The sequence below is a fragment of the Urtica dioica genome, chromosome 2 (genome assembly GCF_054948205.1).
Source record: "Urtica dioica subsp. dioica isolate 48M chromosome 2, U.dioica_male_clone48M_v1_H2, whole genome shotgun sequence".
Lineage (NCBI taxonomy): Eukaryota > Viridiplantae > Streptophyta > Magnoliopsida > Rosales > Urticaceae > Urtica > Urtica dioica.
In genome coordinates this window covers 22,712,556-22,784,644 of record NC_142757.1, presented here as the reverse complement: position 1 = coordinate 22,784,644, position 72,089 = coordinate 22,712,556, and the positions used below count along the sequence as shown (strand labels likewise).

Genomic DNA, 72,089 nt, shown 5'->3' with positions numbered 1-72,089 from the left:
ACGAATGCTCGTTTCCTTGAGGAGGACTTTATGAAGGATGCGAAACCTAGAAGCAAAATTGTGCTTGAAGAAAAGTTGGATGAGGAAGCTTCTACCTCATCTGTAAGAACTGTTCTTACCCCAACTGAAACACAACCTAACTCATCAGAATCTCGTCAAGTAGTACTTCGACGTAGTGGGAGGGCAGTTCAACAGCCTGACAGGTACATGTCTTATGAAGACTCTCTTGTAGCCGTCTCCGACATGGATGACCCTGTTTCCTATAGCCAAGCGATGGCTTGTTCTGAATCAAACCTTTGGCTTGACGCCATGAAAGTTGAAATGCACTCGATGTATGTCAACAAAGTCTGGAAACTTGTAGACCTTCCTGAAGGGATTAAACCCGTAGGGTGTAAGTGGATATACAAGAAGAAAAAGGGTCCTGATGGGAACGTCGAGACGTTCAAAGCACGACTTGTGGCGAAGGGTTATACCCAACAAGAAGGGATTGACTATGAAGAAACCTTCTCGCCAGTCGCGATGCTTAAATCCATCCGCATACTCCTAACCATAGCTGCAGCTCTCGACTATGAGATCTGGCAAATGGATGTCAAGACAGCCTTTCTGAATGGCAATCTTGACGAGCGCATTTACATGGCTCAACCAGACGGTTTCGTGGATAAAGGTCAAGAGACCAAGGTTTGTGAGTTGCTTAAGTCCATTTATGGATTAAAGCAAGCATCTAGGTCATGGAATATTAGATTCGATGAAACTGTAAAGGGCTTTGGCTTTGAACAGTCAATAGATGAGCCTTGTGTTTACAAGTTAATACACGAAGGCAAAGTTGTGTTTCTGGTACTATATGTCGATGATATACTACTCATTGGTAATGACGTGGGTAAGTTATCTGAGGTTAAGGTTTGGCTGGCAAAGCAATTCGATATGAAGGATCTAGGAGAAGCCGCATATATTCTGGGAATCCAAATCTTTTGAGATAGGAAAAACCGGACCATGTCGCTCTCTCAAGCATCTTATATTGATAAGGTGATGGATCGCTTCTCGATGCAAGACTGCAAGAGGGGTCAAACACCCTTTAGGCATGGAGTTTCACTCTCTAAGGACCAGTCTCCCAAGACTGCACAAGAGATTGAAGACATGAGGAAGATTCCTTACGCCTCTGCCGTAGGAAGCCTCATGTATGCTATGCTTTTCACTAGACCTGACATCTGTTTTGCCGTTGGCGTAGTTAGTCGTTTCCAATCCAACCCTGGACCCGAGCACTGGATTGCTGTTAAGCATGTTCTTAAGTATCTTCGAAGAACTAGGAACTTGATGCTTGCATACTCAGGTACTGACCTGACTATGACGGGATATACCGACTCCGATTTTCAAACGGATAAGGATTCCAGGAAATCCACTTTGGGATCTGTGTTCATCCTTAATGGTGGAGCTGTTGTGTGGAGAAGTATTAAGCAATCTTGCATTGCTGACTCCACAATGGAAGCAGAATATGTGGCTGCTTGTGAAGCATCCAAAGAGGCTGTATGGCTTAAAAAGTTCCTTAAGTATTTGGAAGTTGTTCCAAACGTCGACGAGCCCATGACCCTTTATTGTGATAATAGTGGGGCTGTCGCTAACTCAAAGGAACCTAGAAGCCATAAGCGCTCTAAGCATATTGAGAGGAAATACCATTTGATTCGAGAGATCGTGCAGCGCGGAGACGTGGAAGTGAAGAAGATCTCAACGGTGGACAACCTCGCAGATCCATTCACCAAGGCCCTAGCGAACAAGGTCTTCGACCAACATCGTGAGGGATTAGGCATGAAGGACTACACACACCTTCTTTGAGTCAAGTGGGAGTTTGTTGTCAATGGTGCCCACAAGAAGAGTTGTAGTCTTTATTTTGTACATTTGATGTAATAAAGTCTCATGAAGACTCTTGCTTGTAATTGCCTATTCATTCATTAATAAAGTTGAAACGTTCATTCATTCTTTCTTTGTTTGAAGCTTAATGATAAAACCTTAGTCTTTTAGTCCATAAACAAACTTAACAACTTACGAAGAGACAAATGTAGATTTGCATGAACAAACTCTTCGTAGTTTGCTTAAAACGATATATTCGCAATCTTAGGGTCAAAGGACTATTGTCCTCAGTATGATTGTTAGAAGAATCTATGATGTCTGGTTATGAGGCATTGAGAGTTTGGGACTCTATAGTTCTTCTAGGTATCTTCCGAAGGTACTGAATTGACCAGTGCACTTCTAGAGACAATATAAGAACAAACCATTTAACCTCTTGTGTCTCGAAGTCACTATGTATGAATTGCATCATGCTTACCTTAATCCTGAAATGAGACATGCCATTTCACACCTTAGTATTCTCATTTCAGAAAGTCAAAGTTCGGACTCACTATGTGATTCCGAACAAGGCCTATTGGTGAAGTACTAAGTTGTGAGTATGTCATGAGTAACTTTGTGAAGTTCTCATAGATATGGAATTCATTTACAAGATTGCTGAAATGCAATGTATGTCACCTCATGCTTTGTTCCTTGGAGTGTGAATAAATGAACTGGCCAGTGTCCAAATTGAGTCCTGACTCTTTTGGATGAAACAATGTGACTTGTTAGCTCCTCGTCAATACATTGTTTCTAACTTATTCACAAGCGACAAAGGAGTTGAGGAAATAACAGCTAGAAGGGTAAAATGGTAATTTAGTAAATCCCGACTAGCTGATGACATTCATGAAGGGTAAACATAGATAATATTCAGTGGAATCGCTCATCATAATTAGGTCGAATTCTTGAGTAGAAAACAAATTCATTTGAACCGAGAGATTTTCAGTGTCAGCTCTTTAGTGGAGTCAGTTGGCATTAAGCAAAACTTGGAAAAGGTTTGTGAACTTTTGAGTCCAAGTGTTTAGCTCAAGCTTTGTTCATTTGGGTCCATGAGGTCACTGTCACGTATCACATCGATAGGAATAGTTAAACTGGAAGCTAAGTCAAAACAAGAACGAAAATAGTCAAAAGGGTATTTTTGTCTTTTGAGACATATGATAAAATGAATGTCAATAAATTTTTTGACAAGTTCATTTGATGACTTAATGTCACTCGGCCATAACTTGATTATTGGGCCTTGTGAATTAATTTCATTTCATAAGAATTTTATTGAAAATTCTTAATGGGCTTTTCTCATGTTGTCATGAACAAATGAAGAAGCTTCTAGAAGCTCCTTCTAGATGAGAATAGGTGCCCATAATACCCAAGGAAAGAGAGTTTATTTTGTGCATAAATGTATCAAGATACTTGCCAAAAGAAAAAGAGGAAACAAATTTCCTCTAGAAGGAAAGCATAACTTCGGCCAAGAGAGAGACAAAGCAAGGCTTGGAACAAAATAGGAAACAAATCCAAGGCTTATTGAAGCCTATGTTGGCCGAGCATCTCAAGTGGGAAAAGAGGTAATTGGCTCATGAATATGTGATATTCTATAGAAGAGGAAACTACCTTATAGAAGGTGAGACCTCTCCTATAAATAGGAGCTTCAGTTCCTCACATTTTATTCATCCAAGTTTAAGAGATTTGAGAGACTCTCTCTCTAGAACTTGTGGCCGAAAATCCTCTCTCTCTCTCTCTAGTTTATTTTCGATTTTTTCTTGTCTTGGCACCTAGGTCCTCATTCGACCTAGTGTTTAGCTCTGCGACTTCGAGACTCGTTCTTAAGTCGTAGTGTTTAAAAGTGCCCACTCACTGATTCCTTCTTTTCGAGTGATTTAGTGATATAAACTTTCGTGGTTGCTCGAGGTGCCGAGGAGAGAAAGAGAGACGTGCTGCGAGGGGAGACGAGCGTTGCAAACTTTCCAAAAGCTTCTTCAAAGTTCAAGCTTCAAGAAAGGTTAGTAAACTTCTAGCTCATATTAGTTTTTAATTACATGTACTTGCTCTTTGTCTAGGTTATTAAAAACTGTTTTTACTTGTAAAGAAATTTTTTAAAATTCCGCCGCTTCCCGAAGCGTTTAATCTTTTTCTTAAACCCTAGATCAATTCCAACAGACAGTAGCTAACAGATCCAGAAAGATAAAGAAGTTTAAACCATTCATGTAGCATAGAAAAAGATTATTCAATAACATGAACATATACAGTTTTAGAACTCAGTTCTAACAACCGACTTCCTAGGAACTCATCCATCTCACCATCCCGACGCCTTACATCAGTGGGCTCGCCAATCAACACTTCCGTCCGCAACCGTTCATGAGAGACGAGTTAACCATTCTGAGAACTCGAGCCTAGTCCTCGAAGGCCAAAGTTTTTACGTCTGGGATCCACTAGCATATGTAGAAGGGCCTTAATGCGCGTTTGGTAGAGGAGATCAAACCCTCACCAATCCCTGGTTGATTCAGGGTTCATATTCCCCTCAGGACATGTAAGCCACCTGTCGACTTACTTGAAGCCACCCATCGACTTCCCATTAAAGGGCCTTTGGGGATGCCACCCACTACATTGCCGACAATGGTTCATTATGTTATACAAAAACTACAGCCTATCTGCCTATCCTATTACAGGAGGAGATTTTATCGGGTAAATCCCGTCATTAACATTATTAGTTTCACTGTATGGCTCTTTATGTATTTTAGAAGGAGTTGTCGACAGCTGTGAGGCTAGACCTTCTCCTAGAACAGTTCCTCTCGATATTGAATCCGGAGGACACCGTCTTTTCTCCTCCTGTTGTCCTCTCATTATGACAAAGGGATAAAACCTATTATAGAAGCTTAACATAGTTTTAAAGTCTTCAAGGTTCTTAACTCGGTAATCGTTTAACCCTATCATTTATTATATTATTAGTTAGTGGCCAAAGCCTTATTCGGTCGTCTTGTCTAACTGAGGGTTTCTTTTGGTTTTATGATTAAACGAACAAACATAAACAATTATTCTACTAGGCACCATTCCCCTTTAGTGCCTCCATCTTAAATCCCACTTTCTCGGAATAGGTCATCGGAGAACTCGATGAATTCTGGAGTCTCTTTGCTTTACATGCTTCTAGAGACCTTAGCACGTCCTGAAGCGTCGAGAGAACTAGATTCCAAAGTTGGAACTTCGTTAGTTACGGGATTTGGAAATGTCGAAGAGAATAAGGTTCGTTATTGAGATTTCTTGCGAGTTGGTTGGGGGTTCGAGAACTTAATTTCTTATTTCCCCGTTATTCGAAAATTAAACTTATTTAAGACCCGTACGTGTTTTGTAACGAATTAATAGTACGAAATAAAATCTAATAATTATTTTTAACGAGTCTCAAATAAATAATAATACCAAAATCATTCAAACCGAGAATTCTAAAATAATAAACTAAAATTAAATTCCCGAACACCTTTTAATTAAATAATTCACAATTAGTTAACATGATATTCAAATTATGAGATCTTCGATCTAACTCAAAGTCTAACGCTACACAGCGATTAACACGACTTACAAGTGAGATCGAGATCCACTCTTTCTTGAATTCTTTAACCTCCGGCTTCGACGCATACGGTAACTATCTCTTGCTCGTTTTGATTCGATCTGTCAATAAGCTGTGAAATTCAAAATGAGCATCGAGTCAATTTCAAAATCCAAATTCAGACTCGAATCCCAACATTCCAGTTTTCGTTCTCACTCTGAGAGATTCCCGACCCAAACGATGAACCAAACTTAATAACCAATGATTGCAAATCAAACCAAAACGAAAGCAACACAAAATATAACGATCCCAAATCCAATCTCAGCCAAACAAACAATTAACCAGCCCTGGCTGAACACACAAAATGGAACGCTCGGACAAACACAAACAAGTCAAAATAATTTCCCGACAGCCTGATCCACTAACACTTAAGCCATCATAACTCGAGCTACAAAACTTGACATCAATTGATTCTAGTGGCAAATGAAACTACACTCACGTAACTTTCTAGCGAGATATTATAAGCATATATATGACAACAATAGCTATCTAAAAAATAGCCCGTAATTCACTGTTACTGTTCTGAAATTCCCGTTTTACTGCTCTGAAACACAATTTTTGAAAATTCATAACTCATTTAATACTCAATACATTCGTATGTTCATGGTCATTTTAGAAAGCTCATATACTCTACTAATCATGAAAAAATACTAACAAAAATTATCTCAGAAATACTAACAAAAAGCTCATGTCCGTTTACAGAGCCTGGTCAAACAGTTTATCAAATCAAAACGAAATTTCGAGAAATCATCACAACTTATCATTAATCCAAGCTACAACAACAAACAATACGAGTTCAATCACATAGAAACAAATCAACACAGCTCGGAGGAAAAAAGCCCCAATTCAAAAATAGGAACCCTAATTTTTTTTTTTTCATATCAAATTCGAAGAGAAATTGAAGGAATTATGTCCAACTCTTACCTTCAATAGCTTCACCGAGGTCCACTCCTTCTTTTCCGGTGACGTTCCTTTGTCCGACGTCTCCGTCTAGCTCGCGGAAATTTTCTTCCTCTCGCCCGCGGGGTGTGTCACGGCTCAGAAGGTGAGCAAGGAAGAAGAAGATGAATGATTGTGGTGGTTGCTTTGTTGTTGTTTGTTCTTGTTAGATTTTTTTTTCTTTTTTTTTTTGCGGGTAGGCTGCCACGACCCGCGAGCTTTAGCTCGCACGCGAGCCGCGACGTACTCACATCTCTTACCTCCAGAATACTTAACGAAACCTAGCATTTGTTGGAATTGATCTAGGGTTAAGAAAAAGTTTAATGCTTCGAGCAAGCGGCGGAATTTAAAAATTTTCTTTAAAAAAGTAAAACGATTTTACTGACCTAGACAAAGAGCAAGTACATATAAATTAAAACTATAAACGAGCATTATATGTTTACTAACCTTTGAGAAGCTTTGACGTTGAGAAGCCTTCCGAAGGTTGAAACGTTCGTCTCCCCTTGCAGCACGTCTCTCTTCTTTCCTCGGGAACTCGAGCAACCACGAAAGTTTCTATCACTAAAATCACTCGAGAAAGAAAGGAATTAGTGTGTGGGCACTTTTAAACACGACAACTCAAGAACAAGTCTTAAAGTCGAAAAGCTAAAACACTAGGTCAAATGTGGACCTAGGTGCCAAAACAAAAACGAAAAGAAAACTAGAGAGAGAGATGGAGGGGGATCGGCCAATAGGTTCTAGAGAGAGAAGCTCTCAATCTCAAAAACATTGGAATGAATAAACAATGAGAATGAAGTCTCTATTTATAGGGGAGGGATTACCTTCAACAAAGTAGTTTCCTCTTCTATAGAATATCACATATTCATGAGAAAATATTGGCTTCCCTTTCTTTATCTTGGACGTGCAAGCTATAGGAGCAAGTCCTTGGATTTGTTTACTCTTTTATCTTGCTTCTCCCTTGACCCATTTGGCCGAATTCCCTTATGCATCTAGATGCAAATTTGATTCATCTTTTTCTTTTAGCAAGTATCTTCATACAGTAATGCACAAAAAAATCTCTCTTTTCTTTCTTTGGGTTGGGCGACAAGACTCCTAGAAGGAGCTTCTTCATTTGTTCATGACAACATAAGAAACGCCCATTAAGAATTTTCAAGTAAAATTCTAAGAAATGAAATTAATCCATAAGGCCCAATGAACTCATCATGGCCGAGTGATTTAAGTCATCATATAACCATGTCAAAAAATTTACTAAAATTCATTTCATCCTATGTCCAAAAAGACAAAAATACCCTTTTGACAATTTTCGTAAAACTTGTCTCGTTCTTGTTTTGACTTAGCTTCTAGTTTAACTAATCCTACTCGATATGACTTGTGACAGTGACCTCACGGATCCAAATGAACAAATCCTGAGCTAAGATACTTGGACTCAAAAGTTCACAAACATTTTCCAAGTTTAGCTTAATGTCAACTGACTCCACTAAAGAGTTGACACTAAGAATCTCTCGGTTCAAATGAATTTATATTATACTCAAGAATTCTATCTGTGTTTACCCTTCATGAATATCATCAACTAGATGAGATTTACAAAATTACCATTTTACCCTTCTAGCGGTTATTTCCTCAACTCCTTTGTCGCTTGTGAATAAGTTAGAAACAATGTATTGACAAGGAGCTAATAAGTCATATTGATTCATCCAAAAGAGTCATGACTCAATTTGGACACTGGCCAGTTCATTTATTCACATTCCAAGGAACAAAGCCTGAGGTGATATACATTGCATTTCAACAATCTTGTACATGAATTCCATATCTATGAGAACTTCACAAAGTTACTCATGACATCTTCACAACTTAGTACTTCACCAATAGATCCTGTTCATAATCAAATAGTGAGTCCGAACTCTGACTATCTCAAATGAGAATACGTAAGCTGTGAAATGGCATGTTGTTGTCCATGGTGCCCACAAGAAGAGTTGTAATCTTTATATTGTACATTTGATATAATAAAGTCTCATGAAGACTCTTTCTTGTAATTTCTTATTCATTAATAAAAAGTTGAAACGTTCATTCATTCTTCCGTGTCTGTTTGAAGCTTTATGATACAACATTAGTCTTTAGTCCATAAACAAACTAAACAACTTACGAAGAGACAAATGTAGATTTGCATGAACAAACTCTTCGTAGTTTGCTTAAAACGATACATTCGCAATCTAAGGGTCAAAGGACTATTAACCTCAGTATGATTGTTAGAAGAATCTATGATGTCTGGTTATGAGGCATTGAGAGTTGGAGACTCTATAGTTCTTCTAGGTATCTTCCGAAGGTACTGAATTGTCCAGCGCACTTCTAGAGACAAGATAAGAACAAACCATTTAACCTCTTATGTCTCGAAATCACTACGTATGAATTGCATCGTGCTTACCTTAATCCTGAAATGAGACATGTCATTTCACACCTTAGTATTCTCATTTGAGAAAGTCAGAGTTCGGAGTCACTCTGTGATTTCGAAAAAGGCCTATTGGTGAAGTACTAAGTTGTGAGAATGTCATGAGTAACTTTGTGAAGTTCTCATAGATATGGAATTCATGTACAAGATTGCTGAAATGCAATATATATCACCTCATGCTTTGTTTCTTGGAGTGTGAATAAATGAACTGGCCAGTGTCCAAATTGAGTCTTGACTCTTTTGGATGAAACAATGTGACTTGTTAGCTCCTCGTCTATACATTGTTTCTAACTTATTTACAAGCGACAAAGGAGTTGAGGAATTAACAGCTAGAAGGGTAAAATTGTAATTTTGTAAATCCCGACTAGCTGATGATATTCATGAAGGGTAAACACTGATAATATTCTTTGGATCCACTCATTACAATTAGGTTGAATTCTTGAGTAAAAAAAAATTCATTTGAACCGTGAGATTTTCAGTGTCAACTCTTTAGTGGAGTCACTTGACATTAAGCTAAACTTGGAAAAGGTTTGTGAACTTTTGAGTCCAAGTATTTTAGCTCAAGCTTTGTTCATTTGGATCCATGAGGTCACTGTCACGAATCACATCAATTAGGAATAGTTAAACTGGAAGCTAAGTCAAAACAAGAACGAAAATTGTCAAAAGGGTATTTTTGTCTTTTGAGACATAGGATGAAATGAATGTCAATAAATTTTTTGACAAGTTCATTTGATGACTTAATTTCACTCGGCCAATATTAGTCTTATTGGGCCTTGTGGATTAATTTCATTTCATACGAATTTTATTGAAAATTCTTAATGGGCCTTTCTCATGTTGTCATGAACAAATGAAGAAGCTTCTAGAAGCTCCTTCTAGAATGAGTTTGGGCGCCCAACATACCCATAGGTAGAGAGAATATTTTGTGCATAAATGTATCAAGATACTAGCCAAAAGAAAAAGAGGAAACAAGGAGAATCGGCCAAGGGAACCAAGAAGGGAACCAAAAGAGGAAACTAATTACTTGGGGATTAGCATGAGGTGGGCGCATATTTGGATGGGAATGGGTAATAAAAGATTGCTCATAAAGGCTTGGAAAATAAGAGGAAACTACTTCTTTCCAAGGCCAACCCCTCTCCTATAAATAGGACCCTCATTCCCCTCATTCTATTATTCCACATAAGTCAGAGATTGAGAGCCTCTCCCTCTAGAACTTGTGGTTGCCGCCCCTTCCTCTCTCTCTCTAGTTTATTTTCGATTTTTTGTTTTGGAACCTAGGTCCTCATTTGACCTAGTGTTTAGCTCTGCGACTTCAAGACTCGTTCTTAATTCGTAGTGTTTAAAAGTGCCCACTCACTAATTCCTTTATTTCAAGTGATTTAGTGATAGAAACTTTCGTGGTTGCTCGAGGTGCCGAGGAAAGAAAGAGAGACATGCTGTGAGGGAAGACGAGCGTTGCAAACTTTCCAAAAGCTTCTCAAAGTTCAAGCTTCAAGAAAGGTGTGAAATGATAATACGTAAGGTGTGAAATGGCATGTCTCATTTCAGGATTAAGGTAAGCACGATGCAATTCATACGTAGTGACTTCGAGACATAAGAGGTTAAATGGTTTGTTCTTATCTTGTCTCTAGAAGTGCACTGGTCAATTCAGTACCTTTGAAAGATACCTAGAAGAACTATAGAGTCTCCAACTCTCAATGTCCCATAACCAGACATCATAGACTCTCCTAACAATCGTGCTGAGATCAATAGTCCTTTTATCCTTAGATTGCGAATATATTGTTTTAAGCAAACCAAGAAGAGTTTGTTCATGCAAATCTACATTTGTCTCTTCATGTGTTGTTATGTTTGTTTATGGAATAAAGACTAAGGTTTTATCATAAAGCTTCACACAAGGAATAATGAATGAACGTTTCAACTTTTTATTAATGAATAAGCAATTACAAGCAAGAGTCTTCGTGAGACTTTATTACATCAAATGTACAAAAGTAAAGACTACAACTCTTCTTGTGGGCACCATTGAAAACAAACTCCCACTTTACTAAAAGAAGATGTGTGTAGTCCTTCATGCCTAATCCCTCTCGATGTTGGTCGAAGACCTTGTTCGCTAGGGCCTTGGTGAATGGATCTGCCCGGTTGTCCACCGTTGAGATCTTTTTCACTTCCACGTCTCCGCGCTGCACGATCTCTCGAATTAAATGGTATTTCCTCTCAATATGTTTAGACCGCTTATGGCTTTGAGGTTCGTTTGAGTTATCGACAGCCCCACTATTATCACAATAAAGGGTCATGGGCTCGTCGACGTTTGGAACAACTTCCAAATACTTATGGAATTTTCTAAGCCATACAGCCTCTTTGGATGCTTCACAAGCAGCCACATATTTTGCTTCCATTGTGGAGTCAATAATGCAAGATTGCTTAATACTCATCCACATAACAGCTCCACCATTAAGGATGAACACAGATCCCGAAGTGGATTTCCTGGAATCCTTATCCGCTTGAAAATCGGAGTCGGTATATCCTGTCATAGTCAGGTAAGTACCTGAGTATGTAAGCATCAAGTTCCTAGTTCTTTGAAAATACTTAATAACATGTTTAACAACAATCTAGTGCTCGGGTCCAGGGTGTTGGAATTGATCTAGGGTTTAATAAAAAGTTTAACGCTTCGTTAAGCGGCGGAATTTTAAAAATTTTCTTTTTCAAGTAAAACAGTTTTTACTAACCTAGACAAAGAGCAAGCACATGTAAATAAAAACTAATACGAGGATAGAAGTTTACTAAGCTTTTTAGACGCTTGAACGTTGAGAAGCTTTTGGAAAAAGGTTGCAATGTTCGTCTCCCCTCGCAGCACGTCTCTCTTCCGTCCTCGGCAACTCGAGCAACCACGAAAGTTTCTATCAATAAATCACTCGAGATAAAAGGAATTAGTGTGTGGGCACTTTTAAACACTACGACTTAAGAACAAGTCTCAAAGTCGAAGAGCTAAAACGCTAGGTCGAATGAGGACCTAGGTGCCAAAACAAAAACGAAAAGAACTTAGAGAGAGAGAGGAGATGGGCGGCCACAAGGTCTAGAGAGAGAAGCTCTCAAACTCTAACTTATGTGGGATTAGAAAACAATGAGAATGAGGGCCCTATTTATAGGAGAAGGGTTAACCTTAGAAATGGGAGTTTCCTCTTTTTTCCAAGCATTCATGAGCAATCTCTTATTTCCCATTTTCTCCATATGCGCCCAACATGTCTATTCCCTTAAGGGATTTGTTTACTAATTTGTTTCCTCTTCTTTGCTTGTCTTGGCCGCCCAAAAAGTTTCCCTCCTTGGGAAATTTGTTTCCTCTATTTCTTTTGGCAAGTATCTACATACACTAATGCACAAAATATTCTCTCTTTCCCTTGGGTATTTGGGAGCCTAAACCATCTAGAAAAGGCTTCTAGAAGCTTTTCCATTTGTTCATGACAACATGAAAAAGGCCCATTTAGAATTTTCAATAAAATTCTTATGAAATGAAATTAATCCACAAGGCCCAATAAATCTAATTATGGCCGAGCGATGCATGTCATCAAATGACCATGTCAAAAAATTTATTGACATTCATTTCATCCTATGTCTCAAAAGACAAAAATACCCTTTTGACAATTTTCGTTCTTGTTTTGACTTAGCTTCCAGTTTAACTATTCCAACTCGATGTGATTCGTGACAGCGACCTCATGGATCCAAATGAACAAAGCTTGAGCTAAACACTTGGACTCAAAAGTTCACAAACCTTTTCCAAGTTTAGCTTAATGTCAACTGACTCCACTAAAGAGTTGACACTGAAAATCTCTCGGTTCAAATGAATTTATTTTCTACTCAAGAAGTCAACCTAATTGTAATGAGTGGATCCATAGAATATTATCAGTGTTTACCCTTCATGAATATCATCAGTTAGTCGGGATTTACAAATTACCATTTTACCCTTCTAGTTGTTATTTCCTCAACTCCTTTGTCGCTTGTGAATAAGTTAGAAACAATGTATTGACGAGGAGCTAACAAGTCACATTGTTTCATCCAAAAGAGTCAGGACTCAATTTGGACACTGGCCAGTTCATTTATTCACACTCCAAGGAACAAAGCATGAGGTGATATACATTGCATTTCAGCAATCTTGTACATGAATTCCATATCTATGAGAACTTCACAAAGTTACTCATGACATTCTCACAACTTAGTACTTCACCAATAGACCTTGTTCGGAATCACATAGTGAGTCCAAACTCTGACTTTCTCAAATGAGAATACGTAAGGTGTGAAATGGCATGTCTCATTTCATGATTAAGGTAAGCACGATGCAATTCATACGTACTGACTTCGAGACATAAGAGGTTATATGGTTTGTTCTTATCTTGTCTCTAGAAGTGCACTGGTCAATTCAGTACCTTCGTAAGATATCTAGAAGAACTATACAGTCTCCAACTCTCAATGCCTCATAACCAGACATCATAGATTCTTCTAACAATCATACTGAGGTCAATAGTCCTTTGACCCTTAGATTGCGAATGTATCGTTTCAACTTTTTATTAATGAATAAGCAATTACAAGCAAGAGTCTTCATGAGACTTTATTACATCAAATGTACAATATAAAGATTACAACTCTTCTTGTGGGCACCATTGACAACAAACTCCCACTTGACTCAAAGAAGATGTGTGTAGTCCTTCATGCCTAATCCCTCTCGATGTTGGTCGAAGACCTTGTTCGCTAGGGCCTTTGTGATTGGATCTGCTAGGTTGTCCACCGTTGAGATCTTCTTCACTTCCACGTCTCCGCGCTGCACGATCTCTCGAATCAAATGGTATTTCCTCTCAATATGCTTTGAGCGCTTATGGCTTCGAGGTTCCTTTGAGTTAGCGACAGCCCCACTATTATCACAATAAAGGGTCATGGGCTCGTCGACGTTTGGAACAACTTCCAAATACTTAAGGAATTTTCTAAGCCAGACTGCCTCTTTGGATGCTTCACAAGCAGCCACATATTTTACTTCCATTGTGGAGTCAGCAATGCAAGATTGCTTAATACTCCTCCACACAACAGCTCCACCATTAAGGATGAACACAGATCCCGAAGTAGATTTCCTGGAATCCTTATCCGCTTGAAAATCGGAGTCGGTATATCCCGCATAGTCAGGTCAGTACCTGAGTATGCAAGCATCAAGTTCGTAGTTCATCGAAGATACTTAAGAACATGCTTAACAGTAATCTAGTGCTCGGGTCCAGGGTTGGATTGGAAACGCTAAGTACGCCAACGGCGAAACAAATGCCAGGTCTAGTGCAAAGCATAGCATACATAGGTTCCTACGGCAGAGGCGTAAGGAATTTTCCTCATGTCTTCAATCTCTTGTGCATTCTTGGGAGACTGGTCCTTAGAGAGTGAGACTCCATGCCTAAAGGGTGTTTGGCCCTTCTTGGACTCTTGCATCGAGAAGCGATCCATCACCTTGTCAATATAAGATGCTTGAGAGAGCGACAGGGTCCGGTTTTTCCTATCTTGAAAAATTTGGATCCCCAGAATGTACGCGGCTTCTCCTAGATCGTTCATGTCGAATTGCTTTGCTAGCCAGACCTTAACTTCAGATAACTTGCCCACGTCATTACCAATGAGTAGTATATCATCGACATATAGTACCAGAAACACAACTTTGCCTTCGTGTATTAACTTGTAAACACAAGGCTCATCTATTGACTGTTCAAAGCCGAAGCTTTTCACAGTTTCATCGAATCTAATATTCCATGACCTAGATGCTTGCTTTAGTCCATAAATGGACTTAAGGGACTCACAAACCTTGGTCTCTTGACCTTTTTCCACGAAACCGTCTGGTTGAGCCATGTAAATGCGCTCGTCAAGATTGCCATTCAGGAAGGCCGTCATGACATCCATTTGCCAGATCTCATAGTCGAGAGCTGCAGCTATTGTTGTTGGCCCGTCTAGGGCCAACGGGAACAAGGTCATCTCTTCGACCCACATGGCTGGTACGAGATCTTGGGCGGCGAAACCCCGACTCAACCAGGAGCCGGCCCAAACCAATGGCCAAGTCAAAACCCAGCCACGGGCCGAGTCAATGGCTCACCCGGCCATTGGCTGGGTCAAATGGCTCACTCGGCCATTGGACAGTTCACTCGGCCAATGGCCGAGTGAACCCCTCAGCCACCAAGGCAGTTCACTCGGCCATTGGCCGAGTGAACCTTCCAGCAGTTCACTCGGCCAATGGCCGAGTGAACCCCTCAGCCACCAAGGCAGTTCACTCGGCCATTGGCCGAGTGAACCTTCCAGCAGTTCACTCGGCCAATGGCCGAGTGAAACCTTCAGCCGCCAAGACAGTTCACTCGGCCATTGGCCGAGTGAACCTTCCAACAGTTCACTCGGCCAATGGCCGAGTGAACCTCCCTGCTGCCTCAGCAGCTCACTCGGCCATTGGCCGAGTGAACCTTCCAGCAGTTCACTCGGCCAATGGCCGAGTGAACCCCTCAGCCACCAAGGCAGTTCACTCGGCCATTGGCCGAGTGAACCTTCCAGCAGTTCACTCGGCCAATGGCCGAGTGAACCCTTCAGCCGCCAAGACAGTTCACTCGGCCATTGGCCGAGTGAACCTTCCAACAGTTCACTCGGCCAATGGCCGAGTGAACCTCCCTGCTGCCTCAGCAGTTCACTCGGCCATTGGCCGAGTGAACCTTCCAGCAGTTCACTCGGCCAATGGCCGAGTGAACCTCAGCCGGCCCAAGACCTTCACTCGGCCAATGGCCGAGTGAACCTCACCACCATGTTCACTCGGCCATTGGCCGACCCAACCTCCTCCAATGCCGACCCAAGCATTCTCACTCGGCCAAGGGGTCTTCAAACCACCCCTTGGCTGCCTATAAATACCAAGGCACCCCCCTTGGTCCAGGTAATCCATTCTTGAGTACGGAAACGCTGCCGAACTCGTACCTCGCTCGTTTCTCTCAAGCTTTGGCCTCTAAACACCCCTAAAACCTCTATACTCCACCTCAATCACACTAATGTTGAGCGTCGGAGAGGTAAACAGGGGCACCCCCCCTGTTTCCCCTTTGTAGTTTACGTGTTCTCTACTCCTTTTCAGGTACTCTGACGAACTCAAGGGACATTCACAGCTAAGGGACGACTCGGGATACTGGGTCCGACACGCTCGAGTCAAGACGAGACCACTTGGTCCGGCCTTGGGTCTAACCGTCTTTGGCTCCTAAATAGTTGTCCGAAAAACAGCGACAACATTTTGGCGCTAGAAGGAGGGGATCTCTCGACCTTGACGACGCATTCCCTCTACCAGTTTTCTCCCTTCGTTCTCACGACTCTCGAGAGATGAGTCATCTACCCACTACCTCCGCGGGTACCCGAGCGACGAGCTCGAGGTACGGTCTCCGACTCCTCGCGCACCGTCTTGAAGGGCAACCTCGCGATAGCGAGAGCCAGCCCCAAGACCCGGTGAACGACCCCGAGGCCGAGCTCCGAGAGGACACGGCCCGGCGGCTCGCGGAGCTCCTTGACCGTCCCGGCGTTGACAGCTCCCTCATCGCCGGTCTCCTTGGCTACGACGTCGAGGATCGATCTGCTCAAGATTACTCCGACCCCGAATACGTGGAGGAGTCGAGGACCGACGAGGCCACCCCTAGCCTCACTCAAGCGCGACCCGAGAGGGCCAACGGTGCGTTGGCCGATCCTCTGTACCCGGCGCGACAACAGGCACGGTCACAGTCCCGGGGACTCGCCCCTTCGGTTTCAAGAGGTGGCCGGACACGGCCCCTCGCCGAGGAGAGAGCGACCCTGGTCGACGACGGAGCCGATAGCCGAAGCGCTCGCCGGACGACCCGACCAAGGGCGACCTCGCCTCGTCGTGCGCCAAGCGTGGACCTTAGAGAGCGCTTGACGGCGCAGAGAAACTCCCGAGGGGAGGATCTCCGCCAAACGCTAAATTCTCGAAGGGACGCGCTCCCCGCCGCAACTCTTGGCCGACCTCAGGCCAATGTCATGGACCAAGCATCCAACGAGCGCCAACCGGTGACTCCCGTGGCCCCGACGGTCGGCCCTGCTAACGGGCTTGACGTGGTCACGATGATTCAGAGCCTCCAGAATCAAATCATCGAGATGAGGGAGTCAGGGAGGCAAAGGCCGTACGGAGGGATCGAGGAATCATACTCTCCCTTCGCCGCACAAGTCCTCGCGCAGCCATGCGTGGGGAACTTCAAGTTACCGTCCATTCCCCCCTATGATGGACGTACGGACCCCCACTTCCACGTCCAACACTATGAGACGTGGATGACGATGCAAGGGCAGACAGACGCCACCCTCTGCCAAGCCTTCAGCCTGACCCTCACAGGGTCGGGCTTTGAGTGGTTCCAAAGTTTGAGGCCTGGAAGCATCCCGTCCTTCAGGGCCTTGCGAGAGGCTTTCCTCGCTCGCTTTGCCACGCTTGTGGCTCAAAAGAAATCGAAGACCCACCTCCTCTCCATTCGACAAGGGAGAGATGAGACATTGAGACAATACCTCGCTCGCTTCACCGAGGAGTCTCACAAAGTCGAGGGCTTCGACGACAAGGACGCCATCACGGCGATCACCGAGGGAGTTCGCACGGGCGACTTCCTCAAGTCCATTGTCGGGCAAGTCCCGCGAGACATGGCGGAGCTGATGACGAGAGCCCGCACACATATGGGAATCGAGGACTATCTCGATGGCCGCGATGGCCGAAAGCCAGGAGGACAAGGTAGTCGCCACCGCGAAGAACGGGACGAAGATCGCCCCGACCCTCAAAGCAAGAAGAGCAAGGGAGGCCGGGCCCCTAATGGTCGCCCCCTCTCCGGTCCAAGATCGTCGCACGTTGATAGCTTCCGAGCGTCATCAACATACACCCCTCTGAACACTCCGCAAGAGCGGATCCTAGCTCTGCACCGCGACGAGCTAGGAAGTCCGGCTCCTCTAGCAAAGGATCCCGCGAAGAGGGATCGGAACAAGTTCTGTGAGTACCACCAGGATCACGGGCATCTGACGTCCGAGTGCTATCATCTTAGGCGTCAGATCGAGGCCCTGATTCAAGTCGGGAAATTAAAAGAGTATGTCCTGAGAACGGTCGGGGCGGCCACGGTGCACGAAGGCCGTCCACGGCGGGGAAGGAAGGGTCCGGCGACGGTGACTGTCATGAACCAGGCAGCGATTGAAGAACCGGAGAGCTCACAGCTGCATGTCGTGGGCTAAACCCGTCCCCTTTTCTCATTATGTCATTTTATTTTAAGACAATCTCGAATTTCAATAAGGCCAATGGCCCAAGGATGTAATTTTTGACTATTTGTGCATGATGATTGCATCACATTTCACCTCGAAGTCTTTATCTTGCTGCATTAAAATTTCTAGTCTCCCCTACGAGTACACGACAAACTCGGGGGGCTAATGGGAAACAATGCTCAACGAAGAACAATGCTCGACGAAACTAGAGTTCGCTCGCTCAACAAAAAAAAAAACAAACAAACAAAGACGTGCAAATCGATTATGCCTTCGTTGGCAAGTCGAGAAAAGTAAGACGCGCATGACACAAAAAAGACGTGCAAATCGATTATACCTTCGTTGGCAAATCGAGAAAAGTAAGACGCGCACTACACAAAAAAGACGTGCAAATCGATTATGCCTTCGTTGGCAGGTCGAGAACATAAGACGCGCACCATACGACAAAGACGTGCAAATCGATTATGCCTTCGTTGGCAGGTCGAGAACATAAGACGCGCACCATACGACAAAGACGTGCAAATCGATTATGCCTTCGTTGGCAGGTCGAGAACATAAGACGCGCACCACACGACAAAGACGTGCAAATCGATTGTGCCTTCGCTGGCAAGTCGAGAAAAGTAAGACGCGCACAAAACAAACAAAGACGTGCAAATCGATTATGCCTTCGTTGGCAAGTCGAGAAAAGTAAGACGCGCATGACACAAAAAAGACGTGCAAATCGATTATACCTTCGTTGGCAAATCGAGAAAAGTAAGACGCGCACTACACAAAAAAGACGTGCAAATCGATTATGCCTTCGTTGGCAGGTCGAGAACATAAGACGCGCACCATACGACAAAGACGTGCAAATCGATTGTGCCTTCGCTGGCAAGTCGAGAAAAGTAAGACGCGCACAAAACAAACAAAGACGTGCAAATCGATTATGCCTTCGTTGGCAAGTCGAGAAAAGTAAGACGCGCACAAAACAAAAAAGACGTGCTAATCGATTATGCCTTCGTTGGCAAGTCGAGAAAAGTAAGACGCGCACTACACAAAAAAGACGTGCAAATCGATTATGCCTTCGTTGGCGAGTCGAGAAAAGTAAGACGCGCACCACACAAAGAAGACGCGCAAATCGATTATGCCCTCATTGGCAAGTCGAGAAAACAAGACGCGCACAACACAATAAAGCCGTGCTAACCGATCACGCCCTCATTGGTAGATCGAGAAAATGAGCCACGCACGATCAACCCGAAACAAAAAGTCATCCCTCGCGACGCACAAAGGCCGTCCCTCGCGACGCGCGAAGGCCATTCCTCATGGCACGGACCCGAGAGCGTTCATCCCGCATCCGTATAAAGGCGTAGATTTTGAGTTTCCACTCGATCTACGCTCGACCGGAAACTCGGGGGGCTAATGTTGTTGGCCCGTCTAGGGCCAACGGGAACAAGGTCATCTCTTCGACCCACATGGCTGGTACGAGATCTTGGGCGGCGAAACCCCGACTCAACCAGGAGCCGGCCCAAACCAATGGCCAAGTCAAAACCCAGCCACGGGCCGAGTCAATGGCTCACCCGGCCATTGGCTGGGTCAAATGGCTCACTCGGCCATTGGACAGTTCACTCGGCCAATGGCCGAGTGAACCCCTCAGCCACCAAGGCAGTTCACTCGGCCATTGGCCGAGTGAACCTTCCAGCAGTTCACTCGGCCAATGGCCGAGTGAACCCTTCAGCCGCCAAGACAGTTCACTCGGCCATTGGCCGAGTGAACCTTCCAACAGTTCACTCGGCCAATGGCCGAGTGAACCTCCCTGCTGCCTCAGCAGTTCACTCGGCCATTGGCCGAGTGAACCTTCCAGCAGTTCACTCGGCCAATGGCCGAGTGAACCTCAGCCGGCCCAAGACCTTCACTCGGCCAATGGCCGAGTGAACCTCACCACCATGTTCACTCGGCCATTGGCCGACCCAACCTCCTCCAATGCCGACCCAAGCATTCTCACTCGGCCAAGGGGTCTTCAAACCACCCCTTGGCTGCCTATAAATACCAAGGCACCCCCCTTGGTCCAGGTAATCCATTCTTGAGTACGGAAACGCTGCCGAACTCGTACCTCGCTCGTTTCTCTCAAGCTTTGGCCTCTAAACACCCCTAAAACCTCTATACTCCACCTCAATCACACTAATGTTGAGCGTCGGAGAGGTAAACAGGGGCACCCCCCCTGTTTCCCCTTTGTAGTTTACGTGTTCTCTACTCCTTTTCAGGTACTCTGACGAACTCAAGGGACATTCACAGCTAAGGGACGACTCGGGATACCGGGTCCGACACGCTCGAGTCAAGACGAGACCACTTGGTCCGGCCTTGGGTCTAACCGTCTTTGGCTCCTAAATAGTTGTCCGAAAAACAGCGACAACAGCTATGGATAGGAGTATGCGGATGGATTTAAGCATCGTTACTGGCGAGAAGGTTTCTTCATTGTCAATCCCTTCTTGTTGGGTATAACTCTTCGCCAAAAGTCGTTCTTTGAACGTCTCGACGTTCCCGTCAGGACCCTTTTTCTTCTTGTATATCCACTTACACCCTACGGGTTTAATCCCTTCAGGAAGGTCTACAAGTTTCCAGACTTTGTTGACATACATCGATTGCATTTCAACTTTCATGGCGTCAAGCCAAAGGTTTGATTCAGAACAAGCCATCGCTTGGCTATGGGAAACAGGATCATCCATGTCAGAGACGGCTACGAGAGAGTCTCCATAGGACATGTACCTGTCAGGCTTTTGAGTAGCCCTCCCACTACGTCGAAGTACTACTTGACGAGATTTTGATGAGTTAGGTTGTATTTCAGTTGGGGTAAGAGCAGTTCTTACAGATGAGGTAGAAGCTTCCTCACCCAACTTTTCTTCAAGCACAATTTTGCTTCTAGGTTTTGCATCCTTCATAAAGTCCTCCTCAAGGAAACGAGCGTTCGTGCTAACGAAAGTCGTATTGTCCTCGGGACTATAGAATGTGAAACATTTTGTTTCCTTCGGATATCCAACGAACAGACACAATTCTAACTTACTAGCCAACTTGCTAGTCTTTTGCCTCAGCACGTGTGCAGGGCAACCCCAAATTTTGATGCGGCCAAGATTTACTTTACGGCCAGTCCATCGTTCATAAGGAGTACCAGGAACCGTTTTGGACGGAACTTGGTTCAGAATGTAAGCGGCTGTTTCGAGGGCATATCCCCAAAAGGAAAGAGGGAGTGATGAGTAACTCATCATTGATCTAACCATCTCCATAAGAGTTCGATTTCTTCTCTCTGACACTCCGTTTTGTTGGGGTGTTCCAGGTGCGGTAAGCTGAGAAACGATACCTTCTTCTTCAAGAAAGTCATCGAACTCTCCAGACATATATTCACGACCTCGATCAGATCGAAGGGTTTTGATTACTTTTCCAGTTTGCTTTTCCACTAAAGCCCTAAAGACCTTAAATACGTTAAAGGTCTCGGATTTGTGTATGAGCGAATAGACAAAACCATATCGCGAGTAATCATCGATGAAGGTAACGAAGTATTCGTATCCTCCACGTGCCTGGTGACTGAGCGGACCACATACATCAGAATGAACTAGTTCCAGCAGCTCAGTGGCTCTTCGATCCTTATCGGAGAAAGGTCGCTTAGTCATTTTTCCTTCTATGCAAGATTCACAAGTAGGTAGTGAACCTATTGCAGAGGCTTGGAGTGGACCGTCCCTCACAGGTCTCTTAATCCTGTCAAGACTGATATGACCAAGTCTTAAGTGACAGAGATATGTTGGTTTTATTAGATCGGAGGATTCAGATAGTTTGATCCTCTTTGGCTCCCTAACTAGATCGTTATCTATTTCGGTGTCTAAAAGAGAAGGTTGAGGGGTATAGATGTAGAAAAGAGTATTCTTCATACATGCATCAGTAACAAAAGCATTATCAGGAAACAAAATACGAATTCCATTCTTAAAGAACTTTAAACAATAATCTTGCTCAAGAAGACGAGCAACAGATATTAAGTTCTTCCCAAAGGTAGGAACAAAATAACATTATTCAAGTTTAAATTGCGGTTTTCAAAAGACAGCGTCACGGATCCCACAGCCTTCGTGAACACCAGGCTCCCATCACCCCATTTGAAACAGAACTCGCCTTCCTCTAAGCCTTTGGGTTTCTTGAAACCAGTCAAGGAACAACAAATATGGTTAGTAGCAGCGGAGTCAAGAATCCACGTTGATACATTATCAGCTACTAAGCATGCTTCGGTAACTAATACAATATTATGTTCCTTTGCTTTGAGATAGGCACGTCAGTTCTTTTTATCGGCCTTGTGAGGTCTCCTCTCAGTTCCAGAGGCGTAGGCTTTTTGCTCAGTAGCATGTGCCTCTCCTTGATTCCTCTTTCTCTTAGTGAGACCTACAGCAGTGTGAAGTTCCTTCATGAGCTTGGTAACAGTGTACTCTAGGTTGTTTATGGAGTAGTTCATCTTGGAGGTATCAAGAGATGCGGGGAGAGTTTCTAAGATCATATCTATGACATTCTTCCCATCAATCTCAAATCCTAGGATTTCCATTCTATTCAGAAAACTAATGATCAGTATCATAAAGTCTCCAACATGAGTCCTAGCCTTCATATGACAGTTCATAAACTGTCGGACTGCTTGTTGCCTGGCTTGACACCTTTGCCCTCCAAACATCTCATGGAGATTGTTGAGCATGTCGGCGGCAGTCTCGATGTCACGATGTTGTTATTGCAACACATTGTTCATTGATGCTAAGATGTAGCATCTCGCAATCTCATCGGATCGAAGGCAGGCCGCTAAGGCGTCTTTGCCCTCCTTGTAAGGTCCCTTCTTAGTTCTAGAGGCGGAGGCTTTGTGCTCAGTAGCATGTGCCTCTCCTTGATTCCTCTTTCTCTTAGTGAGACCTACAGCAGTGTGAAGTTCCTCCATAAGCTTGGTAACAGTGTACTCTAGCTTGTTAATGGAGTAGTTCATCTTGGAGGTATCAAGAGATGCGGGAAGAGTTTCTAAGATCGTATCTATGACATTCTTCCCATCAATCTCAGATCCTAGGATTTCCATTTTACTCAGATGACTAATGATCAATATCATAAAGTCTCCAACAGGAGTCCTAGCCTTCATGCGACAGTTCATAAACTGTCGGACTGCTTGTTGCCTTATTTGCGCCTTTGCCCTCCAAACATCTTAAGGAGATTGTAGAGCATGTCAGCGGCAGTCTCGATGTCACGATGTTGCTATTTCAGCATATTGTTCATAGATGCCAAGATATAGCACCTCACAATCTCATCGGATCGAAGCCTGGCCGCTAAGGCGTCATTGTCCTCTTGAGTTGAATCATTATTCGTCAGAGGAGGACACGGGGTGGTGAGTACCCATTTGTGCTTGTTAAAGGTAGGTATTATGTCGAGGTTATGTTTCGAATCTACGTAGTTTTCGTTTTCGAGTTTGTTCTAGGAAAGGATGAAAGAGAGAGAGTTGGGAGACATATTGCCTATAAAAGTTGAAACAAGTTTATGATTAGTCTTTTGGTTTAGGATTTAAGTTTGTTTAAGACTTTATAAAATCCAAAGGTGTTATAAACCAAACGATAATTTACTCCCTCAAGAGAAGGCCGCAAAAAATCTCCATTTATAAGTAAATGACACATCATTAATGCTTAGCCAAGATGTCAATACACCATTTTTGACTAGCCACCTTGTAAATTGGTTTGATCACTCACATCCTTTCACAGGGCCTCGAGGGAGGATTACTAGGGATTGAGTCTAAGTGTGTAACCAACCACTTAGTCCAAAAGATCAACTTTGAAAAACTATCCCCCAAGGGGAGGCCTTGTCATCATCGTCTCACTCTCGGACGTAGCTCATTGAGCAATGATCGAAGCAAAAACGCCTTGGAGTATTCCCATTTAAGAGAGGGTCGCAAGAGCGGCTCTTAGTCCCATGTTAATTGCTTCTTTCATTAGTGTTGGGGATCATGGGTTACAAACAACAAATATAACCCTCCCACTTAGTTTTTGGAGTTGGTTCATCGACTCTTATAAGTTCGGAAACGGTTTTCCTAGTTATAGAGCGATAGAGCGGACAACTAGAAGTGAATCCTAGATCTTCATGTTCAGAGCAGTGTTAGTGCATAAAGGCACAAGGGACATACTCGGATCTTTTCCTATTTTCTATTTCAGGAAAGTGCATGAGGGAAGTGTGAACTTCAACTCACTCGAACACTTGAAAGTTTGAGATTACACATCCTTTTATTTTTCGGCTTGTCTACAAAGAGACCTCCCACTCAAAATTTCAAGAGCATATATATTTTAAACATATGTGATATAGATATAGTTTTGAAATTTTTTTGAAAACTTATTTGATTTGGATGACAAAATATTTTCAAGTTTGAAAGTGAAAACGGTTTTTTAAAATTCAAACTAGTTTTGTAAAAAAAAAAAATTCAATTAAATATTCAAAACATTTTAATCTTTCACATCATGTTTATAATCTTATGAAAAACATTTTTTCTCAAGAAAACTTTCTCATTAGAGTTCTATAACTCATGGTAGTGGGGCTGAAAATCCGGAATTCTAAAAAACTGGACTTTCGGAACAGCCGCGCACCTCGGAGTAAAATCGCCATAACTGGCGGCTCCAATGTTCTTTTGACCCAAAACTGGTGGCATTGGAAAGAGGACATACAGACCTTTAATTTGATTTAAGAATAATTAAATTTCGATTTCTGAGAAGAGAGTTATGCCACTTTTACTGCGGGTTTTACTCCAGCTCAAAGAAAAAGAAATAATTAAAGTTCGGCCTTTTTAGGTGCGAAAAAGAAACTAGTGTAACGGAATGTTTTAGGAGGTTGTTAAAGCTTTTATTTGTGTTTTATTAGCAAGGTAATAACATGATATAAAAGAAATAACAACATGCATAAAACGATTCAAGTAAATAAAAGAAACTAGTACGACAAGAAAACTAGTCACAAAATTTACTCGAAATTTCTCAAACCTTTAAAACACGTTTTTCAATATAAAAAATTAAAAACTTTTAGAACTGATTCTAATGTGTTTTAATAACATCCCAAACTCATAGAAAATCAACATGATTTTTAATTTAAAGGCAAGAGCAATAAATTAAAAAAAAAAATCTAAGAAAACAATTCTAACTTGTCACAAAATTAGTAAACTTTCGAAAACGATTTTCAAGCTCATAATTTTAAATACATGTACATGCATATCTTTGACCATAGCTCTGATACCATTTGTTGGAATTGATCTAGGATTTAAAAAAAAGTTTAACGCTTCGTTAAGAGGCAGAATTTTAAAAATTTTCTTTTTCAAGTAAAACAGTTTTTACTAACCTAGACAAAGAGCAAGCACATGTAAATAAAAACTAATATGAGCATAGAAGTTTACTAACCTTTTTAGACGCTTGAACGTTGAGAAGCTTTTAGAAAAAGGTTGCAACGTTCGTCTCCTCTCTCAGCACGTCTCTCTTCCTTCCTCGGCAACTTGAGCAACCACGAAAGTTTCTATCACTAAATCACTCGAGAGAAAATGAATTAGTGTGTGGGCACTTTTAAACACTATGAGTTAAGAACAAGTCTCAAAGTCGAAGAGCTAAAACGCCAGGTCGAATGAGGACCTAGGTGCCAAAACAAAAACGAAAAGAACTTAGAGAGAGAGAGAGAGAGGAGATGGGCGGCCACAAGGTCTAGAGAGAGAAGCTCTCAATCTCTAACTTATGTGGGATTAGAAAACAATGAGAATGAGGGCCCTATTTATAGGAGAAGGGTTAGCCTTAGAAATGGGAGTTTCCTCTTTTTTCCAAGCATTCATGAGCAATCTCTTATTGCCCATTTTCTCCATATGCGCCCAACATGTCTATTCCCTTAATGGATCTGTTTACTAATTTGTTTCCTCTTCTTTGCTTGTCTTGGCCGCCCAAAAAGTTTCCCTCCTTGGGAAATTTGTTTCCTCTTTTTCTTTTGGCAAGTATCTACATACACTAATGCACAAAATATTCTATCTTTCCCTTGGGTATTTGGGCGCCTAAATCATCTAGAAAAGGCTTCTAGAAGCTTTTCCATTTGTTCATGACAACATGAAAAATGCCCATTAAGAATTTTCATTAAAATTCTTATGAAATGAAATTAATCCACAAGGCCCAATAAATCTAATTTTGGCCTAGTGATGCATGTCATCAAATGACCATGTCAAAAAATTTATTGACATTCATTTCATCCTATGTCTCAAAAGACAAAAATACCCTTTTGACAATTTTCGTTCTTGTTTTGACTTAGCTTCCAGTTTAACTATTCCAACTCGATGTGATTCGTGACAGTGACCTCATGGATCCAAATGAACAAAGCTTGAGCTAAACACTTGGACTCAAAAGTTCACAAACCTTTTTCAAGTTTAGCTTAATGTCAACTGACTCCACTAAAGAGTTGACACTGAAAATCTCTCGGTTCAAATGAATCTATTTTCTATTCAAGAATTCAACCTAATTGTAATGAGTGGATCCACAGAATATTATCAGTGTTTACCCTTCATGAATATCATCAGTTAGTCGGGATTTACAAAACTACCATTTTACCCTTCTAGCTGTTATTTCCTCAACTCCTTTGTCGCTTGTGAATGAGTTAGAAACAATGTATTGACGAGGAGCTAACAGGTTACATTGTTTCATCCAAAACAGTCAGGACTCAATTTGGGCACTGGCCAGTTCATTTATTCACACTCCAAGGAACAAAGCATGAGATGATATACATTGCATTTCCGCAATCTTGTACATGAATTCCATATCGATGAGAACTTCGCAAAGTTACTCGTGACATTCTCACAACTTAGTACTTCACCAATAGGCCTTGTTCGGAATCACATAGTGAGTCCGAACTCTAACTTTCTCAAATGAGAATACGTAAGGTGTGAAATGGCATGTCCCATTTCAGGATTAAGGTAAGCACGATGCAATTCATACGTAATGACTTCGAGACGTAAGAGGTTAAATGGTTTGTTCATATCTTGTCTCTAGAAGTGCACTGGTCAATTCAGTACGTTCGGAAGATACCTAGAAGAACTATAGAGTCTCCAACTCTCAATGCCTCATAACCGGACATCATAGATTCTTCTAACAATCATACTGAGGTCAATAGTCCTTTGACCCTTAGATTGCGAATATATCGTTTTAAGCAAACTACGAAGAGTTTGTTCATGCAAATCTACATTTGTCTCTTCGTAAGTTGTTTAGTTTGTTTATGGACTAAAGACTAATGTTTTATCATAAAGCTTCAAACAAACACGGAAGAATGAATGAACGTTTCAACTTTTTATTAATGAATAAGCAATTACAAGCAAGAGTTTTCATGAGACTTTATCACATCAAATGTACAATATAAAGATTACAACTCTTCTTGTGGGCACCATTGACAACACATGGTGGGATTGAAAATGGCTAACTACGCCAACGGCGAAACAGATGTCAGGTCTAGTGCAAAGCATAGCATACATGAGACTTCCTACGGCTGAGGCGTAAGAAATTTTTCTCATGTCCTCAATCTCTTGTGCAGTCTTTGTTGGAATTGATCTGGGGTTTAAGAAAAAGATTAAACGCTTCGGGAAGCGGCGGAATTTTAAAAAATTTCTTTTCAAGTAAAAACAGTTTTTACTAACCTAGACAAAGAGCAAGTACATGTAATTAAAAACTAATATGATCTAGAAGTTTACTAACCTTTCTTGAAGCTTGAACTTTGAAGAAGCTTTTTGGAAAGTTTGCAACGCTCGTCTCCTCGCAGCACGTCTCTCTTTCTTTCCTCGGCACCTCGAGCAACCACGATAGTTTCTATCACTAAATCACTCGAAATAAAAGGAATCAGTGAGTGGGCACTTTTAAACACTACGACTTAAGAACAAGTCTTGAAGTCGCAGAGCTAAACACTAGGTCGAGTGAGGACCTAGGTGCCAAAACAAGAATAATCGAAAATGAACTAGAGAGAGAGAGAGAGGAGTTTCGGCCACCACAAGGTCTAGAGAGAGAGAGAGAGGAGTTTCGGCCACCACAAGGTCTAGAGAGAGAAGCTCTCAATCTCTAACTTATGTGGAATGAGAAAAATGAGAAGAATGAGGCTCCTATTTATAGGAGAGGTCTTACATTCAATAAGGTAGTTTCCTCTTCTATAGAATATCACATATTCATGAGCCAATTTCCCTTTTTCCTTCATGAGGTGCACGGCCAAGACATATCAAGTAAGTCCTTGGATTTGTTTCCTCTTTTGTTTGCTTCTCCCTTGACCATATTTGGGCGCCCACCTTGTGCATCCATATGCAAATTTGTTTCCTCTTTTTCTTTTGGCAAGTATCTTGATACATTTATGCACAAAATATTCTCTCTTCCTATGGGTATGTTGGGCGCCCAACATGTCTCTAGAAGGAGCTTCTAGAAGCTTCTTCATTTATTCATGAGAACATGAAAAAAGGCCCATTAAGAATTTTCAATAAAATTCTAATGAAATGAAATTAATTCACAAGGCCCAATGATCAAGTCATGGCCGAGTGACATTAAGTCATCAAATGAACTTGTCAAAAAATTTATTGACATTCATTTCATCCTTTGTCTCAAAAGACAAAAATACCCTTTTGACTATTTCCGTTCTTGTTTTGACTTAGCTTCCAGTTTAACTATTCCTATCGATGTGATTCGTGACAGTGACCTCATGGATCCAAATGAACAAACCTTGAGCTAAACACTTGGACTCAAAAGTTCACAAACCTTTTCCAAGTTTAGCTTAATGCCAACTGACTCCACTAAAGAGTTGACACTGAAAATCTCTCGGTTCAAATGAATTTGTTTTCTACTCAAGAATTCGACCTAATTATAATGAGCGGATCCACTGAATATTATCTATGTTTACCCTTCATGAATGCCATCAGCTAGTCGGGATTTACTAAATTACCATTTTACCCTTCTAGCTGTTATTTCCTCAACTCCTTTGTCGCTTGTGAATAAGTTAGAAACAATGTATTGAAGAGGAGCTAACAAGTCACATTGTTTCATCCAAAAGAGTCAGGACTCAATTTGGACACTGGCCAGTTCATTTATTCACACTCCAAGGAACAAAGCATGAGGTGACATACATTGCATTTCAGCAATCTTGTACATGAATTCCATATCTATGAGAACTTCACAAAGTTACTCATGACATTCTCACAACTTAGTATTTCACCAATAGGCCCTGTTCGGAATCACATAGTGAGTCCGAACTCTGACTTTCTCATATGAGAATACTAAGCTGTGAAATGGCATGTCTCATTTCAGGATTAAGGTAAGCATGATGCAATTCATACGTAGTGACTTCGAGACATAAGAGGTTAAATGGTTTGTTCTTATCTTGTCTCTAGAAGTGCACTGGTCAATTCAGTACCTTCGGAAGATACCTAGAAGAACTATAGAGTCTCCAACTCTCAATGCCTCATAACCAGACATCATAGATTCTTCTAACAATCATACTGAGGTCAATAGTCCTTTAACCCTTAGATTGCGAATATATCGTTTTAAGCAAACTACGAAGAGTTTGTTCATGCAAATCTACATTTGTCTCTTCGTAAGTTGTTAAGTTTGTTTATGGACTAAAAGACTAAGGTTTTATCATAAAGCTTCAAACAAAGAAAGAATGAATGAACGTTTCAACTTTATTAATGAATAAGCAATTACAAGCAAGAGTCTTCGTAAGACTATATGACATCAAATGTACATAAATACACACTACAACTCTTCTTGTGGGCACCATTGACAACAGGCTTGGGAGACTAGTCCTTAGAGAGTGAGACTCCATGCCTAAAGGGTATTTGGCCCTTCTTGGTGTCTTGCATCGAGAAGCGATCCATCACCTTATCAATATAAGATGCTTGAGAGAGCGACAGAGTCCGGTTCTTCCTATCTCGAAAGATTTGGATCCCCAGAATGTACGCGGCTTCTCCTAGATCCTTCATATCGAATTGCTTTGCCAGCCAGACCTTAACCTCAGATAACTTACCCACATCATTAACTATGAGTAATATATCATCGACATATAGTACCAGAAACACAACTTTACATTCGTGCATTAACTTGTAAACACACTGCTCATCTATTGACTACTCAAAGCCGAAGCTCTTTACAGTTTCATCGAATCTAATATTCCATGACCTAGATGCTTGCTTTAATCCATAAATGGACTTAAGCAACTCACAAACCTTGGTCTCTTGACCTTCTTCCACAAAACCGTCTGGTTGAGCCATATAAATGCGCTCGTCAAGATTGCCATTCAGGAAGGCCGTCTTGACATCCATTTGCCAGATATCATAATCGAGAGCTACAGCTATGGATAGAAGTATGCAGATGGATTTAAGCATCGCGATTGGGGAGAAGGTTTCTTCATAGTCAATCCCTTCTTGTTGGGTATAACCCTTAGCCACAAGTCGTGCTTTGAAGTTTTTGGGGAAATTTTTTTGTTTTTCTTTCACACACAAGTCTTATAGTGACTATATACAGAAAAAAACACACTCGTTTGTTTCTAACATATCTTACATATAACGTATATACAAACACAGACACAAAACGAGTAACTAGAATACAAGTTTACTAGTTACATAACAAAACACCATTTTTCTCCGTTTAAAACGAAAACTCTCATTGCCACATGTCGAGCGACGCATGCCTGGACTAGATCTCCTCCTTCTACCCGAGTAAAGCCTGTCATTTGCCTACATTACCAAGGGTCATAAACTATGAGTCGAAAGACTCAGCAAGTGGGAGTCTATCTAGTAATAAAAGCGACTAGATGACATGTGACGGGTACATAACACATAAAATATGCATGAAAGTCATATGATTTCTGTCATATGACATGCAAGTGTGTGCACACTTACTACATGTGAACTTGTCATTCTGATCTTCAGGTCATCCAACCACTCACTGCAACAACCTTCAGAATGACAAGTAGCTAGCCCTCAGACCCGAGCAATTTAATCATGAGGGTGACTCCAAGTTTTAAACTTCATCTAGGATCCTCTAATGGTACCATCTCCAATCATAGGGGTGCTCAGGAGCTCCCTGAAAGCTCAGACGTGCCCGGCACGCCGGCTAGTTACCAATTACAACATTATGCCCCTCAGGTTTCTCTGACAAAAACACAAGTCTTCAGACTTGCTGGTACCACCGACATCTGTTCTTTTTAAATGTTTGGTACCCAATGGAATCAGAGTACAACCCTAAACTACAACGGGAAGAGCATCGTTTCGAGTAGAACTCGATTAAATATTATTTAATACGCTCGTCATAGTATTTTAAAAGAGAAATCAAGGTGTGACCCTTGCAATCCCTAGAACAGATATCTCAGCTGGAATCTGAGAAACATTTGTCCCTGCTTTTCTCGTAAACTCGTCTATCGGGTGAATCTAAAATTAGTAAGTCAAGGAAAAATTAACTAATCAAATAAGAAACGGCTTGGGTTGTAAGCTGGTTATGCTTGAACTTAACGATACAAACCCGAAGCTACATTTTCAATAATAGTAGCCGAAACCTTAATCTTGATTAGTTTGTCAAATTCATGGGCTTTCAACTACTCTTGATTACCAACACAGTAAAATGCACATAAACATGTGATTCCCTTGGTAAGTAGTTGACTTAATTCCCACTTACTTGGACTCCTGATTCACTAGCTTCTTCCCTATCTAACTCCTAATCGTTACGGCAGTAGCCGAAGATATCTGAGGAATAAAATGGAGCGTTGAACACAATTAGTTCTGCACTCGCAGAAATACTAATCTACTAATTCTCATCACAGAGAAACTGAACAAGGCGCACGGAACTCATATCCATCACACGCAAAACATACGTTCTAACTTAAGATAATCAGAGAAAACAAGAACACGATTTCCACATGAAATAGTGATCAAGAGAGAGAACAAGTCCAACAAGTAGCGACTAAACATGAAACTCGAGATTAGGTATGCTAAGTAAGCATTTACTAACCCAAAACCCTTTAGCCGAGCCCAAATTCTAGAACCGAAGCTCAACGTTAAGAACCCCAGAGGGAGAAAAACTTGTTTCTTTCCACTACGATCCACAAGAACCAGGATCACTACTCTTAGACCTGTAAAAAAGTCTTACCTCTAAGATTGTAGAAATTAGAATAACCCGTCGATTAGACTATAAGTGTAGTTAGTAAAGTAACCCGTTTAAGAACTATAGATATAGATTTTGAAAATAATACTAATCTTAATTAAGGAAGTACATTATAATAAGTAAAATAAAATAATTAAAATACGTAGTTTAAATAATAATTAAGAAATAATAATAATTAGTAAGGTTATACAAACCTTTATTTTAAAATCACTTCCTTAATTATTTTTCAAAACTTATTACTTCTAAGAAGATACATAAAATATGGTTTAGCTTAATTATAAGCTGTAACAAAAAGAATTTAAGCTTGATCATAAGCGTATAGGTTATAAAATTATTTTTGAAAAGCATTACGATATGGAAACGTTTCGGATTCAATCACACACGTTCAGTACTCGTAACTCAGAGAAACCGACACTCTCGGTTTGTCTCGAACCCATGAACCAAAGCTCACCGAAGCACTCGATTTGAATCCCGAAACAACTCACTAACTCACGTGATTGTGCCATAACCTTACGTAAGTATTTTACAAATAATATTGCACATATAGTTAGGATTTTAAAAGTGAAATGATTTAGTTAACAATTAGAGTCGGGAGTCGGTGCATTTTCGACTCATCTCAGAACTCAATGCAAACGGAAACTGAAACCCAAAGGACTTTGGTTGCTGCTCAAACGCATCGCCACTGATGCAGAATCGAAAGGATGCCGAGTCGCTGTCGTCGCTACGTAACTCACTCTGCCTCGACACGCCGAGGTTTTGCAGCCCGTGTCCGCACCACTGCTACGCGTTATCGCAGCGTCAAGACATCTTGCCGAACTGTTGAATTATCGTTGGAACTGAACAACCCCTCTTTGCCTCGTTGCTGAACCCGAACAGCCCTAGCTGCTCGCCCGCGACTCCCCGGAACAGTCCTCGCTGCATCCTCGTACCTGCGGTACGAGCTCGGAGAGACACGCAGCACCAACAAGAGAGCACGGTTAGATTAAAAATTGAACCGAAAATACCCAAGTTTCTTGATTCGATATCAATTCCCGAAAAAGGAATTCGAAAATCGAGCACTACCCGATCCTAACCCGTCCCACACTCAGCAACAACAACAAACAACAACCAGAGAAAAGTTCAAAACAAATAAATTTTCTAAAAAAAAATCCTACGTTATTCAGATCTTAATGAGTCTACGACTCTTCTAAAAACACCATAAATTCAAATCTGATCCTACGCATATCAGTACCACACCACAAACAGAACAAAAATCCATTCAACCCACTTCAAAACCGAGCACATCTCCACAATTCCAATCAAGACCAAATTCGTCCATAATTCCAATCAAGCATGTAATTATCCAATTAATCACTTAAAATCAGAGTCCAAAACATCAATTAATTTATTCAAGCATCACAACATGAAAACCCCCAATTGTTCCTTCCAAATTTTCGGCAAAAATATTCATAAAAATATGAAAACCCTAACTCAAATCATTTTAGATCAATAACAAGCACAAACCGAGCCCAAACACAAGCAAACCATGAATCAATCAAAGAAAATCAAAACCCCTAATTGGAAAACCTAGAAATCGGACTAGAAGCAAAGAAAAACGATTTGGATTTCCTATCTTGATGTATAAGACGAACCCACAGACTCTCGGCTTCTCCTACTCCACGAAATCACGCTCAACCTTGTGGAGAGAACAAAGTTGGAGCCAAACGACTTTCAGACGTGATTGAAGAAAATGAACGAAGAAAAAGAAAAAGAAACGGAGATGAAGAAGTTGAACGACGGGAAGGAGAAGAAGAGGACGAACTCACCTAAATCACTCCAGAGTCTCTCGGTCAATGCTCTCTCTCTCTCTCTCTCTCTCTCTCTCTCTCTGTCTCTCTCTCGAATTTGCTCTCAAAATCGCCCAGAGCAAGTTTTTTTTTTCTTTTTTTTTCTTCTGCGTGTTTCCCTTTTTTTTTCCCACAATGATAAGACTAAATGAATTTATCTCATTTGTTTCCCACGTTGACAAGCCAAAAGAATACTTTGGAAAGCTTAGGATATGACTAATTCCTACTAAATTCTTACTTTGCTTTGCCTTTCTAATATCCTACCACAACAACTTCTCTTTGTTGCAATTTGGTCCATTTTTCCTCAATGCTCATCACTTCGTCCATAATTAATGGAAACGATTTAGAAAATAAGCCGAGATAATTTCTCTTTGATTCTAATTTATTTTTAATATATTTAAGGCGTTTCAAAAATTATTTTCACTCTCGAGACTCTTCTTAGTACTCGAGGACTCACCAAATATCTTATTCGGGAAAATAAAATCATCCGAGTCCAACTTGAAATTCTCAACTCATTTCGAAATCTTTAACTGACCTTAAATATTTGTTTTCTAAATGTAGGACCACTTCACGCTCTAGTTAAATTATAATTTGTAGCAATACTCAATTCAAGGAAAAACTCGTTTGTTGATTCCAATATTCACAAGACGAGTTACACAAAAAGCCTTACTTTACATAGGCTTATGGGAAAAATAAGGAGGAAGAAGAAGTGGGTAGTAGTCTTGAGAAGATGAGGAGAGAGAGAGAGAGAGGGAGAGAGAGAGAGAGAGAGAGAGAGAGAGAGATTTTGGCCTAAAAATCACTTTTTCTGACATTTAAGTCCTTCAACTTCTGTTACAATTAGGTACTTTTTCACATAATTTTCAATTAAATCCATAATCGAATAGAAAATAATTATGTGATTAAATCCGGCTTTTAATTATTTAAACATGATTAATTTAAATATAATTAAGATTTTTCTCGGAATTTATTCTCGTCCTTGAGAATAATTAATTTCAAATTACTCTGAAAGTATTGCGTCGAAAATATTCTCTTGATTGGGATGTACTCGATAAATCCTTCATTTATTCCGAGATTTCCATCACCTTAACATAATTTAAATTAATTCAACATATTCACCGAAACACAACTTCGTTTAAGATTCTAATTGTAACAAAGGAAGATTTTTTATTTTATCTGAAATTTACGAAGAGAGTGATACAAAAGTTCATACCTTACAACCAAGAGGAGATTTTTTTCTAAATCTGACGTGTACAAAAGTCGGGTCTCACAGGTTAATAATAGTTCATAAAAGTATTTTGTTTGTTTATATTGATTAATTGTAATTTATGACTATGTTGTTATGAATTTGACCATGCTTCACCCGCAAGTTTTCGAGACTAAAGTGCCTTGAAATGCAAGCAACATATCATGGTATGCACAATATTTAAGAAACAAAAAATAAAATAAATGACACATCGAGTTTATCCTGGTTTGGTCATTAACGACCTACTCCAGCCTTAGAATTCTTCCACCATCAGCGATGATGATCAATCTTCTTCGAGTTACAACGAAACCTTGCAATCTTATTCTCACACAAAAATTCTCTTTCGCTCGTGTTTCTCTCAGATTCTTTTTCTTTCAGAGTACTCTCTAGATGTCTATATGGTGATGTGTATACAAAGATTACATCAATGACTTATAGACTTGTAAGAAGCTGCCGTGTTGTCCAAGTAAACTAGAAGATGATCCAACGGTCGAAACCTCGAAACTTGATATTGAAGCTCGGCTTTAATCCTCCACCGTCCGATGAAGCCTTGATGATTGAAATCCAACACTTGTACGACCATTCTCCACTTGATTGAACATCATCTTTCATCACTTAATGGAAAACCCCGTCTTAATCTACATTTCATGAACAAAGTTTTGAATGTTGACTAGGTTCAAGCAATGGTTGAACTTGTTGCCTGGTACTGGCTTTGTCATCATATCAGTTGGGTTGTGTTCAGTAGAAATCTTCTTAATCTTCACCTCTCATTTGCTTACAATGTCCCGCACAAAATGTAGTTTGACATTAGTGTGCTTTGATCGCTTATGAAACACTTAATGCTTCGCCAAATGCAAAGCCATCTTACTGTCATTGTGATGATCCCTTTCATCAACAATGCTTCTTTTATAGCTTCTGTAATAGCCATATACTTTTGCTGCATTGTGGACAAAGCACTTACTGATTGGAGAGTCGATTTCCAACTTATAGCTCCACCACAAACTGTAAATATATATCCAGTTAAGGACTTCCTTGTGTCAATGGAGCCTGCATAATCTGAGTCCACGTACCCTTCTACCTGCACTTTGTTAGTATCACAACATCAATACATAACACCATGACTTAGAGTACCTCTCAGATATCTACACTTAACAGCATTCCAATGATCTTTGCCAGGATTAGACATAAACCTACTAAGCAAGATCGGATCTAGAATAGATCATATCAAACATTAAGCTACCTACTGCACTTGCATAGGGTACTTGAGCCATGTATTTGATGTCTTCACTTGACTGAGGGCTCTGAGCAATTGAAAGCTTGTAGTGTTGAGGGATTTGTCTCGTAACAACATTGGACAAGGCCATTTCATATATGTCTAGTACTTTTTCAGACATAGCTTTGCTGATAGAGACACAATCTTCTATTTTTATTGTCTCTTTTTATCTCCATTCCCAAAATCTTCTTAGATGGTCCAAGTCTTTCATCTTAAACCTTTATTTAAGTTGTGTCTTCAACCTGTGGATATCTGATCTTTCTTTGCATACAAGTAGCATATCATCCACATAGAGCAAGAGATGTATGAAAACACAATTTCTCAATTCTTTAAAGTATACACACCAATCACACGCACTCCTCTGATATCCATGACCGATGATGAACTCATCGAATTTAAAACACCACTGTCTTGGTGACTGCTTGAGACCATAAAGGGACTTGTGCCAAAAGAAACACGTTTTCACCTCTCAAACCAACTCCAAAACCTTCTGGATGTTGCATAACAATATGGTCTTCTAAATCTACATATAAGAAAGTTGTCTTTACATCCATTGGATCCAACTCCCAATAAAAAATTTTGCTCAGAGAGCCAGAATGGTTCTTATGGACCTATGTTTGACAACTAGAGAATAAATCTCATTATAGACAATTTCTTCAGTCTATATTCTTTTGCTACTAGCCTAGATTTGAATCTCGGCTCTTCAACGCTTGGTGTGCCTTCCTTTAGCTTGAAGATCCATCTAGATTGAATGAGCTTTTTCTTTTCAGGTCCATCAACAATCGATAATGTATTTTTTTCCTTTAGAGATTCAATTTCTTCAAGCATTGCAGATTTCCAAAACTTGCAGTGACTAATCTTGCATGCCTCATAATAAGTTCTTGGCTCGTCTTTGAAAAGAGATGATCATATCATGAAAGCATAGGCAGTGAGATCATCGAAACCTTTCAGTTGGTTTTAGAGCTCTTCTGTTTCTATCGCTGACAAGATTGTAGTCTAACAAAGCATTTTTTGCATCTTGAGTCTGAGCTTCTACTCTTTGACGTGGGGAGCAAGCTTCAGCTGGTTGGTGAGGCTCTTTCACTGACTTCCTCTTCATCTACTACATCTTGTGATGCGTGATCAGCATCGTTTCCACTGAGCTCCACATGGAATTGTGTAGTTTCTCAGTGATTAATGTTGAACCGATTTCTCGTCCCAACAATCTATACCAGATTGTCTCGAATTATCTCGTATATTTATTTATATAAGTTGAGGGTCTCAGAATCTGATTATAAAGATTGAACCGAAATCTGAAAGAGAGATGAATAGATATTATAAAGAAGATATAGATAAAGCGAAAGGAAATTCCTGTTATTGATTATTGAATATAAACCTTACAAGAACAGGAAATCGTTTGGAAAAAGCAATTAAAGACTCTAAATAAGCAAAGAAGAATACGGCGTAATCTCCAGAAAGAATTCGATGGGCAAAAATGAAAATGGAATGAGCTTTTATAGTCAGCTCGTAGATCCTCTTGTTTCTTCGGATCGGTACGTGTATGAGCAGAACCGGTCTTTCGCCCTTTATTATCGCGTACATCCCCATGCTCTAGGCAAGTTGACCGTTTCGTAGATGATTCATCGTTCAAATTTCTTGGCGGGACCGTCTAAGAACGCTTGGGGGCCCGGGTCGAGTTGGGATTCTTCGAAATATTGTCTTGGGCCGATCTCACCTGTGCCTAGGTTTATTAGGCCGAACTGGGCCTCGGGCCGAACTAATCGATTATCTTCTCCTTTGGGCCGAACTTGCTTTGGGCCCGGTGGATCCAATTCGTCTGGTGGAAGGGAGAGATATCCACTCCCACAATCAGTCCCCTATTATCTTCTATATTATGAAATAATATAGAATATACTTTGTCGAACCGAAATTTGTTCAGAATCTGGTTAACATCCGATGAAATGTTCGGGTATTTCTACCTCTTGGTTGCTTTTGAGCAGGCGCCAAGGACACGTGTTGTCACGTCCAAGCCTCGATATATCAAAAGATTTTTTTAATTATAGCGATTTCCTCGGGATTCTCAACCGTCGATTTGACGCTTAAATAAAGCTGTGACCTTTCGATTTCTTTCATTAATATCGCTTCACCCGAATCCCAGAGGTCAATATTGCAACTCTCTCCTTCTTTTTCTTCTCCATTTTCTTCTGCGTTTCTTGAAAATTTTCTTTGCTTTCGCCGTTTCTGGCTGTGAAAATTCTTGAGACTACTTCCCCTTCTGTTATTTTAGCGGGTACTAGGTTTAGTTGATTTTTATTCTAGGCTACGTTCTTTACCCATTTTTCTTTTTTAAAACCAACCTTCAAAGTCAAATGTCGAATCTCGACAAGAAGAGCGATGATCCCAACAGTGAGTTGTCGTCGTTGTCGTCGTTGACGAAGCGCGACCTCGCCGATATGGGGGAGCGATACAACTTTCCCGATGGGCTCAGGGTGAAGGTTGGAGGTTAGTCCGCCGATCGAATTATCCCTGGATACGTTTGTGCGTACCAGGTATTTTTTTGAAGAGTGCGGACTGCGCTTCCCTATTCCCCGACAGCTCATCGAGTTTTCCGACCGTCTGGGACTTCAGTTCGCCCAGATGTGTCCGAATTTTGTACGCCAAGTGATGGCGTTATTGCTATTGTCTAAAGAGGCTGGAGTCTCTTTAGACGTTAATGACATCGGCTGCCTGTTGGTCGCGAAGCGTAACTTGAAGCACCATCCGGTGTGCTTCTACTTGGCGAACCGACCTCGTCAAGGTATCGTTACCGACCTCCCAGGCAAGGACAAGAACTGGGGCTCGAAATACTTCTATTTCGAGGTCAGCGAAAAGACGGTCGAGGTGGTGAAGAGTTATTTGTCTGTCCGGTGGAAGACGGACTGCGGTAATTAGGGGAGGGTTTTGCTAGTGATCTGCGAACTGTCTATTGTTCGTCCATCATGAACTGACGCCTTTTTGTTTGTTTTGCAGAGAAGATCATCCTCTACGCGTCGGATTCATTTGACCTCAAGGTTCAGAAACTACGCGCCAGTGAGGTTTCTTGGAAGTCCTTTTTCGAGGCTCGATTTGTAGCGGTCGGTCTTTGGCCCGTTGCTTCTTCAGGTCGGTTTTTATTTTTGAATTTGTTTTTTTATTTATTTTTTATTTATTTTATATATGTATTTTTTTTGTTTTTTATGTCCTTTTATACGAATTTTCAGACGATCTCTCCTCCTCGTCCGAGATGAACAACGAGGACCTCGATTGGCGGGCCAAGAAGAAGGCCCTTAGGGCGACCAATGAGGCCGGGGCCTCGTCCGGATCGGCCGAGAAGCTGTTCCGGCGGTGCCGGTCTCCACTCCTGGCTTCCAGGAGCTTTCAGTCGTGGTACCCCCGGCCACGCTGCTCGTCGAGCTCGACGGCGAGCCTGCGATCGCCCAAGACCACCAAGACCCCCCCTGCCGGAGCCATCAAGGCTTCGATCGCCGAAGTCGCAAAGGCTTCGACCGCCGTGGCTAAATCCACGGCGGCTCCTTCCTCTCAGGCCAAGAGGAAGGATGTAGAAGGCGTCCCCCAACAGCAGGGTGATCCGAAGAAGGGTCGAGCTGAAGACCGTGGGAAGGCCGTGAAGGGATCCGGCACACCGCAGGGGTCTCCGCCGGGCTCTTGCAAGTTGGCGTTCAACTGGAACCTCGACAAGCTGGTCTGTGATGACCCGGCGGCGAAGTTCACATTTCCTGAGTACCGGCTCCCTATGGTCTCGAGGATGCACGAGGCGAGCTACTATCGCTTCGTCAGCGCGGCGGGCTCTCGGGTAAGCTTTGATCTTATGTTTTGGCTTCTATTTCATTTCCCAAGGCTAACTCTTATTTTTGCAGTTCATGGCCGAGCTGAACAAGGGATTTCTTGGTTACGAGGTGATGTACGGCCGCCTCTCCCTCGCGAACCAAGATCTGCGAACTAAGCTGAAGGCTTCTGAGGACGAGCTCACGAAGTGCCAAGGTTCCCTTAGCCAGATGGACCACCTCATTTCCGAGGCGGAGACATACGCCCGTCATGTGAAGGATCTTGAAGATCGCCTTCAAGATTCCTAGAGGACGCGGGTCGATCTTAAAAGGAGCTCGATCTGGCCGAGGCTTCCCACCGCAACCTAGGATCCGAATTGGACCGGGTGAAGGCTGAGCTGGCGAAGGAGAAGGCGGGGAACCGCTCCTTGTACCGTGCTTATCGTTCGGCTAAGGATGATGGCATTCGCTCGGGCAGGAAAGCCGCTGGGGCGAAGTACAAGGGGGCACTGGTGGCCTACCGCCAGTTCGTCACGGCCGGGAGGAAGAGGACGACCATCCTCCGGAATCTCGATCAGGCCAAGGCTGCGTCGTCGATCTTTCAGGAGGTCATCAACAAGGAGATTGTTAACGCTCTTGTCGAGCTACAAGAGGCCAAGGACGAGCTGGCGAAGCTTCAAGCTGAGCTCGACAGCGTGCCCCTGCCTTCACTTGCTGGGGCCGAAGATCTCGAGTTCACTCCTTATGATGATCGGTCGCCTCCCGATGCACCTGCGCCCGAGACTTCCGAGTTCGCGAATCAGTTCAGCTCGATGCTCGATAGCTCGGAGGCCGTGCTTGCATCAATCGATGAGGCCGGGGAGAGCTCGAAGGAGGCCGAGCTCGCTAAGGATAAGTCGGCCTAGATCTGCCTCGCCTCGCCAAATTTTTTTTTTCTTTTTAAGTTTGAAGTAGGAATAAATTGTTTGATCTTTTGGGCCCCTGTGAGGGCGTATTTATTTTTGGCCCAATGTTTGGGCAAGTTTATCGAACTCCTTTCGTTTTATTGTTATTATTCTTTTTATTTGTGTCGAACATATTCTATGAATTCGTTAAATGTTACAGATGCATATTTCGTAATTTGCTTGTGTTTTTATTCCGATAGTGGCTTCGATAGATAATGCACAATTACCCTTCATCGATACCATAAGGTTTGCGTGTTTGAACGAACATACTGATTTATTGTGGCATTTACTCGTTTGACTTATTCGCGTGATGTGTGTCGGCCATCGTCAGTCGAACCCCTAATCGTATCGGGATTATGTGTATGGCATACCTCTGAATCATGCCTTATACACGATATGTTTTTCCGAACCGAAGCTCTAAGCCTTAGCTCTTGAGTCGGGTTTATGGTGGGTTATCGTACACATCGCACGAACAAAGCCTTGGGCATGTTCAGTTGCGGGTGCAAGTCAAATCCGCCGTGTTTGGCAAATTGATCTGAATCGAACTTGTTCGTCCCAAGTTTCCCTCGTTTATGTGAGGTGGGGGCTGGACCTTGTCTCAAGGCTGCCTACGTACCCATGTTTGGGATCAAGCCGTTACGTAGTTCGATTGTTATGACATTACTTTTAATAGCAATATTTCTTTAGGTTCATGATATTCCAATATCTGAGTACTGGGATACCGTCGAGCGTTTCAAGCTTGTAGACGCCTGTTCGTGGGATTCCTGAGACTCGGTATGGTCCTTCCCAGTTTGCTCCCAATTTTCCGGCGTTTTCTTCGGCCCTGTTCTGATACACTTTTCTCAATACGAGATCTCCAGTGTTAAATTCTCGGAAGTTGACTCCTTTATTGTAGTATCGGGCGATTGATCGTTGGTATAAGCTCATGCGCGTCAAAGCTTGGTTTCTTCTTTCGTCCGTCAAGTCGAGGGAGTCGCATAGCATTTTATTGTTATATTCTTCGTGATCGTTCGCGTACATGGTGCGAATTGTTTGAATTTCGTTTTCAATGGGCAATATTGCTTCGACTCCGTAGACCAGAAAATATGGGGTTTCCCCGGTAGGCCTTCGTGGACTCGAGCGGTAGGCCCACAGTACTCCGGGGAGTTCGTCGGCCTATCCCCCTTTTTTGGCTAGGAGTTTCTTTTTCAGGTTACTAACGATTTTTTTGTTGGTAGCCTCAGCGTGTCCGTTCCCTTGTGGGTATCGTGGTGTCGAGAATCCTAAAATGATTCCTTCTGCTGCACAGAATCGTCGAAGCTCTTTCGATATGAATTGTGCGCCGTTGTCAGTGATTATCTCTTGTGGCACTCCATGTCAACAGATTATATTTTTCCAAATGAAATTTTTTATGTCCACGTCCCTTATTGAGACAAATGCTTCGGCTTCAACCCATTTGGAAAAATAATCTGTTGTGATAAGGAGGAATTCCAGCCCTCCTGGTGCTTTGGCTAAGGGGCCTACGATATCCATGGACCATTTCAGGAAGGGGTATGGGGCAGATATGGAAGATAGTTCCTCGGCTGGTTGCTTGATATTCGGGGCGTGCTTTTGGCATTGGTCACATTTCCGTGAGTGCTTTTCACAGTCGGCGACCATGGTTGGCCAAAAATACCCCTGATTTTTTATTTTAACCGCTAGGGCTCTTCCGGCCGCGTGGTTCCCATATTCTCCTTCGTGTATTACGGAAAGGATGCGTTTGGATTCTTCTTTTCCGATACATCGTAAGTATATTCCAGAGAAACTTCTTTTGAAAAGCACTCCGTCTATTATGGAGAATCTTGCGCTTTGGCTAATTAGCTTTCGACGCAATTGCTTATCTGTTGGGGTATGGCCTGTTGGAATCGATCTAGGGTTTAAGAAAAAGTTTAACGCTTCGTTAAGCGGCGGAATTTTAAACATTTTCTTTTTAAGTAAAACTAGTTTTTACTAACCTAGACAAGAGCATGTACATGTAAATAAAAACTAATATGAGCTATTAAAGTTACTAACCTTTCTTGAAGCTTGAACCTTGTAGAAGCTTTTGGAAAGTTGCAACGCTCGTCTCCCCTCGCTGTACGTCTCTCTTTCTTTCCTCGGCACCTCGAGCAACCACGAAAGTTTCTATCACTAAATCACTCGAAAAGAAGGAATCAGTGAGTGGGCACTTTTAAACACTACGACTTGAGAACGAGTCTCGAAGTCGCAGAGCTAAACACTAGGTCGAGTGAGGACCTAGGTGCCAAGACAAGAAATAATCGAAAATAAACTAGAGAGAGAGAGAGAGGATTTTCGGCCAAAGTTCTAGAGAGAGAGTCTCTCAAATCTCTTAAACTTGGATGAATGAAAATGAGAAGAATGAGGCTCCTATTTATAGGAGAGGTCTCACCTTCAATAAGGTAGTTTCCTCTTCTATAAAATGAGCCAATTTCCTCTTTCTTTTCCTTGAGAAGCTCGGCCAAAATAGACTTCATTAAGTCTTGGAATAGTTTCCTATTTTGTTCCATGCCTTGCCTTGTCTCTCTCTTGGCCGAATTCCATATAGCATCCTCATGCAAATTTGTTTCCTCTTTTTCTTTTGGCAAGTATCTTGATACATTTATGCACAAAATATTCTCTCTTGGTTGGGTATGTTGGGCGCCTATGTCCTTCTAGAATGGGCTTCTAGAAGCTTTTCCATTTGTTCATGACAACATGAAAAAGGCCCAATAAGAATTTTCAATAAAATTCTTATGAAATGAAATTAATTCACAAGGCCCAATGATCAAGTCATGGCCGAGTGAAACATGTCATAAAATGACCTTGTCAAAAATTTATTGACATTCATTTCATCGTATGTCTCAAAAGAAAAAAATACCCTTTTCACTATTTTCGTTCTTGTTTTGACTTAGCTTCTAGTTTAACTATTCCTATCGATGTGATTCGTGACAGTGACCTCATGGACCCAAATGAACAAAGCTTTAGCTAAACACTTGGACTCAAAAGTTCACAAACCTTTTCCAAGTTTAGCTTAATGCCAACTGACTCCACTAAAGAGCTGACACTGAAAATCTCTCGGTTCAAATGAATTTATTTTCTACTCAAGAATTCGACCTAATTATGATGAGCGGATCCACTGAATATTATCTATGTTTACCCTTCATGAATGTCATCAGCTAGTCGGGATTTACTAAATTACCATTTTACCCTTCTAGCTGTTATTTCCTCAACTCCTTTGTCGCTTGTGAATAAGTTAGAAACAATGTATTGACGAGGAGCTAACAAGTCACATTGTTTCATCCAAAAGAGTCAGGACTCAATTTGGACACTGGCCAGTTCATTTATTCACACTCCAAGGGACAAAGCATGAGGTGACATACATTGCATTTCAGCAATCTTGTACATGAATTCCATATCTATGAGAACTTCACAAAGTTACTCATGACAGACTCACAACTTAGTACTTCACCAATAGGCCTTGTTCGGAATCACATAGTGAGTCCGAACTTTGACTTTCTCAAATGAGAATACTAAGGTGTGAAATGGCATGTCTCATTTCAGGATTAAAGTAAGCATGATGCAATTCATACATAGTGACTTCGAGACATAAGAGGTTAAATGGTTTGTTCTTATATTGTCTCTAGAAGTGCACTGGTCAATTCAGTACCTTCGGAAGATACCTAGAAGAACTATAGAGTCCCCAACTCTCAATGCCTCATAACCAGACATCATAGATTCTTCTAACAATCATACTGAGGTCAATAGTCCTTTGACCCTAAGATTGCGAATATATCGTTTTAAGCAAACTACGAAGAGTTTGTTCATGCAAATCTACATTTGACTCTTCGTAAGTTGTTAAGTTTGTTTATTGACTAAAAGACTAAGGTTTTATCATAAAGCTTCAAACAAAGAAAGAATGAATGAACGTTTCAACTTTATTAATGAATGAATAGGCAATTACAAGCAAGAGTCTTTGTAAGACTATATGACATCAAATGTACATAAATAGACACTGCTACTCTTCTTGTGGACACCATTGACAACATTGCCTTCAGAGATATACCTGATTATATCCCTTCTCCAGTCCCCTTCTTCTATTATTACCATTATGCTTGCGCTTTTGGTTGTGATATAGAAGATTGTTTGATTGCCTTGACCGGTATGATTCGGCTTATTGTCGGATCTGACGTTGAAGCTAAGGCGGCGAGTGCGTCAGCGGTGGTGTTTTCTCCTCTAGGGATGCGGGTTAACTCGAATTTTTCGAATTGATTTGTCATTTCTTTTACTAGTTGCGCATATGCCTCCATACGCTCGTCTCTTGTTTCGAATTCTCCGCTGATTTGATTTGCGACGAGGTGCGAATCACAAAAGGCGGATATGGATTTTGCTCCCACAGATTTTGCCAGGCGTAATCCTGCGATTAATGCCTCGTACTCGGCCTCATTGTTGGAGGCGGTGAAATCCAGGCGGAAGGATTGTTCGATCACTTCTCCGTGTGGTGATACCAAATGTATTCCAATCCCGGCCCCTTGCTTTGTGGAGGAGCCATCGACTTTAAGGGTCCAATTTCCGGCGCTTGCCGTTGTTTCGCTTTCATTTGCTGGGAGTTCGATAAGGAAATCGGCTAGAACTTGTGATTTCGCATATGTTCTAATGCGATATTCGATATCATACTCACTTAACTCGATGGCCCACTTGGTTAATCTTCCTGATTGATTGGGGCTGTGGAAGAATGATCGTAAAGGTTGAGTGGTCATTACTACTATCGAGTGGGATTGGAAATATGGTCGTAGCTTTCGGGCTGCTGAGGCGACGGCGAGAGCTAATTTTTCCATTGCCGGATATCTTGTTTCTGCATCAACGAGTGATCTACTTATGTAAAACACGGGTTTTGGTCTCCTCGTTCTTCTCTGACGAGTACTCCGCTAACCGCGGTGTGCGCTACGGAGACTGTTGTCAATGGTGCCCACAAGAAGAGTAGTAGTGTCTATTTATGTACATTTGATGTCATATAGTCTTACGAAGACTCTTGCTTGTAATTGCTTATTCATTAATATAAAGTTGAAACGTTCATTCAATCTTCCTTGTCTGAAGCTTTATGATAAAACAATAGTCTTTAGTCCATAAACAAACTAAACAACTTACGAAGAGACAAATGTAGATTTGCATGAACAAACTCTTCGTAGTTTGCTTAAAACGATATATTTGCAATCTTAGGGTCAAAGGACTATTGACCTCAGTACGATTGTTAGAAGAATCTATGATGTCTGGTTATGAGGCATTGAGAGTTGGAGACTCTATAGTTCTTCTAGGTATCTTCCGAAGGTACTGAATTGACCAGTGCACTTCTAGAGACAAGATAAGAACAAACCATTTAACCTTTTATGTCTCGAAGTCACTATGTATGAATTGCATCATGCTTACCTTAATCCTGAAATGAGACATGCCATTTCACACCTTAGTATTCTCATTTGAGAAAGTCAGAGTTCGGACTCACTATGTGATTCCGAACAGGGCCTATTGGTGAAGTACTAAGTTGTGAGAATGTCATGAGTAACTTTGTGAAGTTCTCATAGATATGGAATTCATGTACAAGATTGCTGAAATGCAATGTATGTCACCTCATGCTTTGTTCCTTGGATTGTGAATAAATGAACTGGCCAGTGTCCAAATTGAGTCCTGACTCTTTTGGATGAAACAATGTGACTTGTTAGCTCCTCGTCATATACATTGTTTCTAACTTATTCACAAGCGACAAAGGAGTTGAGGAAATAACAGCTAGAAGGGTAAAATGGTAATTTAGTAAATCCCGACTAGCTGATGACATTCATGAAGGGTAGCATAGATAATATTTAGTGGATCCGCTCATTATAATTAGGTGAATTCTTGAGTAGAAAATAAATTCATTTGAACCGAGAGATTTTCAGTGTCAACTCTTTAGTGGAGTCATTTGGCATTAAGCTAAACTTGGAAAAGGTTTGTGAACTTTTGAGTCCAAGTGTTTAGCTCAAGCTTTGTTCATTTGGGTCCATGAGGTCACTGTCACGAATCACATCGATAGGAATAGTTTTACTGGAAGCTAAGTCAAAACAAGAACGAAAATAGTTAAAAGGGTATTTTTGTCTTTTGAGACAAAGGATGAAATGAATGTCAATAAATTTTTTGACAAGTTCATTTGATGACTTAATATCACTCGGCCATGACTTGATCATTGGGCCTTGTGAATTAATTTCATTTCATAAGAATTTTATTGATAATTCTTAATGGGCCTTTTTCATGTTGTCATGAACAAATGGAAAAGCTTCTAGAAGGCCTTTCTAGAACATAATAGGCGCCCACTACCCAAAGAGAAAGAGAGTTCCTTTTGTGCATTAATGTATGAAGATACTTGCCAAAAGAAAAAGAGGAAACAAATTTCCTATTCAAGGCAATGGGAATTTCGGCCAAGACAAGTCAAGGGAGAAGAAAAATAAAAGAGGAAACAAATCCAAGGTGTCATGAAGGCTTATGTGGCCGTGTGACTTGGATAGGAATGGGAAATAAAGGGTTGCTCATAAAGACTTGGAAAATAAGAGGAAACTACTTCTTTCCAAGGCCAACCCTTCTACTATAAATAGGACCCTCATTCCCCTCATTTTTCTCATTCCACATAAGTTAGAGGTTGAGAGCTTCTCTCTCTAGACCTTGTGGTGGCCGAACTCCTCTCTCTCTCTCTCTTTCTAGTTTATTTTCAATTTTTCTTGTTTTGGCACCTAGGTCCTCACTCGACCTAGTGTTTAGCTCTGCGACTTCAAGACTCGTTTTTAAGTCGTAGTGTTTAAAAGTGCCCACTCACTAATTCCTTTATTTCGAGTGATTTAGTGATAGAAACTTTCGTGGTTGCTCGAGGTGCCGAGGAAAGGAAGATAGACGTGCTGCGAGGGGAGACGAGCGTTGCAACTTTCTAAGAGCTTCTCAAAGATCAAGCTTCAAGAAAGGTTAGTAAACTTCTTAGCTCATGTTAGTTTTTAATTACATGTACTTGCACTTGTCTAGGTTAGTAAAAACCGTTTTTACTTGTAAAAGAAATTTTTTAAAATTCCGCCGCTTCCCGAAGCGTTAATTATTTTCTTAAACCCTAGATCGATTCCAACAGAGACATACAAGTAGAGTGGTTCCCCTACTTCTGGTTTGGCTAGGACCGAAGGTTCGGCCAGGTATTGTTTTAGTTGCTCGAATGCTTCTTCGCACTTTTCTGTCCATTCAAACTTTTTATTCCCTCTCAGGAGCTTATAGAAAGGTAAGCACTTATCGGTTGATCGGGAGATGAATCGGCTAAGGGCTGCCACGCGTCCTGTTAGTCTCTGGGTTTCTCTTTTGTTTCGGGGAGATGGTAGATTTTGGAGTGCTTGTATTTGGTCTGGGTTGGCTTCAATCCCTCTCAAAGTTACCATGTACCCGAGGAACTTTCCAGAAGATACCCCGAAGGTACACTTGGACGGGTTTAGCTTCATTTGATAACTGTTTAGGACCTTAAAATACTCCTCTAAATGGTAGACATGGTCCGTTTCTCCTAGTGATTTTACTAACATGTCGTCGATGTAAACTTCCATCGTTGTCCCTATCTTGTCGGCGAACATTTTGTTCACTAGGCGCTGATACGTGGCTCCTGCGTTTTTGAGCCCGAAGGGCATCACCTTATAACAATAGATACCCCTGTCGGTTGTGAAAGTGGTTTTTTCCTGATCATTGGGATGCATCATGATTTGATTGTATCCTTAGAATGCATCCATGAATGACAGGATTTTGTGACCGGCGGTGGCTTCTACCAAGCGCTCTATGTGTGGCAGGGGAAAGCTGTCTTTAGGACACACTTTATTAAGTTCGGTGTTGTCGCAGTTTTTCGGACAACGATTTAGGAGCCCAAAGTGGTTAGACCCAAGGTCAGACCATGTTGTCTCACTCCGGCTCGAGCGTGTCGGGCTTGGTATCCCAAGCCGTCCCTTAGCTATAGGTGTTCTCTATCTCGTCCAAGCACCTGAAATGTAAGCAAAAAGGTGTGAACTACAAAGGGGAAACAGAGGGGTTGCCTCTGTTTACCTCTCCGACGCTCAACATTACTAGGATTGAGGTGGATATAGGAGGTTTGGCTGTTTAGAGACCGAGACTTGAGAGAAACGAGCGAGGTACGGGTTCGACAGCGTTTCAGTACTCAAGAATGGATTACCTGGACTAGGGGAGCGGCCCCTGTATTTATAGGCGACCAAGGGGCGTTATGGGCAACCCCTTGGCCGAGGATAGCCTTGGCCCGGCCATTGGCCGAGGCTGGCCCTTGGGCCGGCCAATGGCCGAGGCTATTTGGGCCGTCCATTGGCCGAGGCTGGCCCTAGGACCGGCCAATGGCCGGGGGTAGCTTGGGTCGGCCATTTGCCGAGGCTGGCCTCTGGGCCGGCCAATGGCCGAGGCTGTTTGGGCCGGCCATTGGCCGAGGCTGGCCCTAGGGCCGGCCAATGGTCGGGGGTAGCTTGGGTCGGCTATTGGCCGAGGCTGGCCTCTGGGCCGGCCAATGGCCGAGGCTGTTTGGGCCGGCCATTGGCCGAGGCTGGCCCTAGGGCCTGCCAATGGCCGGGAGTAGCTTGGGTCGGCCATTGGCCGAGGCTGGCCTCTAGGCCGGCCAATGGCCGAGGCTGTTTGGGCCGGCCAATGACCGGGGCGAGCTGCCGAGACGCGTTTGACGTTGCTTCGCCTCCGTTCGGCCGCGATTGGGGTCGGGCCGATAACATTAGCCCCCCGAGTTTACGGCCGAGTGAAACTCGTGCGGTAAACTCAAGACTCTTGCCGTCATCGGCCCACCGGAGCAGCCCGTCGTGACAAGGTTTGGCTCGGCTCCTTTAATTATTATTTTTTCTTTTCTCCGGTCACTTTTTGCCTTGTCTCGTTACACGCGTCAATGGACCCTACCAACCACCTGTCGGGGAGTGGGTCCATTGATGACGACCTCTTCCCTTTTCTCGGGAATCAAGACGCGAACTGAGACGAGTTGTGGGCGCAATTTTCATCTCCCTTGGTTACCAACACCGTGCCGCCTTCACGCCCTTTGAGCAACCACATGACAGAGATGGCCGGGGGAGACTTTCAAACGGTCGAAGCATGGCTGGCCGACGAGGAGGAATACACGTGCATTGGGGACGGCCCCGGCCGTCAGGGGGACGCCGGCCCAGGAGCGCTGGGCGTCGGGGAGAGCTGGGTCGATCGGCGCAGAGGCGCACTCGGCGAGCCGGGCCCGGGAGAAGATGCGCCGGCCCCTGTCGGTGCCGTCTGTGCCGGGAGCGTCGAAGGAGGAGCCCCAGGCGGCGCTGGGGATGCGCGCGGCCCGGGTGGAGTCGCACTCGGCGAGGCGGGCCTGGGCGATGGTGCGCCGGTCTTCGTCGGCGCTGTCTGCGCTGGAGGCGCCGCCGGGGGAGATCCAAGCAGCGCAGGGGGAGCGCCCGCCCCGGGAGGGGCCGCGCCGGCCGAGTCGGGCGTCAGGAGCGTCGCATCGGCCCTGGGCGGCAACGCCGGGCCTATTTGGCAGGCGAGCGGCGGCGAAGGAGGCCCGGGCAACTCGGGCCCGGCCTTTCCCTAGGAGGGGCGCACTGGTGGAGGCCGACTGGAGGCGGGCGGCGCCAGTGAAGGGCCGCCGGAGGTGGGTGGCGCTGCTGGCGGGAGCGCCGGCGCCGGTGACGAGGAGGGCCGGCCGGACAGCACCGGCCGGGGGGCGGCGGCCGAGGCGTTGGTCGCCCTAGCCCTAGGAGCCGGCGGGCTAGGGCTGCACGGGGGGGCCAGGTGCGCGCGCCACTGGGCTGGGCGAGAATCCAAGGGGCCCAGGCGACCTGGGTACGCAAGGGGACTGCCTCCCTGGGCCGGGCGCTGGTGGGGCCGGCCCAATGGCCTTGGGCGCACAGCGCGGGGGCTTGGACGCGCGAGGGGGCCTCCTACCCGGGCCGGAGGCTGGTGGAGCCGGCCCAATGGCATTGGGCATCCACCAAGGGAGCCCGGGCGAGACGGGCCTCGCCAAGGATTGCTTGCTGGGTTCGAGGCCAGGCGCCGATGACGGGTCCGCTGCCGGGCCGACCATCGGGAAGACAAGGCCCGCCGAGCCGGGCTCCCACGTTACGGCCCAGCCGGCCGACCTGGGCGATCGCCACGAGGGATCTGCCGGGCCGGGGGTCGCCTTCGGCGTCGAGTGCTCGAGCGAGTCGTCGGACCGTCATGCCACACCCGCGGCGATGCCCTCTTTAACAGCGCGGGAGGAAGCACGAGCCCTAGCCTTCCCGACCGGGGAATCGGCAATAAGTGGCGGCCTGGATTGCTCGGGTGTCAACATTCCGAGCTCGCTCTCGATCGCTAGTTTTACGAGCTTGAGGAGGCGGTATGGCATCCCGGACTCCATGTCGATCTTGCGACCGTTGCCCGACGATCTTCCGACTCGCCCCCGGAAAGGACACGCTGCCATTCACGAGGCGAGCCTTCGCGGAGGGTTACGGTTACCCTTCCAGCCGGTGATCCAAGAGTTACTGATTCGGTTGGGGGTGCACGCGTCGCAAATGTCTCCGACCTTCTATCGGGTAGTCGCTGCATGCCACATGATGCTCTATCGGGCAAAGAGAAGGGCGGTCACCGCGGACGACATCCAAGATCTCGTGCTCGTTCGCGGGGTTCCGGGGAAACCAGGCTTCTACACGGCGTTCACTCGGAAGCGCATCTCCGTCGTCACCAAAGTTACCTCGAAGCATCGATACCCTTGGGTGTGGGTGTCCGAGTCAGCCTTCGGGATCGCGCCTCTCTTCTTCGGCCCCGCGGCCGACTTTCCACCCGTGGGCGATATCGAGGGCTCCGAGCTCGTCGCGGTGATTAGGGCGATCCCGGAATCAAGGCGGCAAGGAACGCTCTTCGAGTCCCCAGACCTAATGGCGAGGACCGGGTGGTTCGTGCCTAGCGACGATGTTCCTTCGTACCCTGGCCTCGACGCGGGGGCTACGGAGGATCCCGAGACCGAGGAGGGGGGTTCGTCAGCTCCTTCCCCCGACGCGGGAGGTACTGGCCGCGCATATACTTTCGCGTTATCGCGCTATCGTTGTTTTCCATTATTTATGCTTATCGTTATGTTTTAACTGACAGACGCTCTTTTCTTCTCTGCAGGTACCATGGCTCGACGTCATCGACCGCGCACACAAATGCCGAGAGCAACGCCCACCGACGATGCTACGATCGTGGTTCGTCCTCCAGCTGAGGCCCGTCGCGGGGGGTCGCCATCGCGGGCGAGGAATGAAGCGATCTCCTCCAACAAGCGACCATCATCGTCGCCTTCTCTCGGGTCACCGTCCGGCCACAAACGCGCTCACACATCGACGGTGTCAGACAGCTTGGACTCTATGCTCCTAGCGGAGGCGGCAGAGTTGAGAGATCAGTGCTCCCGAGGGATCCTTGAGACCTCCTTGCGGGATTTCAAGGGTCTGCTGACGACGAGCGATCTTGAGCACTTCCAGAACGGGATCGGCGACGCCCGAAAGGTATGACTCGTTTGCTTGTGTTATGTATGATTGTCGTGCTCATCGTGATTATCCGCGTTTCATCTGTTTGCAGATGCTCGCGCGCCAAGAGCGGAGCGATCGCATTCTCCGAGATATGCTACGACGCATGCAGATCATGGAGAAGGAGAAGACGAGTATGGCGGCCGCGCATGCTGCCGCCCTAGCGGGGGCTCGCACCGCCCAAGAGTTTGAGGCACTCGAGGGGGAGCTGGAGCGAGCTCGCGGGGAATCGGCCGCCGAGAAAGCACTTCGTGAGAAGGCGGAGCAAGCGGCTGACACCTTTCTGGGGGAAACGAAGAAACTCCAGGCGGCACTCTCGAGTCGGGATGCGGAGCTGAGCATCGTCCATGCTCGACTATCGGCGAGCGAGATCGCTCGGGTCGAGGTCGAGAGGGAGAGGGACACCTTACGGACGGATATGCAGACCCTCGTTGAGGAAAAGGAAGATGTCGTGCGATCCAAGACGGACTTGGAGGACGACTGGGACTTGGCGTTGGAGGCGGCTCGCTACGAAGCGGCAAGGCGAGTCCGAGATACGACCGCGAAGGAGAAAGCGTCTCGTGGGACCACGTTTTCCTTCTTTAACGCCATGTTCCCTCCCTTTGACGACGAGCCGCCGGAGGACGACCTGCATCCACAAATCCCCGCCGAGGCTGCACAATCGACGACCCGCCAGCCTGACGGAGAAGCCGTTGGCGGGTTTGGCGCTCCTGGCCCCGAGGGAGATGAAGAGCAAATTGACTTCGGCTCGGAGTAGTCAACTTCTCCTTGGTTTTTCGCGCACTTGTTTAGCGCTTACGTAGTGTTTACTTTCGGATTTTCGTTTGTTTGACATGTATCGCATTCTCGTGTTTTTCTTGTTGGGTTGATTGTGCAACATTGTCCTGTTTTGATTGAAGCTTTTTGATTCGCTACGCGTCTTATTTTCTCGATTTGTTGTGCTTAGTGTAATCGATTTGCGCGATTTGAACATTGCGTGTCTCACGAACCCGGTTTACTATGTCTAGCGTAACCGGTTTGCACGGCTTACTGCCGTATTTGGCGGCGAAGTTTCCCGCGGGCGCTGGCTAGACCAGTTTCATCCGGCGGTTGCGATTCTCGGCCATCCCTTCGTGACTCGCTGCCTATCGGCGTGTGTGAGCCGGGTGGCCGTCGCGCTCATCCTCCGGCGAGTACGCTACCTATCGGCGTGCGTATCGGGACGAGCTTGCAGTTCCCAGTGAGCGTGGTACTTGTTGGTACGCGTGTCACGTTTTGGGTTTTGACTGCCGAGATCGACGATCCGGTGCGCGGACGTGATCCGTCGACGCCTTACTGCCTATCGGAGTGCAAGGCGCAACGTTGCGCGAGAGTGTCGCAGCGAAAGACGTGCAAGGTTGGAGGTCCGGTGCGTGGATCCAACTTGTCGATGTTTCGCTATCTCTCAGCGCGGGGTCGGAGGTCCGGTGCGCGGATCCGATTTGTGGACGTTTTGCTACCTCTCGGTGCATGAAAGGTGGAGCGTGAAAAATAGAGTAAATGAGCTTGTTACCCTCATTCTATCCTCCTTAGCCCCCCCGAGTTTCTTGGGTGCTCGTAGAGGAGACTAGAAATTATAACACAATGCTTTGAAGCGAAATGTAATTCATTACATTGTTGAAGTGGTTGAAAAATTACATCCCAGGCCGTTGGCCGAACTTGAAATTTAAAATTGTCTTTGCTAAAATCGAAAACAACATGAAAATAACAAAACGTAGAGTGAGCGAAAGGGCGTCTATTGGTAATATTGCAGAAGGTGCTCCGCGTTCCACGGATGCGTGAACACGAGTCCCTCCAGGTTCTCGAGCTCGTACGTGCCGTTGTGGATGGCTCGGCGCACACGGTACGGGCCTTCCCAGGTGGGGCCTAGAACTCCCGTACCTTGCACCTTGGTGTTTTGGAACACCCTTCGAAGGACGATGCTCCCATCGGCGAACTTCCGCAGCTTGATCTTGGAATTGTAGTACTTCTCGACCTTCCTCTTTTGTGCAGCAAGTCGGGTGAGTGCGTCCGCCCTCCTCTCGTCTATGAGGTCTAACTCGAGCCTGATCGCGTCGTCGTTGGTGGCTTCTTCGTACTCCTCGATGCGCAAGGTCGGTAGCTTGGTCTCGACGGGTACCACGGCCTCGACGCCGAATGCGAGAGCGAAAGGGGTTTCGCCAGTCGCATTTCGAGCGGTGGTGCGGTACGCCCATAAGACCATGGGGAGCTCGTCGGCCCAAGCCCCCTTCCTTTCCTCCAGCTTCTTCTTCAAGTTCTCTTTGATTGTCTTGTTAACCGCCTCGACCTGACCGTTGGCTTGGGGGTGGCGGGGAGAGGAGAAAGTTTTGCTAATGCCCAGTTGTTCGCACATTTCCCTGAGGCGCGCGTTGTCGAATTGCTTCCCGTTGTCGGTTACAATTGACGCGGGGATCCCGAAGCGGCAGATGATGCTTTTCCAAATGAAGCTCGTCGTGTTCGCCTCGGTGATCTTTGCTAGCGGCTCAGCCTCTACCTACTTTGTGAAGTAATCGATGGCCACGATCGCGTGCTTGTATTGCCTCGGGGCCGTGGGTAGCTCACCGATGAGGTCGATTCCCCACTTCGCGAAGGGTCGCGTCACAATGATTGGACACAATGGGGCCGGTGCTTGACGCGGGATGTGGGCGAACCTCTGGCACTTATCATATTTTTTGGCCCACTCGTGGGAGTCCTTTTTCAAGGTCGGCCAAAAATATCCAAGTCTTAGCAGCTTTAATGCCAAAGATTGTCTGGCGGCGTGGTTTCCGCATACCCCCTCGTGCACCTCACGAAGCGCTTTCCTCGCCTCGACTTTGGTCAGGCAGCGGAGAAGGGGCATAGAGTAGCCTCTCTTGAACAAATTGTCCTCCCTCATTGTGTACTTTGGTGCCAAGCTTCTCAGCTTTCTGGCCTCTTCTTTGTCTTCGGAGACGACTCCTCACTTAAGGAATTCCACGAGCGGAGTCATCCATGAGGGAGGTGGAGTCTCGTCAACTACCCCTACGTCGCCTCTCGAGACGTAGGGTCGGGTCAATACTTCGATCGGGACGCTGCCTTCGCCCTCCTCGTCTATCCCAGACGCGAGGCGAGCCAGGGCGTCAGCATCAATGTTCACCTCTCGAGGAACTTGGACGATCTCGAACCATGACAGGGCCTCTAGATTCTTTTGGGCTTTGGACAAGTATGCGACCATGTTTGGCTCTTTTGCGGCATAGTCACCCTTAACCTGGTTCACAATCAACTGCGGTCGCAGTGGATGCGCAGGTTTTGGGCGCCTAGCTTGTTCGCTAGTTCCAAGCCAACGATCAGAGCCTCGTACTCTGCCTCGTTTTGAATTCGAACCGCAGGGCGTATCTCAGTTTTTCCCTATCGGGATTTGTGAGCACAACGCCGGCGCCAGCCCCCCGGGCGTTTGACGCGCCATCCACGTGCAAGTCCCAGACCGGCCCTATCGGGTCTTTGGTTCTCTTCTTCGACGACTCGCTGTGGTCGTCCTCCTTGTCTCCTTTGTCTCCCTCATCAGTTGAGGGCGTGCTTGTGAACTCGGCTACGAAGTCGGCGAGGGCTTGACCCTTGATGGCGGTCCTTGGCTGGAACTCGACCCCGTACTCGCCCAGCTCTTGGGACCATATCGCCATTCGAGAGGAGGTCCCTTTTTGAAGGGCCTTCTCGATGGGATGTCCCGTGCGGACCACAATGGGGTGCGCTTGGAAGTAGGGCCGCAGCTTTCTTGCGCCCATGACGAGGGCGAGGGACAGTCTCTCGATATCCGGGTATCGGGTTTCGGCGTCGAGGAGCGCCTTGCTAACGTAGTAGACCGCCCATTGTACCTTGTCTTCTTCGCGTATGAGGACCGCGCTCACGGCCCTATCGGAAACCGCGAGGTAGAGGTACAAGGTTTCGCCATTCTTCGGCTTCGCGAGGAACGGGGGGGAGGTGAAGTAGGCTTTCATATCGCGGAATGCTTCCTCGCACTCCTCCGTCCATACGAACCCGTCGGTCTTCTTTAGTGCCTTGAAGAACGGTTGGCGCCTATCAGTGGCCTTGGAAACGAATCGCGTCAGGGCGGCGATCCTTCCCGTCAAGCTTTGAACTTCTTTGACTTTTTGTGGCGACCTCATCTCTAAGATCGCCTTAATCTTCTCAGGATTGGCCTCGATCCCGCGGCGGCTCACCATGTAGCCCAGAAACTTTCCAGACTCGACCCCGAAAGCGCACTTGTTAGGGTTGAGCTTCATCTTGTAGCGCTGCAGGATCGTGAACATCTCCCTAAGGTCTCGAACGTGGTCGTGGGCTTTGAGGCTTTTGACAAGCATGTCGTCCACGTAGACTTCCATGGTTTTGCCAATTTGATTGGCGAACATGCGGTTCACCAACCTTTGATACGTCGCCCCCGCGTTTTTTAGGCCAAAGGGCATGACCTTGTAACAATAAAGTCTGCGGTTCGTAACAAAGGTGGTCTTGATCTGATCCGGTTCGTGCATGCGGATCTGATTGTAGCCTGAGTAGGCATCCATGAAGCTTAGCAACTCGTGGCCCGCCGTGGCGTCCACGAGCTGCTCGATCCTCGGGAGAGGGAAGCTGTCTTTCGGGCAGGCCTTGTTAAGATCTTTATAATCAATGCAGATCCGCCACTTCCCGTTTGGCTTCTTGACCATCACCACATTGGACACCCACTTGGGGTGCTCCGCCTCTCTGATGAAGTCGGCGACGAGAAGTTTGTCAACTTCTTCACCAATGGCCTGGTACCTCTCACCGCTGAACGCCCGTCGCGGTTGAACGCGCTCAGTTACTCTCTTGTTGTCGTTAAGACGATGAACCATTATTTCGGGGTCAATTCCCGGCATGTCGGCGTGTGTCCACGCAAAGACATCTTTGTGCTCTCGGAGGAAAGCGGCGAGCTCGGTTCGGACTTAAGATGAGAGTTGGGCGCCTACCTTGACTACTTGGTCAGGCTTGGCGTCGTCCAACACGACGGGAACGAGGTCGTCCGGTGTCTCCACCTTTCGACGCTCGACATCGTCCCTTTGGTCTAGCTCTCCGAAGGTGCCTCCCTCCTCTATCTTGCAGGGGAATTTGTCCCCGAGCTGGAAGACGGTGCTTACCACCATTCCTTTCCCTTTTCCGTCTACGCCCTGGATGTAGCACATCCTCGCCATTGACTGGTCTCCCAGCATTACGGCGATCCCCTTCTCGGTCGGGAATTTCATCATCAGATGGTACGTGGACGTTATGGCCTTCAACCGATTGAGAGTCGGGCGGCCGACGATGATATTGTATGCCGAGGGCTGGTCCACGACAAGGAACGACACGATGTGGGTAACCTCGAGCCCCCCCGGGGTACCGAAGGTAACCGGGAGGTCGATAGTTCCCTCCGTCATGACCCTCTCCCCGGAGAAGCCGAAGAGCGGGGTCGAGATTGGGGTCGGTCTCATCCCGGATAGCTTCATCCTGTCCAACGCCGACTTGAAGATTATGTCGGCGGAGCTCCCATTGTCGATTAGGATTCTCCGGACGAGGTTGTTGGCGACGGGGGCAGAGATGACTATCGCGTCGTTGTGTGGATGGAGCACTCGTGCCGCTTCTTGGCCGGTGAAGAACATGGATTCGAACGGGGCCGGAGGAGGGGCCTCGTACGTGTGGTTGATGTAGTGCGCTATTTTCCCTTGGGAAACTTCGCGCACGTACTTCTTCCTTTGCGTGGCTGAGTCTCCGAACTCCGGGCCGCCCAAGATTGCGCCCACGACGTGAAGTTGCGAGCTCTCCGGTTCTTCGTTTGTCGCGCGGTCCGTGATGGTCACCGTCGCCGGACCTTTCTTTTCTTGCCGCGGGCGGCCTCCGTGTGCCGCGGCCGTCCCGATAGTTCTAAGGACATATTCTTTTAGTTTCCCATCTTGAATCAGGGCCTCAATCTGACGCTTGAGTTGATAGCATTCGGATGTCAGATGCCCATGATCCTGATGGTAGTCACAGTACTTACTTTGATCCCTCTTGGCGGGATCCTTCGTGAGAGGGGTTGGATTCCCCAGCTTGTCACGGTGCAGAGCCAGGATTCGCTCCGGCGAAGTGTTCAGAGGAGTGAATGTCGATAACTTTCGGAAGCTATCGACATGTGGCGGCCTCGGCCCAGGGAGGGAACGGCTGTTAGGGGCCTGGCTTCCCTTATTCCTCCTCTTTCGAGGGTCGGGGCGATCTCCGTCTTGATCGTCGCGGCGGCGACTCCCCTGCCCTCCTATCTTTCGGCCATCTCGGCCGTCGAGATAATCCTCGATTCCCATGTACGTGCGGGCTCTCGTCATTAGCTCCGCCATGTCCCGCGGGACTTGGCCAACAATAGACTTGAGGAAGTCGCTCGTGCGGACTCCCTCAGTGATTGCCGTGATGGCGTCTCTGTCGTCGAACCCTTCGACCTTGTGAGACTCCTCAGTGAAGCGAGCGAGGTATTGTCTCAGCGTCTCGTCTCTTCCCTGCCGGATAGAGAGGAGGTGGGTCTTTGGTTTCTTTTGCACCACGAGGGTGGCGAATCGGGCAAGGAACGCCTCTCGTAAGGCTCGGAAAGACGAGATGCTTCCCGGCCTCAAACTTCGGAACCACTCAAACCCCGACCCTGTGAGGGTCAGGCTGAAGGCTTGGCAGAGGGTGGTGTCTGTCTGCCCTTGCATCGTCATCCACGTCTCATAGTGTTGGACGTGGAAGTGGGGGTCCGTACGTCCATCCTATGGGGGAATGGAAGGTAACTTGAAGTTTCCCACGCATGGTTGCGCGAGGACTTGTGCGGCGAAGGGAGAGTATGATTCCTCGATCCCTCCGTACGGCCTTTGCCTCCCTGACTCCCTCATCTCGATGATTTGATTTTGGAGGTTCTGAATCATCGTGACCATGTCAAGCCCGTCAACAGGGCCGACCGTCGGGGCCACGGGAGTCACCGGTTGGCGTTCGTTGGACGCTTGGTCCACGACATTGGCATGAGGCCGGCCGAGAGTTGCGGCGGGGAGCGTGTCCCTTCGAGAGTTTAGCCTTTGGCGGAGATCCTCCCCTCGGGAGTTTCTCTGCGGCGTCAGACGCTCTCTAAGGTCCACACTCGGCGCGTGGCGGGGCGAGGTCGCCCTTGGTCGGACCGTCCGGTGAGCGCTCCGGCTATCGGCCCCATCATCCACCAGAGTCGCTCTCTCCTCGGAGAGGGGCCGTGTCCGGCCGCCTCTTGAAACCGAGTGGGCGAGTCCCCGGGAATGTGACCGCGCCTGCTGTCACGCCAGGTGCGACGGCCCGGCCAAAGCATCGTTAGACCTCTCGGGCCGCGAAGGGGCAAGGCTGGGCGTTGCCTCATTGGTCCTCGACTCCCCCATATATTCGGGATCGGAGTCATCTTGGGCGGACCTATCCTCAATGTCATAGCCGAGGAGGTTAGCTATGAGCGTACCGTCGACGCCGGGGCGGTCAAGGAGCTCCGCGAGCCGCCGGGCCGTGTCCTCTCGGAGCCCGGCCTCGGGGTCATTCATCGGGTCTTGGGGCTGGATCTCGCTATCGCGAGGTTGCCCTTCAAGACGATGTGCGAGGCGTCGAAGGCCGTACCTCGAGCTCGTCGCTCGGGTACCCGCGGAGGTGGTGGGAATGTGACTCATCTCTCGAGAGTCGTGAGAACAAAGGGAGAAAACTGGTAGAGGGAATGCGTCGTCAAGGTTGAGAGATCCCCTCCTTCTAGCGCCAAAATGTTGTCGCAGTTTTTCGGACAACGATTTAGGAGCCCAAAGTGGTTAGACCCAAGGCCGGACCAAGTGGTCTCACTCCGGCTCGAGCGTGTCGGGCTTGGTGTTCTCTATCTCGTCCAAGCACCTGAAATGTAAGCAAAAAGGTCTGAACTACAAAGGGGAAACAGAGTGGTTGCCTCTGTTTACCTCTCCGACGCTTAACATTAGTAGGATTGAGGTGGATATAGGAGGTTTGGGTGTTTAGAGACCGAGACTTGAGAGAAACGGGCGAGGTACGGGTTCGACAGTGTTTCAGTACTCAAGAATGGATTACCTGGACTAGGGGAGCGGCCCCTGTATTTATAGGTGACCAAGGGGCGTTATGGGCAACCCCTTGTCCGAGGATAGCCTTGGCCCGGCCATTGGCCGAGGCTGGCCCTTGGGCCGGCCAATGGCCGAGGCTATTTGGGCCGGCCATTGGCCGAGGCTGGCCCTAGGGCCGGCCAATGGCCGGGGGTAGCTTGGGTCGGCCATTGGCCGAGGCTGGCCTCTGGGCCGGCCAATGGCCGAGGCTGTTTGGGCCGGCCATTGGCCGAGGCTGGCCCTAGGGCCGGCCAATGGCCGGGGGTAGCTTGGGTCGGCCATTGGCCGAGGCTGGCCTCTGGGCCGGCCAATGGCTGAGGCTGTTTGGGCCGGCCATTGGCCGAGGCTGGCCCTAGGGCCGGCCAATGGCCGGGAGTAGCTTGGGTCGGCCATTGGCGGAGGCTGGCCTCTGGGCCGGCCAATGGCCGAGGCTATTTGGGCCGGCTGTTGTCGCTATTTTTCGGACAACCATTTAGGAGCCAAAGACGGTTAGACCCAAGGCCGGACCAAGTGGTCTCGTCTTGACTCGAGCGTGTCGGACTTGGTATCCCAAGTCGTCCCTTAGCTGTGGGTGAAGCTCACCTCGTCTCGATACCTGAAAAGCAAAAAAGACATTGTGAACTACAAAGGGGAAACATGGGGGGTGCCACTGTTTACCTCTCCGACGCTCAACATTAGTGGGATTGAGGTGGAGTATAGAGGTTTTAGGGGTGTTTAGAGGCCAAAGCTTGAGAGAAACGAGCGAGGTACGAGTTCGGCAGCGTTTCAGTACTCAAGAATGGATTACCTGGAGTAGGGGAGTGGCCCCTCTATTTATAGGCAGCCAAGGGGTGGTTTGAAGACCCCTTGGCCGAGTGAACTTGCTTGGTTCGGCCATTGAGTGGCTAGGTCGGCCAATGGCCGAGTGAACATGGTGGTGAGGTTCACTCGGCCAATGGCCGAGTGAACTGCAGGGGCAGCTGGAAGGTTCACTCGGCCATTGGCCGAGTGAACTGCTGGAAGGTTCACTCGACCAATGGCCGAGTGAACTGCCTTGGCGGCTGGAGGGTTCACTCGGCCATTGGCCGAGTGAACTGCTGGAAGGTTCACTCGGCCAATGGCCGAGTGAACTGCCTTGGTGGCTGGAGGGTTCACTCGGCCAATGGCCGAGTGAACTGCTTTGGTGGCTGGAGGGTTCACTCGGCCAATGGCCGAGTGAACTGCCTTGGTGGCTGGAGGGTTCACTCGGCCAATGGCCGAGTGAACTGCCCAATGGCCGAGTGAGCCATTGACTTGGCCATTGGTTTGGGCCGGCCCCTGGTTGGGTCGGGGTTTCGCCGCCTGAGACCTCGCACTAGCCACGTGGGTTGAAGAGATGCCTTTGTCCTCGTCGGCCCTAGACGGGCCGACAACATTAGCCCCCCGAGTTTCTGGTCGAGCGTAGATCGAGTGGAAACTCAAAATCTACGCTTTTATACGGATGCGGGATGAACGCTCTCGGGTTTGCGTGATGAGGAATGGCCTTCGCGCGTCGCGAGGGACGGCCTTTGGGCGTCGCGAGGGACGACTTATTGTTTCGGGTTGATCGTGCGCGGCTTATTTTCTCGATCTACCAGTGAGGGCGTGATCGATTAGCACGGCTTTATTGTGTTTTGCGCGTCTTGTTTTCTCGACTTGCCAATGAAGGCATAATCGATTTGCACGTCTTCGTTGTATTGTGCGCGTCTTATTTTCTCGACTTGCCAACGAAGGCATAATCGATTTGCATGTCTTCTTCGTGTTGTGCGCGTCTTATTTTCTCGACTTGCCAACGAAGGCATAATCGATTTGCACGTCTTCATTGTGTTGTGCGCGTCTTATTTTCTCGATTTGCCAACGAAGGCATAATCGATTTGCACGTCTTTGTTGCGTTGTGCGCGTCTTATTTTCTCGACTTGCCAACGAAGGCATAATCGATTTGCACGTCTTCGTTGTATTGTGCGCGTCTTATTTTCTCGATTTGCCAACGAAGGCATAATCGATTTGCACGTCTTTGTTGTATTGTGCGCGTCTTATTTTCTCGACCTGCCAACGAAGGCATAATCGATTAGCACGTCTTCATTGTATTGTGCGCGTCTTATTTTCTCGACCTGCCAACGAAGGCATAATCGATTTGCACGTCTTCATTGTGTTGTGCGGGTCTTTTTTTCTCGACCTGCCAACGAAGGCATAATCGATTTGCACGTCTTTGTTGTCTCGTGCGCGTCTTATTTTCTCGATTTGCCAACGAAGGCATAATCGATTAGCACGACTTTATTGTGTTGTGCGCGTCTTATTTTCTCGACTTGCCAACGAAGGCATAATCGATTTGCACGTCTTTGTTTTTGAGTTGTTTTTTTTTTTTTTTTTTTTTTTTGTTGAGCGAGCGAGCTCTAGTTTCGTTGAGCATTGTTTCCCATTAGCCCCCCGAGTTTCTCGTGTACTCGTAGAGGAGACTAGAAATTATAATGCAACAAGATAAAGACTTCGAGGTGAAATGTAATCTAATTACCATGTAGAAATAGTCAAAAATTACATCCCTAGGCCATTGGCCTTATTGAAATTCGAGATTGTCTTAAAACTAGAAATAAAAGTACATAATGAGAAACGGGAGCGGGCTTCCACTGCCGTGCCAACTTCTGCAGCTTGACCGAGCTAGAGGATGGCGCTCACCATATTTTCCTTCCCTTTCCCGTCCACGCCTTGGATGTGGCACATCCTCGCCATCGATTGGTCTCCCAACATGATGGCAATCCCCTTCTCAGTTGGGAACTTCATCATCAGGTGATAGGTGGACGTTATGGCCTTCAGCCGGTTGAGAGTCGGGCGGCCGATGATGATGTTATATGCCGAGGGCTGGTCCACAACTAGGAAGGATACGATGCGAGTGACCTCGAGCCCCCCCGGTATTCCGAAGGTGACCGGGAGGTCGATGGTTCCTTCCGTCATGACCCTCTCCCCGGAGAAGCCGAAGAGTAGGGTCGAGATTGGGGTCGGTTTCAGTCCGGTCAGCTTCATCCTGTCCAACGCTGATTTCAAGATGATGTCGGCCGAGCTGCCGTTATCAATCAGGATTCTTCGGACGAGATTGTTGGCGATCGGGGCCGAGACGACTATTGCGTCATTGTGCGGGTGGAGAACTCGTGTCGCCTCTTGGCCGGTGAAGAACATGGACTCGAACGGGGCCGGAGGGGGGCCTTCGTACGTATGGTTGATGTAGTGCGCAACTTTTCCTCGGGAAACCTCGCGCACGTACTTCTTCCTTTGCGTGGACGAGTCCCCAAACTCCGGGCCACCCATGATCGAGCCCACGACATGAAGCTGTGAGCTCTCCGGTTCTTCAATCGCTGCCCGGTCCGTGACAGTCACCGTCGCCGGACCCTTCCTTCCTTGCCGTGGACGGTCTTCGTGCATCGCGGCCGTCCCGACCATTCTCAGGACATACTCTTTTAATTTCCCGTCTTGAATCAGGGCCTCGATCTGACGCTTGAGATGATAGCACTCGGACGTCAGATGCCCGTGATCCTGGTGGTACTCACAGAACTTGTTTCGATCCCTCTTCGCGGGATCCTTCGCAAGAGGAGCCGGACTTCCTAGCTTGTCGCGGTGCAGAGCTAGGATCCGCTCTTGCGGAGTGTTCAGAGGGGTGTACGTCGATATTGCTCGGAAGCTATCAATGTGTGACGATCTTGGACCGGAGAAGGGGCGACCGTTAGGGGCCCGGCCTCCCTTGCTCCTCTTCCTCTGAGGTTCGGGACGATCTTCGTCGTGGTCGTCGCGGTGGCGACTACCTTGTCCTCCTGACTTTCGGCCATCTCGGCCATCGAGATAGTCCTCGATTCCCATATGTGTGCGGGCTCTCGTCATCAGCTCCGCCATGTCTCGCGGGACTTGCCCGACAATGGACTTGAGGAAGTCACTCGTGCGGACTCCTTCGGTGATCGCTGTGATGGCGTCCTTGTCGTCGAAGACCTCGACTTTGTGAGACTCCTCGGTGAAGCGAGCGAGGTATTGTCTCAATGTCTCATATCTCCCTTGTCGAATGGAGAGGAGGTGGGTCTTCGACTTCTTTTGTGCCACAAGCGTGGCAAAGCGGGCAAGGAAAGCCTCTCGCAAGGCCCGGAAGGACGGGATGCTTCCAGGCCCCAAACTTCGGAACCACTCAAAGCCCGACCCTGTGAGGGTCAGGCTGAAGGCTTGACAGAGGGTCGCATCCGACTGTCCTTGCATTGTCATCCACGTCTCGTAGTGTTGGATGTGGAAGTTTGGGTCAGTCCGTCCATGATAGGGAGGGATGGACGGCAATTTGAAGTTCCCCACGCAAGGCTGCGCGAGGATTTGTGCGGCGAAGGGAGAGTATGATTCCTCGATCCCTCCGTACGGCCTTTGCCTCCCTGACTCCCTCATCTCGATGATTTGATTTTGGAGGTTCTGAATCATCGTGACCATGTCAAGCCCGTCAGCAGGGCCGACCGTCGGGGCCACGGGAGTCACCGGTTGGCGTTCGTTGGACGCTTGGTCCACGACATTGGCATGAGGCCGGCCGAGAGTTGCGGCGGGGAGCGCGTCCCTTCGAGAGTTTAGTCTTTGGCGGAGATCCTCCCCTCGGGAGTTTCTCTGCCCCGTCAAGTGTTCTCTAAGGTCCGCGCTAGGCGCGTGGTGAGGCGAGGTCGCCCTTGGTCGGGTCGTCCGGCGAGCGCTTCGGCTATCGGCCCCATCGTCAACCAGAGTCGCTCTCTCTTCGGCAAGGGGTCGTGTCCGGCCACCTCTTGAAACCGAGGGGGCGAGTCCCTGGGATTGTGACCATGCCTGTCGTCGCGCCGGGTGCAAAGGATCGGCCAACGCATCACTGGCCCTCTCGGGTCGTGCTTGAGCGAGGCTAGGGGTGGCCTCGTTGGTCCTTGACTCCCCCACGTATTCGGGGTCGGAGTCGTCCTAAGCGGATCGATCCTCGACGTCGTAGCCGAGGAGATCGGCGATGAGGGAGCCGTCAACGCCGGGACGGTCAAGGAGCTCCGCGAGCCGCCGGGCCGTGTCCTCTCGGAGCTCGGCCTCGGGGTCGTTCACCGGGTCTTGGGGCTGGCTCTCGCTATCGCGAGGTTGCCCTTCAAGACGGTGTGCGAGGAGTCGGAGACCGTACCTCGAGCTCGTCGCTCGTGTGCCCGCGGAGGTAGTGGGTATGTGACTCATCTATCGAGAGTCGTGAGAACAAAGGGAGAAAACTGGTAGAGGGAATGCGTCGTCAAGGTCGAGAGATGCCCTCCTTCTAACACCAAAATGTTGTCACTATTTTTCGGACAACCATTTACGAGCCAAAGACGGTTAGACCCAAGGCCGGACCAAGTGGTCTCGTCTTGACTCGACCGTGTCGGACTTGGTATCCCAAGTCGTCCCTTAGCTGTGGGTGAAGCTCACCTCGTCTCGATACCTGAAAAGCAAACAAGAGATTGTGAACTACAAAGGGGAAACAGGGGGGGTGCCCCTGTTTACCTCTCCGACGCTCAACATTAGTGGGATTGAGGTGGAGTATAGAGGTTTTAGGGGTGTTTAGAGGCCAAATCTTGAGAGAAACGAGCGAGGTACGAGTTCGGCAGCGTTTCAGTACTCAAGAATGGATTACCTGGAGTAGGGGAGTGGCCCCTCTATTTATAGGCAGCCAAGGGGTGGTTTGAAGACCCCTTGGCCGAGTGAACTTGCTTGGTTCGGCCATTGAGTGGCTGGGTCGGCCAATGGCCGAGTGAACATGGTGGTGAGGTTCACTCGGCCATTGGCCGAGTGAAAAGCTTGGGCCGGCTGAGGTTCACTCGGCCATTGGCCGAGTGAACTGCTGGAAGGTTCACTCGGCCAATGGCCGAGTGAACTGCAGGGGCAGCTGGAAGGTTCACTCGGCCATTGGCCGAGTGAACTGTTGGAAGGTTCACTCGGCCAATGGCCGAGTGAACTGCCTTGGCGGCTGGAGGGTTCACTCGGCCATTGGCCGAGTGAACTGCTGGAAGGTTCACTCGGCCAATGGCCGAGTGAACTGCCTTGGTGGCTGGAGGGTTCACTCGGCCAATGGCCGAGTGAACTGCCTTGGTGGCTGGAGGGTTCACTCGGCCAATGGCCGAGTGAACTGCCCTATGGCCGAGTGAGCCATTGACTTGGCAATTGGTTTGGGCCGGCCCCTGGTTGGGTCGGGGTTTCGCCGCCCGAGACCTCGCACCAGCCACGTGGGTTGAAGAGATGCCTTTGTCCTCGTCGGCCCTAGACGGGCCGACAACACCGGCCATTGGCCGAGGCTGGCCCTAGGGCCGGCCAATGGCCGGGGCGAGCTGCCGAGACGCGTTTGACGTCGCTTCGCCTCCGTTCGGCCGCGATCGGGGTCGGGCCGATAATAGTCGGTATAGTCGACGCATACGCGCCACTTACCGTTCTTTTTTTTACGACGACGGTATTGGCGAGCCAATCGAGGTATTTCACTTCGCGTATTAAACCGGATTTTAAGAGGCGATCTACTTCTTCGTTGACCAACTTGGCCCTCTCTGGACCGAGTTTTCTATGCTTTTGTTTTACGGGTTTGTAACTGGGATCCACGTTGAGTTGGTGCGTGGCGATCTCGAGGTCTATGCCTGGCATGTCCTCTGTTGTCCATGCAAACATCTTTTTGTTTTTCTACAGGAACACTATCAGTTCCCGGAGTACGCTTCCTTTCAACTTGGCCCCGATGCCCACGCATCTCTCGGGGTCAGTTCCGTCTATCTGAATTTGTGTTATCGATTCTGTGTCGGGCTCATCTTTTTCCTCTGAACTCTCCATCGGAGGCGGACGGACAATCTCGTTTCCGATGGCCATTAATTGCTATTGGTCTTCGCTGGCTTCTTCGCTAGGTGGGTCCTCTGAAATGTTTTCTTTTGGCTGGTGTATTTCGATTATTCTTTTATGATTGTTCATTTAACAAATTCGGGATGCCTCTTGGCTCCCCCTGATTTCTTGTATCCCGCTGGGAGTCGGAAATCGTACGCATAGGTGGTAGGTTGACGGTACTGCCCTCATCCCATGAATCCAAGGTCTCCCTAGGATAGCATTGAACGGGGACGGACAGTCGAGAACGGTAAATTCGACCATATGGTTTATGTCTCCAGCCCGCACAAGGAGTTCAATAATTCCTAGAGAGGGTGTTACTTCCCCATTGAACCCAGACAGCTGGTTGGCTTTGTTCTCGATCTCAGCCTCCTCGATGTGCATTCTATCCAAAGTGGTTTTGAATATAACATCTACGGAGCTTCCGCTGTCGACCAAGATTGCCACTACGTAGTTACCCACTTCGTGTTCAATGATCAAAGCGTCGTCATGGGGCCCATATAGCCTTTTGGCTTCGTCCTCATTGAAAGTTATCGTGATATCTTCTACCTTTCGGCACCTAGTTGACCTTGGTGTACCTTTGAGTTGACGCTGGTGCGCTTTAATGGAATTTACGCTATCCCTGCAAAATTTTGAACCTCCCATGATATAGTCGATTATGGGTTTTGCTTGGGGGACGTCGTTATCGTCCTCCTTTGCCCTTCCCCTTTTCGGGGATGGATTTCCTCGGGTTCTGTTGTTAAATTCCTTTTTCTGGGGTGGTGGTCCCAGGTCAACATTCTTCAGCTCTCCATTTTTATACTTTTCAATAAGTACTTTTAGGGCTACGACACAATCCAGGGTGTCGTGTCCATAATTTTTGTGGAAATCGCAGTAATTTTTCTTGTTGCGCGGCCATTTCGGGGTGCCTCCTTCGGAAACTCCCTCGTCGTTTACGTTAAAGGCATGTGCCGGGATATTTGAAGGTTTCCTCCATTCATTGTTTCGGTAAGGTCTCATTCCGGGTGTCCTGGCCATGGCCGGAACAGGCGTCATGGAAGGGGCCCTTCTTGGATTATGTTTCTTTGACAGGAGGGCCCTTTCTTCTTCGGCTTTCGTGTAGTTCGAGGCGCAATGAATTGCATCCTCGATGGTGGGTGGTCTATTTACAGTCATTTCCTCTCGAAATCTGGATTCGTGCCACAATCCATTTTGACATGACATTTTTAAATCTCGTCATGAAGCTTTTCAGAGTTTCGTCTCAGGCTTGTTGGGTATTCCATAGGTCTGCCATGGTCGCTTCATCTTCTACTAGCATTGAGTAGTGTTTGATGAACGCGGCCGACAGCTGTTGAAAAGAGCTTATCGACCCTTCCTCGAGATGTGAAAACCAATCTAGGGCGCTTCCTGACAGATCTTTCGGCGAATAACTGGCAAAACCCTGCTTCTCGCTCGTTATCTCGTAGACATGCTCGCCCCATCGCAATGCGAAAGGCCGTTACGTACATTTTCGGGTTGGAAGTACCTGAGTACTTGGGTAACCTGATCTTCCCGGTGTCCCCAACTTTAACTTGGGTAATATATGGAGCAAAAGGGGTTCGCCCTGTATCAGCCACCAGCCGGTCGATCTCGGGGGCCGAGCTCGTGGCATAATGCATTCGGGAATCTACAGCCCGGAACTTCTCCTCCACCATCTGACGGAAGGCATTGAACGCGGGATGATCATCCCTCAAGATTTCTACGGCGCACTGTTCTTCCCCAGTTTGGATTTATCCTCTCTGAGGGTTTCTTTCTGGTCGAACTATCGGCTCAAAATAGCTCGGTTCCTCAGGGACTCCTTCCTCGCGGGGGAGATTGATGACCTGAGGAACATATCCAGGAGGAGGGCCTCCCGGAGGCGGGGGCGGTAGATCGCCCTCAGTCGGTCGAGCTTGCCAAACGCTGGCCTCGACCTGTTCATCAAACTGGCCAACTCCGGCCATATTGCTAGGGCCGGCCGTGTCGGGTGACATGTGGATTCCGGAGAAGCTTAGCCGCCTCCCTGGTGGGGCGAACCTTCGTTCGTTTGCGGTAGGCGGACCAGTCAAACTCAGCAGAATAGCTCGCTAGGCATCGAGCTGCTCCTGAAGCGAAGACTGCGCAGCTGTCAAGCTATCGAGCTGGGATCGGGTTGATCTCTGGAATTTAGCAGTGGTTTCAACGAGTTTCATCAGAAGAGCCCGTGTTTCCGGATCGGCTCCAAAAACCGGGATTTCGTGCTCGCTGTTAGAAGACATTCTTTCAGATCCGATCTGCGTTCTTTGGTGTTAGGTTTCTGATAAGCTTCCCACAGACGACGCCAAATTGTTGAACCGATTTCTCGTCCCAACAATCTATACCAGATTGTCTTGAATTATCTCGTATATTTATTTATATAAGTTGAGGGTCTCAGAATCAAATTATGAAGATCGAACCGAAATCCGAAAGAGAGATTAATAGATATTATAAAGAAGATATAGATAAAGCGAAAGGAAATTCCTTTTATTGATTATTGAATATAAACCTAACAAGAACAGGAAATCGTTTGGAAAAAGCAAATAAAGACTCTAAATAAGCAAAGAAGAATATGGTGTAATCTCTAGAAAGAATTCGATGGGCAAAAATGAAAATGGAATGAGCTTTTATAGTCAGCTCGCAGATCCTCTCGTTTCTTTGGATCGGCACGTGTATGAGCAGAACCGGTCTTTCGCCCTTTATTCTCGCGTACATCCCCATGCTTTAGGCGAGTTGACCGTTTCGTAGATGATTCATCGTTCAAATTTCTTGGCGGGACCGTCAAAGAATGCTTGGGGGCCCGGGTCGAGTTGGGATTCTTCGAAATATTGTCTTGGGCCGATCTCACCTGTGCCTAGGTTTATTAGGCCGAACTGGGCCTCGGACCGAACTAATCGATTATCTTCTCCTTTGGGCCGAACTTGCTTTGGGCCCGGTTGATCCAATTCGTCTGGTGGAAGGGAGAGATATTCACGCCCACAATTAATATCAGACAAAAGTCTTGTTTCATCACCTGGTATTTTGTTATGAAAATCGCTTTCATTGAAAGTGACATCCATGCTGATCAAGCATCTCTTGTGACTAGGTTCCGAATAGCGGAGTTTGTATCCCTTGACACCTTTTGGATATCCAATGAAGATGCACTTAGGCTCTTGGATCTTAATTCCCTTGCCTGATGTGTGCACAGGCTATACAACCAAATGTTCTGAGTTTTGTGTAGTATGCTTTGTGATCAGATCACATTTGTATTGGTGTCTTCAGATTGATGGCTCTAGATGGGAATCTATTGATGAGATAGCATGTTGTTTTGGCTGCCTGTGCCCAGAAAGAATGTGGTAGTCTTGCAGGATGAAGCATACACACTTGGCTCTTTTCATAATGATTCTATTGAACCTTTCAGCCAAACCATTTCGTTGGGGAGTGTGGACCACATTGAAATGCATTTGAATACCTGCTTGTTTACAAAGCTCATTGAAAACATCATCACAATATTCTAAGCCATTATCATTTCTTAATCTTTTAATCCTCTTTCAAGTTTGGTTTTCAACAACTAATTTGCATTCTTTATAGGTTTCAAAGCATCACTCTTTTGTTTGATCAGATATACCCAAATACGCCTAGAGTAATCATCATTAGTAGACATGTAATACTTACTACCATCTAGTGAAGCTAGACGTGCTGGACCCCAAAGATTTGAGTGTACATAGTCAAGAATTTAGCAGTTCTATGGATTGCCTTTGAGAACTTGTTTCTTGCAGCTTTGCCAAGAACACAATCTTGAGCTTTCCAAGTTTTGACTTTCCAATACACCCTTGGTTATCCAGTTCGTGAATCCCTCTCTCACTGACATGTCCCAATCTCAGATGCAACAACTTTGCCAAATCATATCTGCAAGCTACATTCACTGAACCCACAACAGTACTACCAACAAGGAGATATAGCCCATTTAAAGGTACAAACTTGCCTTTCATAATAATCACACCATTCTTAGAAACATTTATATAACCATTATTTGAACCCAATGATATCCTTGTTGATCTAATGTTCCATGAGAAACAAGATTTCTCTTTTATATAACCATTGAACATTTTGATATGAATGTTACATATACCAGTGAATTTGCACACCTTGTTGTTGCCAAGAAGTACTGATCCACCATCTTCAATTCCGAGGTGCTCAAACCACTTCTTGTTTGGTGACATATAGTTTGTGTGCATTTCCTTTCCTCTTTGGTATCTCGAAGGTTTTGTTCTTATCTAGACAATCTTTCCTCTTTTGAGAATTAAGAGTC

At 46.0% G+C, this 72,089-nt stretch overlaps 2 protein-coding genes and 1 long non-coding RNA gene across 3 annotated transcripts; all 3 read right to left on the bottom strand.

The window, feature by feature from the left end:
* Positions 1 to 32,723: 32,723 nt before the first annotated feature.
* LOC149404176 (uncharacterized) lies at positions 32,724 to 34,249 on the bottom strand. The gene is made up of 2 exons (XR_016294947.1): positions 34,066 to 34,249; positions 32,724 to 33,189 (listed from the first exon to the last, which is right to left on the bottom strand). It is a non-coding gene; the product is annotated as an uncharacterized LOC149404176 (long non-coding RNA).
* An 11,185-nt stretch (positions 34,250 to 45,434) lies between these two features.
* On the bottom strand, positions 45,435 to 46,163 carry LOC149404175 (uncharacterized). Its single transcript, XM_089607432.1, has one exon. It carries the CDS (start codon positions 46,161 to 46,163, stop codon positions 45,435 to 45,437), a length of 729 nt encoding a protein of 242 aa, XP_089463558.1.
* A 21,713-nt stretch (positions 46,164 to 67,876) lies between these two features.
* On the bottom strand, positions 67,877 to 68,941 carry LOC149404174 (uncharacterized). Its single transcript, XM_089607431.1, has one exon. It carries the CDS (start codon positions 68,939 to 68,941, stop codon positions 67,877 to 67,879), a length of 1,065 nt encoding a protein of 354 aa, XP_089463557.1.
* Positions 68,942 to 72,089: the final 3,148 nt, after the last annotated feature.

Coding starts and splice junctions, on each gene's coding strand:
- LOC149404175 (XM_089607432.1), bottom strand. CDS start 46,163: ATGGAAAAATTAGCTCTCGCCGTCGCCTCAGCAGCCCGAAAGCTACGA.
- LOC149404174 (XM_089607431.1), bottom strand. CDS start 68,941: ATGACTGTAAATAGACCACCCACCATCGAGGATGCAATTCATTGCGCC.